Here is a 59,497-nt window from a genome sequence, read left to right as displayed (position 1 = left end):
TGAACTTATCCTGGCAGATTTGCGTTGGATGATTGACTGGCATGGTCAAATCTAGTAGTTCATGTATTTCTTTATGTACTAGAAGCTAAATAAATTTTGCCAAGAGATCATTCTCTCTTGATTTTGCAAATGTTGATATGTTAAAGTTTCGTTCTTCGTGTGATTTAATTTAAACTTTACCGTAGTTTCTAACAAATGAATGTTAGGCAAATGAAAGGGTAATTATTTTTTGTGTTTGGAATTCTCTTTTTCATGACAGCAGTTATTACACTGCCTTCAGTTTCAGTCCTCATTCAAGTGTGTTTTGTTGCAAACAAGGAGGGAAAAATTACAAATTCCAAAAACTACACTTTTCCTTGGAACAAGATTATGGTTTTAAAAAGATGGGATTAGCTAGGTTCAGAAAATAAATGTTCAAGTTTGCATGTTTTGACAAGGACCACATCTGGCTAAATATGCTTCAAAAGGAATTTATAAAGTCAGGAAAATGGTGACATTTCTATTTTTGCCTTTCCTTCGGCCACTGTGATCAGTTTTTGCCATACAGTTGCATGTAATTTTTTACATCTTTGGACATCAACCTGCCAGGTTAGTTTGTGTCTGTATATAAATGTAGTTAATGAAATCAAATCCTCTCAAATGCTCTCAACTGGATATGAAAAACACCATAGGATGCCTTGGAAAAAAAATGTAAAATCATATTATTTAGTATATTTATTTGTAGTCAACTGAATAACAGTTGGAAACTTGTGTCGAGGCAGGCAAAGAGAGACCATAAACATTCACTGACTTTGCTGTGACAACAAGTGGTAAAAGGGTATTAAAATGTGAGACCACCTCCCTGGGCTTGCACTGAAAGAGAGTATGGGTAGTAGGACACATTGTTTATTTCCCTACCCCTTTTAAGCCAAGAGACCTTATTTTATAATTCTGATTCATTTCATTTAGCATACAGAATAAAGTTAGCTTTTAAACTTAGAAACATGGAAAAAACCTAGGGGAAAAAATGGTAGTACCAAAAATGTAACTATAGACTGCTCTTCATCAACCTTCACAGTCCAAACAGACATCCTGTTCAAAACTCAAAAGGGTAAAACGGTCTCCACCTCAAATCAGCAGCACATACCCATCTAGGCCAGATAAGCTAAGGGTAGTATCGTAGAAAGAACTGCTGGGGGATTGGGCTTAAGGGACAATAACTTCTTTTGATGCTTGATAAAAAATCAATTTTACGTTTAGTTGTTTGTTTTTGTTCTAAATCAAACTCATAACTCATAGACAAACAATTGAAGTTGTACATTTTTCAAGCTCCTTCTGATTCTCTTTATAAACTTTGCAAAACATTCAATTTTCTTTTTTCTGTTTCTTGTACTTCAGTCCTTTGAGGGATTTTCTCAATGTATACACCTGTCTGATGTACTCACTCTTATTAGCAACTGCCAGCCTCTTTTTCCCCACACTAAACCATTATAATCATTTCAAGTAAAATTCAGAACTACAGGGTAATTTTTGTACAAACAATTTCAAGGAAATACATGAAACCGAAGTCAAGATCTAATGCAAAACTGCTAAATACAGTATTGTTGTTGGAAATTTATTGATTATCACTCCAGTGATATTCCAGTGAAGGTTTTGAAGGTTCAGTAAAACCCTCCCAGCCTTCTGATATTAAAAATAGCTTTAACTGACAGACCCATCCAGTATATGTGAAGCAAAGTGACTGGAAAATGTACCCTGGCTTTTACTAAATTGGCCCTGTATTCTATATTTTCGCCCATAAATATTTGTTGTGGCTCACAGTTTACAATCAAACTTACGAACAGCGAAGTAGAAAATTGGTTCAATGAACATTCCCGCATGACTGTTGCAAGACTCGTACTAATATAGTGAGCTCGTAGCATATGTTTAGGATAAGGAAGAGAGTTCTTACTACCACTGTAGGTGGAAAAATATAAGAGATGGAGACTAAGCTTATAAATAACTGAACTTGCCGAGATGCCGAATTAGTAACGATAAGTGTAGTCACCCATGAACTGTTCATACGTCACGCCTCCTGCGGTCCAAAAGTTCCATTAAAGATAATATTGAAATCTTTTCTTGGTGTTTGGACGCGGGAAAACTCAAAACCGAGCAAAAACACATCGTCCCTCCATGTCTGCATTCTCCGCCATATTTGTTTTGAAGGAAAATGGTACTCAGTCTCACTCGGCCAAATTTCTTAACTGGGGCGATCATGTAAACTCGGTTCCAGACCTCGCTGCCAGCCCCCCCTGTATGCAGATTATCAAACCTCATTTACATAGTTTAATACAACAAGTTCCGCGCATTTTCTACTGCCTTCGGAGGAGAGGCGATGTGTAAAGACCGCTAAAATAAGTAATTAACTTTGTAATTGAGCCTCGGAGTACTATAGAGTACACTTTGGGCTTTTACACCTTTGAAAAAGTTAACGAGCACGCTAAAACAAAGACAATGATATTCTTAGGCAATCACTGTAGTGCAATGTCCCTTCGAATGTTGTGATCTCTGTTACCACCCGATTCACGCAACCCCTATGGGTGATACCCGCTGAAAATGCACCAAATTACGCGGGCATCAACCGCTGAATTACGTACTATAGTACGGGCAATATGGCGGTCCATAGGCTACACAACCATCTGTGCAAGTAACCGTGATATTTTAGATAAAATAAAAATAATTCCCCCTCTTTGATACAGTGGAAAATGGAAAGACTAAAATATTAACGTCTATTTGATATATAAACCGCAAATTTTCAAACAATTCCCGCTAATTCCGCATAACCCGAAGACGAGTAACAAATTAAGGGCGAAGTTAAGTTGCTCAAAGTGAAGTTTTACTTCATTGTGTTAGGTTAAAAACCATCCGTGATTTGAGATAAAACGTCTTTAGTAAACAATTGTAGTTCTCAACGCGGAAAATAAAATATTCCGGGTTTCGGGAGTGCGGTCTGGCTCACGTCTAATAGGATGCTGATACGACGGGCGTTTTTGAGACGGGCAAATTCGAGAAAGACATTTTATTACAGTTCCCCCAAATGAAGTGTATTTCTATGATGTTTACATCAAACTGTTCCGGATCGTGTAATAGAAACTTTTAAAGCAAAAATCTGGTCTTCCAAAAAAGCAAGGGCCCAAAGTAAAGAATTTCTGAATGTCAAGTGTAGCGTGTGTGACATCCTATAGGATGCCGATTCACGGGCGTTTTTAAGGCAAGCAAATTCGAGAAAGAAATTTTATTACAGTTCCCCCCAAATAAAGTGTATTTCGATGATTTTAACATGAAACTGTTCCGAATCGTGTAATAGAAACGTTTTAAGCAAAAATCTGGTCATCCGAAGGCGCAAAGTAAAGAATTTTGGAATAGCGAGTGCAGCGCGTGTGACATCCTATAGGATGCGGATTCACGGGCGTTTTTAAGGCTGGCAAATTCGAGAAAGAAATTTTATTACAGTTCCCCCCAAATGAAGTGTATTTCTATGATATTCACATCAAACTGTTCCAAATCGTGTAATAGAAGCGTTTTAAGCAAAAATCTGGTCTTCCGAAGGTGCAAAGTAAAGAATTTTGGAATAGCGACTGTAGCGCGTGTGACATCCTATAGGAAGCCGATTCACGGGCGTTTTTAAGGCGGGCAAATTCGAGAAAGAAATTTTATTACAGTTCCCCCCAAATGAAGTGTATTTCTATGATATTCACATCAAACTGTTCCAAATCGTGTAATAGAAGCGTTTTAAGCAAAAATCTGGTCTTTCGAAGGTGCAAAGTAAAGAATTTTGGAATAGCGAGTGCAGCGCGTGTGACATCCTATAGGATGCCGATTCACGGGCGTTTTTAAGGCGGGCAAATTCGAGAAAAGAAATTTTATTACAGTTCCCCCCAAATGAAGTGTATTTCGATGATATTCACGTCAAACTGTCCCGAATCGTGTAATAGAAGCGTTTTAAGCAAAAACCTGGTCATCCGAAGGCGCAAAGTAAAGAATTTTAGAATAGCGAGTAGAGCGCGTGTGACAATATCCTATAGGATGCGGATTCACGGGCGTTTTTAAGGCGGGCAAATTCGAGAAAGACATTTTATTACAGTTCCCCCAAAATGAAGTGTATTCCGATGATATTCACGTCAAACTGTTCCGAATCGTGTAATAGAAGCGTTTTAAGTAAAAATCTGGTCTTCCGAGAGCCCAAAGTAAAGAATTTCTGAATGGCAAGTGTAGCGTGTGTGACAATATCCTATAGGATGCGGATTCACGGGCGTTTTTAAGGCTGGCAAATTGGAGAAAGAAATTTTATTACAGTTCCCCCCAAATGAAGTGTATTTTTATGATATTCACATCAAACTGTTCCAAATCGTGTAATAGAAGCGTTTTAAGTAAAAATCTGGGTTTGGAAGGTGCAAAGTAAAGAATTTTGGAATAGCGAGTGCAGCGCGTGTGACATCCTATAGGATGCGGATTCACGGGCGTTTTTAAGGCGGGCAAATTCGAGAAAGACATTTTATTACAGTTCCCCCAAATTAAGTGTATTTCTATGATGTTTACATCAAACTGTTCCAGATCGTGTAATAGAAACTTTTAAAGCAAAAATCTGGTCTTCCAAAAAAGCAAGGGCCCAAAGTAAAGAATTTCTGAATGGCAAGTGTAGCGTGTGTGACATCCTATAGGATGCCGATTCACGGGCGTTTTTAAGGCAAGCAAATTCGAGAAAGAAATTTTATTACAGTTCCCCCCAAATAAAGTGTATTTCGATGATTTTAACATCAAACTGTTCCGAATCGTGTAATAGAAACGTTTTAAGCAAAAATCTGGTCATCCGAAGGCGCAAAGTAAAGAATTTTGGAATAGCGAGTGCAGCGCGTGTGACATCCTATAGGATGCGGATTCACGGGCGTTTTTAAGGCTGGCAAATTCGAGAAAGAAATTTTATTACAGTTCCCCCAAAATGAAGTGTATTTCGATGATATTCGCATCAAACTGTTCCAAATCGTGTAATAGAAGCGTTTTAAGCAAAAATCTGGTCTTCCGAAGGTGCAAAGTAAAGAATTTTGGAATAGCGAATGTAGCGCGTGTGACATCCTATAGGATGCGGATTCACGGGCGTTTTTAAGGCGGGCAAATTCGAGAAAAGAAATTTTATTACAGTTCCCCCCAAATGAAGTGTATTTCGATGTTATTCACGTCAAACTGTCCCGAATCGTGTAATAGCAGCGTTTTAAGCAAAAATCTGGTCATCCGAAGGCGCAAAGTAAAGAATTTTGGAATAGCGAGTAGAGCGCGTGTGACAATATCCTATAGGATGCGGATTCACGGGCGTTTTTAAGGCGGGCAAATTCGAGAAAGACATTTTATTACAGTTCCCCCAAAATGAAGTGTATTCCGATGATATTCACGTCAAACTGTTCCGAATCGTGTAATAGAAGCGTTTTAAGTAAAAATCTGGTCTTCCGAGAGCCCAAAGTAAAGAATTTCTGAATGGCAAGTGTAACGTGTGTGACAATATCCTATAGGATGCGGATTCACGGGCGTTTTTAAGGCTGGCAAATTCGAGAAAGAAATTTTATTACGGTTCCCCCCAAATGAAGTGTATTTCTATGATATTCGAATCAAACTGTTCCAAATCGTGTAATAGAAGCGTTTTAAGCAAAAATCTGGTCTTTCGAAGGTGCAAAGTAAAGAATTTTGGAATAGCGAGTGCAGCGTGTGACATCCTATAGGATGCGGATTCACGGGCGTTTTTAAGGCTGGCAAATTCGAGAAAGAAATTTTATTACAGTTCCCCCAAAATGAAGTGTATTTCGATGATATTCGCATCAAACTGTCCCGAATCGTGTAATAGAAGCGTTTTAAGCAAAAATCTGGTCTTCCGAAGGCGCAAAGTAAAGAATTCTTGAATGGCAAGAGTAGCGTGTGTGACATCCTATAGGATGCCGATTCACGGGCGTTTTAAAGGCGGGCAAATTCGAGAAAGAAATTTTATTACAGTTCCCCCCAAATGAAGTGTATTTCTATGATATTAATATGAAACTGTTGGGAATCATATAATAGGAGCGTTTAAACAGAAAAACTGATCTTATGAAGGCGCAAAGTAAAGAATTCTTGAATGCGCCATTTTCTCAATAGACCTTAATGCGACTTGTTTACCCCTTAAAAATGTTGCCTAACCATTGTCTTAAATTTATCTTGGGACGACTGTAATACCCAGGAGGCCTTAAACAAGGTTTATTACGGTTTATGAGAAAATGGCGAATTCAAGAATTCATCCAGGGTCACGTCATTTTTAGGGCGGGGAAATTCGAGAAATAACGAAAGGAACTTTATTTCAATATTAATAAGACCAAAAAAATCGGAATCGTATGATAGAAACGTTTAAAATGAAAATCTGGTCTTAATTCTAAATGCGCAATCATCCGAAATCATCTGGGCCAATGACATACATGATGGGATGGACTGGTAATTTTAAGGGTGGGCAAATTCAAGAGAGAGACTTGATTACTGTTTGCCTAAAATGAAGTATATTTCAGGATGTTAAGATCAATGTGATTTGAATCGTAAAATAAAAATGTTTTTAGCAAAATATGTTTTTCTGAAGGCGCAGTAGCCGCAGTTAAGAGTTGATCCCTTAGTTAAGCTGCACCGTCGGCCCCCCCGCTTTATTTTATTGTCGCAAATGCAGGGAGCGTATTAATTAACTGCAGAGATGAGTTAACTGACCTTGAGTACTGAGCATTAAACTTTCACACAAGCGAAAAAATCAAAACTTCTGACATCCCCTTCAGCTTGTTATCCCTGCTCCTAGAGAAATATGGAATACTTCACATAACGTGCACGAAACACCACTATTTGACAGCTGTACTTGATGGCGGTTGGTGAAAATACACTGATTTCACTGAGCGCATCGAGATGCCGGACTATTCCTCGTAGTAAACGGGTCTAAAGGCCAGCAATGCGTAGTTGCCCCAATATTCCATGACAAATACAATAAAACCCACAAGTAAGATCCTGCAGTTTCTCACTGAGTTAGCTTTAACAGATTCTTCATTTGAAATTTGCTTACCAGATTAGCATTTTTCTTTATATTTTAGTGGGGATAACTCCGTAATCTTTTAATTTTTACCTTTTATAAACTTTAGATTTTAGCGAATTATAAATTCACCTTATGATACCAAGTATAAACTCTTTTTATAATTTTTTTTCCTATTTTTTCAGTGTCCCCAATTAGCTTTTATAAGCTAAAGACATCGACACTTAAATAAAGTTGTAATGTTATGTTGTTATGTTATACTAAAAAGAAGAACTGAATTGCTGACCTGTCTAATTACACTCAGTTCTAACAATTTTACACTCTTGGCACCTAAGTCTCCCCAACATTTCCTCAATGTTGACTTATCTTCAGTATTTGCCCAAGAGCAAATAGATTTTAGAGAATTAATAAGAACTTCTTTCAAATTTTAGCCTAACAGGTTCTTAAAACTCAGGTTCTTTATAGTCGCGCGGGTTTTAGTTGAAAACACACACTGATTTATACATTAACTCATCGAAGTGCCCACTGAACATTTCCAAATTATTAGAAAGTGGGATCCAAGCAGGGAACAAAACTGCCTTTTTGAAACACAATGCTTTCACGGCAGTTCGTCGCATTCGTTAAAGAGATGGGATCTAGGAGTCAAAAATGTCTATTTGGCCCATATTTCATGCAAACTGGTGGAAATACACTTATTTCACAGCAACTCACACAGTAAATTTTAGGTAATTGCCTAAAAAAGATTTCCGGTTTTAACTCCCAGTCTGGAGTTAAAATAACTCCGAAAATGGGGTTATTTTACTCCTTACATGAGTTGTTTTTACTCTTATTGGAGCTTCTTTACTCTCAGCTCTGTTCAAGTGGAGTAACAATTTTAGGTACAGGATAACTCCTTTTTGGGGGTTATTCCAACTCGTCAATATCTGGGTGATTTTTACTCCTGAAAAAGAGTTCTTTAAACTCCTTTTTGGAGTAAAAAAAACTCCCCCCCCACCGCCCCCCCCCCCCTCAAAAAAAAAAACCTCCACTGTAAGGAGTTAAATTAACCCCACTAGACTAGAGGAGTTTTAATATTATGGAACTGCCGGACAATATCGCTTTTTTAAAAAAAAAACTGGAAGATCTCAGCCATTCTCAGGGCCAGAATTCGAAATGCGTATTGGCCATAATATTCCAAAAATTCTAGGGGAAACATCTGATTTCACAGCAGCTCATCAAAGTACCAAACTATTTCGCGATTATTAGAAGATGGGATCCAAGGACCGAAAAATGCAAATTTAGCCCTATATTTCATGGAAACTAGAGGAAAGGCCCTGATTTCACCTCACTTCATCGAAGTAACGGAATATGTTTCACTCATATAAAATACAATAATTTCACAGCAACAAACACTGGCGAAAACAATTCATTCAAGTGCTGGAATATATTTCGCATTTATTGAATACTAAGAAATTAGGATGAAAAAAGCGTTTTTGGCACCATATTTTCTGCAAACTATATTGATCAGAGTGACATACACTACTTATTTCGAAGCAATTTATTCAAGTCCTGGGGTGCTTACCATTTGACAGAAAAATCCGGTTGGGGTGTCGAAAGCATAATGGTAAGCGATTTACCAGTTTACCGTAGAAATGCCACATCCGTCAGGGTTTGAATTCAAAAAAAGGGCAAATTTGTGTAGCGTGAGTCTGGAACCGAGAAGGAACAAGAAATTGGTTAATGGTAAGCAAAATTCCGTTGGGTTCGTACCAACCGGAATGAAGGGACTACCTCAAAACGTACTCCTTAATTTTCGGTTGGAATTTCCGAAAAGTGACCTTACCATTTACCTTCCATCCGGAATTTCCGACATTTTCTGTCAAATGGTAAGCACCCCAGGACTATAAAACTCCGTAGTGGCCCACACTCCAAATTGAAGGCCGACGAAAATTCCGCATATTTACCCGGATATTCAATGAAAAATAGTAGGAAACACTCATTTCACCGCAACCCGTTCAAGAGCAGGGGTTTTCCCCATGCATCACAAAATGGGATCTGCAGGCCAGAAATGCGTAATTTCCATATAATGTTTCTTTCATGTTTTTAGAAAAACGCTGATTTCACAGCAATTCATTTGAGTGATGGACTATTTCCCAGTCCGACGAAAATGGGATCTAAGAACAAGAGTGCGTCGTGGCCCAATATTTCATGATAGAATAGTGTCAATAGTGAAAACACAGTAATTTCACTGCAACCCCAAAACTCCGCATATTAAACCGGATCCGTTCCAGGAAAAGTAGTGGAACACCACACATTTTCAATGGGATCTAAGAACCGCGTATTTGGCAAAATATTCCATGTACGTCTCCATTCATGTCCAGAAATGGATACAATGGCGAAAATGGCAAAAATGGCGAAAAATCGCCAGCCTCTGACGGTTTGAGTTGGATGCCAAAAGTGGCCCCTTGGAGACTGGCGATTTTGGCGAAATTGGCGATTTCGACGAAAATCGCTAGAGGGCTTGTGATATCCAGAATTTGGCAAATATTCAAATTGGTTGCAAAAAGTGGCCCCTTCAAATTATATAACTAAAGACGTCCCTTAGGGTGCAAGGAAAGTCAGTTTTACAGCCTGCCATTCATGCAGGCAAGCTGTAGCTAGCAATTAAGTACTAGCCCACAAGTCATTTCAACTAGCCCCCAAACCCCTTTTTGAATTAGGAGCCGATTACAAACCCTTTTTTGCTTACGGTTTGGCGATTTTGGCGATTAATCGCCATTTCTGCCATTTTCGCCAATGCGTGCATTTCTGGTCATATCTCATGTAAAAATTGTGAGGGTAGGTGTTAAATGGGAAAGGGGAAATTCGGGCGCGGGAGCGCGAGGGGCGCACGAGGAGGGGGAAAATCCATGGGAATTAGTGAAAATACTTATTTCACAGCAGTTCATTCCAGCGCAGCGGACTATTTTTTTCGTATAAAATGGGATGCATTATATGCATTATCATAAAGTATTTTTTGCAAACTAGAGGAAACATAGCGATTTCACGGCAGCTCATCATCGAAGTCCCAAACTATTTCGCAAGAAATGCGTAGTGGCCCATATTTCATGAAAAGTAGGGGAAACATACTAATTTCACGTCAACCCAAAAATTCTACATCTTTACCCGGGGCACTAGCTGACGGCAGCTTGCGTATTGAATGGCTGGACCTTCCCCCCACCATTTGGAGATCAGATATCCAGAAACGTACGCAACAACGACATCTCTTTTGAGTCAAGTTTGAATTTTCGCCAACCCTTAGTTGATTTGTCGTCACCTTTGCCATTTTTGAATCGTTGTATGCAAGTTCGCCATTTTCGTCGAATCCCCACTTTTCAAGAGAGCCCTGTCAACATCTCAATAGAAATTTTGCCAACCATATCGCCATTTTTGTCAAAATCGCCACTTTTCAAGGGGCCCCTTTAAACCGCCATCTCTTTAGAATTTTCACTAATTAAACCTTGGCATTCGCCATTTTTGAATTATTCGTCATTTTCTTCAAGTTACCCTCTTACCCTCTGGCGAATTTTTCCAGATTTTCTATTGACGCCGTTGCTGGTTCCTTTATACACATAAGCGTGCATTAGGACATGGGATCTAAGGACAAGAAATAACATCCCGAATACCTGAACAATGCACTGTCAATATGGTCAAAATCACATTTTGTTTCTCTATCCACTGCATCATCCTCAGTTTCCGGGAGTAGCAGTCAGACATTTCCTTAGCCTCGCCCTTATCGTCTTTGAACGGAATACTCATTGATTAAAAAATAAAGTTTGGGAGGGAGATGTCTTCAATGTGACATTGCAAAAATGTTTGACCTTTAGAAGTTGCCCCTCAAAAGGAAACAGTTTCATTTTCCGAAATATATTTTACTTTCTCCTCTAAGGGCAAACTGAACGAGATACCGTGGCATCTATGAAAGGCTGGTTTTCACTAGCGACGGAGTCTAAGTCGGAGACGTAATCAGAAGCGTAGAGCTTATGATCTAGTGAAAGCAGCGTTCCGATTCCGCTTACGTCTCCGTCGCTTACGTTCCGCTTATGACCTAGTGAAAACCAGATTGTCGGAGTCGCAAGCAGAAGCAGAAGAACAAAACCAATCTCAAAGCGTGGGACCGTGCATTGTGATTGGCTTATCCTTCCGCTTCTGCTTCCGACAATCTGGTTTTCACTAGATCATAAGCGGAACGTAAGCGACTTAGTCGTAAGCGGAGTCGGAAGAAATGGAAACGTTCTCATTCTTCTGACTCCGATTCCGTTGCGCTTTTGACTCCGCTTACGACTCCCACTTTTTGATTTTCACTGGTCATAAGCGCTCTTACGATTCCGACTCTGTCGCTAGTGAAAACCAGCCTTAACGAAGCGGAAAACGTCGCGTGTTGCCCGTTTAAGTGTTCAATAAAGGCTGGATTTCACTAGCGACGAAGTTCGGAGTCAGAGTCGGAGTTGTAAGAGCGCTTGTGACCTGGTGAAAATCAAAAACAGAATCGTACGCGCAGTCACAAGCGCGATGAAATCCGCAGTTTCCCTTTTTCTTCCGAGCCCGCTAACGACTCCCGTCGCCTACATTCCGCTCATGTTTTAGTGAAAACCAGATTGTCGGAGTCGGAAGCAGAAGCGGAAGGCTAAAACAATCACAATGCACGTTCCCACGCTTTGTGATTGGTTTAGTTTATCCGCTTCTGCTTCCGACTCTGACAATCTGTTTTTTACTGGATCATAAGCGGATTGTAAGCGGCGGAGTCGTAAGCGGAATCGGAACGATGTTTTCATTACATCATAAGCTCTACGCTTGTGATTACAACTCCGACTCCGTCGTCGCTAGTGAAAACCAGCCTTTACGTTCCTCGTATTTTCTGAAGCAAGGTTACGTTTTTTTTTAGCTCGATGCAGTAGATGCAAAGCTCTACGTCAGGGGCGGATCCAGAATTTTTTTTAATTAGGGGGTCCAATCTTTGATTCGGAATCCTGAAACGAACAGATCATTTGAGAGTACCCTCCCAAAATTACATATTTTTCAAATATGCCTGAAATTTAATCGTGCCAAAAGGTACCGCGCGTTTCAATGAAAAATCAACCAGTTGAATCGTGATATGCGATCCGATAGATACAAAACTTTCAGGGTCAAACAAGCAATAAAAAACAACCGCAGGCCTGATAGGGGCGGGTCCGGACCCCGCCCCGACCCTCTCACTGCATCTGCCACTGTACGTCTTACGGTTATGGGGACTGGCAAGTTACAACCCACAAACTCTTTTTGCAGCCAAAGGTCTGCTTTCGGGTAATTCACTTGACCCCAAAGGAACGTGGGAATGGCCATACCACACTCAAAATGTAAGATTAAATACAAAAGTGTGCCGCCTTTGCCAGTTTCGGCAGCCTTTTTATGTAGTGTAATTTTACAAAATGTAAAAAAAACACATTAATGGAATATAATTTGTCTTCAAGTTAAGTGTATGCATTTGCCTTTCATAACAATATTTGGTTTAAAATTACACCCACAACTCAACAACATTTTCTAAAATTTGGAATACGGCATCAATCTAACAGTTTGTGTATAAAACGGTGAATCACACAGGGCCGAGTTGTTCAAAGCTGGGTTAAGATAACTCAGGGTTAGTGCGAGATTTGAATTCAGATTTGAAAGCTTAAAAAGCATTTCAGTTTTAATTCTTTTTGTCTACAAGTTGATGATTGGAAGCTCTAAAAATAACAGAGACAATTACCCCAGAAAATGCTTTTGAACGCCAGAATAAGAAACCCGGGTTAAATTTAACCCCGGGTTAAGCGTTAATCGGCCTTCCAACAACTGGGCCCAGAACTACAAAATATAGAAAATAACCTTTTTTACTCACTATAATTAACTTGTCCTCTACCAATAACTTGAACCAAAGTTGATGGTTAACATCTGAAACTTGCATTCAATGCAGTTCATCAAAGGATATTGGGCACAGAAAAAAATGGGCCTTAAAAAGTCTGCATCCCTTGTTTGTTTTGCTTTGCTTTTCAATCTTATGAAACACTTCTTACAAAATTTGTATCCCTAATCCTCAAAAGAAAGAAGACATGCTTCTAGAAGCAAGGAACACAATTTTAATTGAAAACTCATTTACTCATCTTTCTGCCATATAATGCAATGTAATATTATTCTTTTGACAATATATAAGACTCGGGCACTAGTTTTATGAACTTTGGGTGCCTTTGATAAGGGTGACACAAATGCAGCTTCTTTGCATACTTATTTCAATCACATAAACAGTGACTGTAGCAGACATATAAATTACATGAAAGTATTAAAGCCAGCCCACAGATAGCTCTAGCCTCCCATGCAGACATTCCTAGGCCATGTTCTTTGAGGAGGATTGTGTGATGAGCCAAAAGAAAGACAGCGTCAGTGGAAGGCTAACTGATAGCAAAACTTGGGTTTAGTAAAAGGCCACTAAGGATTTAAGCTGTGAGCTGGCTTCCAGAGAGTAACATCTCTCCTTCTCTTTCAATGGTTTCTTCTCTGTGACAGTGCATTCTTTCACTTCCTCTAATCCCTTGTCCTTTGTAGCAGACACCTGCATGTAAAATGAAATTGGGAAAAGAGATTTATTTGATCATTGCTTTTAGAGAATATTACTTGCACATTTGTCTGTGTTACACAAGTAGTAGTATTGTTAACAGCTTTGTTTTCACACCATCATGTATTATGTTTTTGCTTCCCCAAAGTTTCACTTTGCAATTCAGGAACTTAAATTCATCCTGTAAATTGTGAGCATTTCTCTCCTCTAAATACCTGCTTTGTTGGGATCTTCATATAACACAGGTTGGAAATGCTAAGGATATTATTTTGAATTTTAAAACATATCACCACTCCCTGTGTGTATGGATTAATAATTTTATAGTGAATGTTTCTGACTTCTTAACATAAGTCAGGCTGATATCTCCCAATAACACTGCCTGGTCGGTGGACAAGGGCCATGGTGGAAACAATAAACACAGCTAAAAGATTTTAGAACTTGGTATCAAAAATTAAAAGCTATAGATATTCAAATGCAAAATAACTCAAAACATCTGAATGCCAACTCTGGCATGGTTGGTCTGGAACCCCTAAGATTAAGCTTGGTACCGGTAAATTCAAAAAACTTGGCGGGTTCACAGCTGCAAACATGTTCATTAACAACCACTTGAAATACTAAAGAACTGAAAAAGGCAAAAGAGTAATATTTAAGTTATGTGTTGTAAGAGTACAAAAATATATAAAACACAGTAATCAATGCACATTAAGCAGATGTGTAAATCAACTACATTGAACTTAAAGAAATCATTGACGAGTGGCTTTATAGCACCACATTTTAAATCATAGGAATAACAATAAATACAAAAGAGGCGAGGGAGAGCAGGATGTTAAATGAGCACTGATGTCTGTCAAGCACTTTGCAGGGTTCTTGGTAAGATGAAAGAGTAATACAGTTGAAACCCTCTACAGAGGCCACGTTGGGTACAGAAGAAAGTGGCCATTGTAGAGAGGTTGAAACAAGAGTGAATGTATGGACTGTCCGCCAAAAAATGGCCGTTATAGAGACGTGACCATTGTGGAGTGATTCGTGGAGGTTAACTGAATATATAATTCTCCTCCTCGTAAACAAAAATTATGGAATGCCATACTCAGGAGGAAGTGACTGGCTGAGTAAGGAACCACATCAGACAAGTTGCAATCTTGCAGTCCTTGGTTCGAGTCCTGCTGTGGTCACTTGCCTGATTTGTTCTTAGTCGCAGCCTTGATTGTTAATAGTTTTAATGGTTGCCTCCAGTGCCAGTTGGGGTTTTGAATCCTGTTACATTCTAATTGTTGAATTATTTGTTTCCATAATGATTTGCGTGGAGTGCCTGTAGAAATAGCTGGAATGCATACTAAGTGCACTTTTCACAATAACAAATCTGGCACATAAAGCATGAAACAAGGATCAAAGATGCATTTTTAGCCCTATATTTCATGCAAACTAGTTTGAATAAACTTGTTTTTCAACCATTTCGAAAGGAAATCTACTGAAAATGACAAACCAACAATGGGGGCAGCTTCAAATGCATACATTGGTTTCAAATGGGATCTGTAAAACCACAGAATAACGGGAAGTAAGGAAAATCTTTGTGATGGTGGTGCACACAAGCTAATACAGAAACCAAGGCTTGTTTAGAGGCAGCTGGGGATGCACGTGATACTAAGGCAGGTATATATTTATAAAATCATGTTAGACCGCCCAACTTCTATATATAAAATTTAATAAGATAATAATTTGAAAAAAAAAGCAAAATGATAAATTGTAATGACTGACAAATAACGTAGTTCACCAAGGGATCTGAGAGCAGTTTCTACTTCTAGCCAAGTTTAAGCAACTTCAATGAGATGCAGTTAGAGCAGCTGAGAATGCAAATGCTTTCTCTTAGTACCTACCACGTACATTATTTCAAAAATAAAATAATTAGCATGAAGTTTAAAAGCATAAGGGGGATTGACTGGATTTACAACAATTTGATTTGAAGTCCGGGTTGAACCTGTAGAAATTTACATTTTCAATCAACTCCGGCGTACTCAGTATTGCAACTTATACCGTTACTTACGTGCCTAGATCAGGGACCAACTTAGTCTTAAGTACTTTAAGGATTTCCAGACGATGGAAAATATCTAGTTTGTCGTGAAACTGCACAAGATTCGCAAACCTTTGCTATTGTACTGCAGTCCAAGCAACGACGAAGAATACCAGCTTCGGAGTCACAGAGGTGACACCTGTTGTTCTTTGAAAACGAACCTTCTTTAGAAAAGTTGTCGTTCGAGCAGGTTGTCGTAACTTGGCACACACATCGTCTACCCTTAACCGTCTTTTTAGAGCGAAGATCAGTGCTAAGCTTAAGTTTACATCTAGAGGTTTTCTGGTTTAATTATCGCTGAAAGCGAGGTTCGAATGCGAAATGGTAAGCTGCATAACATACCTGCCAAAGATTCAGTCTACGTCATAAATCGTCGCGATCCTGTTCACCGGCATCATCCGAAATGCTCGCACTAAGCTGTTCTTCTCCTGCTTACCGCAGTGTCCGCCTGCAACCAAACGAACTGGTCTGTTAAAGTGTCAACAACACTAGAAAAGATAGGTAAACAACGAAGGCAAAAATAATGAACAAAATAAAGGCTTTCACAACTTACCGGCCCATTAAATACTGCTTTGCACGTTAAAATATAACCTCAGTGACAGCGTGCTGCAACAGATTTTATAATAAGACCGATAAACGTGCAATTACAACACGTTTTGTCCATCATCCTGCACCATCCGGTACAGCACTTTCTCAGTCGTACTATAGTACGTACTATGGCGGGTGATACCCGGTAATTTGGGTATCATTTTTACGGGTGATACCCAGTACCCTTTGAGTGAATCGGGTGCTGTTACTCCAGCGGACTTCACACGGCCCAAGAGGACGTATGAAGGGAGTACATGAGAACTACTGCTTTTATGAGAGAAATTCTTGAGGAACAGGTAAGTCTTAAGTAAATTAATTTGTTTACATAATTTAACGATTAATGTCAAATTTAAGGATTATTCCAAGTGTATTTTAGCACAGTTCTTGTTATTACTATATCACAATGAAATGTTTAATGCAGGCTGTTTAATTCCTACCTTTTGTAATTGTCAGGAAGGAACTCTTTAATGAGGATGGTCAACATTCCACTCAAGCTGTTATTTTTGTGGTGGTGAAGGTAGGCATACTTGAAGACTTGATTTTGTCTCTCCAGTCCATTGTTTCAGGGGCACCCAACGTCAATTTTCGGAAGAATATCTGTTCGGAAGACGATTTTAGATCTAGAATTTTCGGAACATTTGTTGTAAAATTTCTTACTTGCCTGCCTCTCCTATGATTTTCGAACATGAAAAAAATGGTATAATTGCCTATTTTTAACGGATTTTTTCCCTAAAAAGGTCACCTAGAATTTTCGGGAGCCTTTTTTCTGGATGAAATTTTCGAAAAGGTAAGTTTTGATCCCTATAATTTTCGGATCACCAGGCTTTCAGCTAGGAAATCCGAACAGATGAAAAATTTTTTAGGGGATAAAAATATGCCTATATCTACCGTTTAAATACTAAAATACGTTTAACAGTGATATGTTTAAGTGGTTTTGAACTATATTCTCGTTGGGTGCCCCTGTTGTTTGTGTTCACACCAAGAATGAAGCTTTCACAGCGGAATGCCCATGCCCATTTCTGGAAATTGAAGAAAGGGTGTATGGTTGTCACAAAATTTAATTTTGTTTAGTATTGAAACATCAGTTGTCAGTTTGCCTCATCCACAGAAATCAAGTACTGATAATTTCTTTAATTTTTGTTGTTGTTGTTGTATACCTTATAATGACTCAACCATGTTTTTTGAAACCAACATTGCAGCTTTGGGTTCTGAACCCAGACAGAACTTGCCGTCAAAGCCTTGACTGCATCTTCATACTTTGTTGATGAGCTGGCATGGGCAACTCTTCTTATGCGAGAGAGGACCTCCTCTTTGCAGTCACTGACACCATTGGCTGCTTTGGACACCCATTGCTCGCATGCTTGTTCACGGTGGAAGTCACATAAATATAGTGTGGTGTCTGAATAGGAATAAATAGATATTACTAAAATGTAAAAATCGACTTTTTATTCCTTCCCATAAATTTTATTTTGTACTCATTTGCTTCAGTGAAAATTTTTCTTAATAAATATTATACCATTTAAGTCCCAAAAGCGATCAACAGCAATTTTCTCATAATAATATCAGTACATTATAAAGTAGGTTATGATAATGAATAAAATATTAAAATGATCTCCAAAGAGAAAGTGCTTTGATCATTTAACACGTTCTTTCCACTAATTCTTTGAGGAAATGTGTGAAGATCAGTGTGGAGAATTTGTATGTGGATATTGGGGATTTAGGGGTTAATTCAAATATTGTATTTTTTTAGATATGTTAAAAGTTTTTGCGAAAATCCCTTTGGGAATTTAAATAATTATTATTGTTATATTAATATTTATAATAATATTTATTATTTCCATCATTGTTATTTCTATTATCACTGTTATTGTCTTTGGTCTACTTTTTGAAGCTGCGATGCATGAATAATTTATTCATTACATACCTCAACAGCATTAATTTCTTACTCACTGAAGTCCATCATAAAGAACTGTGGCTTCCATGATTCGTTCCACTGCTTAAGTGTTTGTAGAGCCTCTGCTATTGCTTCAGTTGTCTCATGCTGAATGATGAATGATCCAACCACCTGGTAATCTACATTAGTTTTAACAGCCAGGAAGAATAGTGGCAGTGAGTACCTGGTGGTGAGATAGGTTGCATCCAGCAGGCAGATGTTGTCGCCATATTTCTTTAGAAGTCGTCTTTGCCAGGTGGTTTGGTGCAGAAAGAGAAGAGACTGTTTGCAGGTGTTATTAGTCAGTTTAACTTCTTCATCATAGTAATTATCATCTTTGACGTTAGCACAATCAGGCACAGCAATATCACTTTCTGCTTGACCCTGTCTTGCTGCATAGGGGCGAAAGTAAAACAGGTCCTGTGGATGTTGCCTCTGCCACTCACAAACTTTCGCAGATACATTGGTCTGCTCACATTTTGAAAATCTGTTTTGCACCATAGTCCTGTACATGTGGTTGTGTATGTCCTTTTTGGTCGGAAAGTAGCGTCGATTGTAAGTGGGCGGTAGTTCTTGGCCACAAAACAGGTCATTAGAAAGGTACTCCCTCAGGTGGCGTCTCATTTCATTGACACTTAGGATGCCATCTCCCACTAGATACTGGATTTTCTGAGCAACCCTTTGGTCCATCTGTTGTTGAATACCACCTGTCTGAGATTTTTAAGAGAATGCGTAAATTAATGAGTTATTTTGGACTGTGAAACATTTCTAAGAATACAATACTATGAATCAATGAAAACAAGTTAATGTATTCCAACCTCCCCAATAATGTGGTTTCTGTGGCTGCCTTTTTCGGGAAAACGAATGTAAATTCTCCTTTCACTTTTCACCACATTATTGCCTTTAATTGCAGCTCGTAGCATTGATGAACTGGACTTTCTCTTTCTCTCACTATCTCCAGGAATCTTAAACAAAAGAAGACATTTCCAATCAATAAACATGTTGGGCTTTGAGTAATACTACTGTGTCACTTCCCTTAGACTTGACTTTGTATTTTTTTCTGATTGTTTGGATTTTGAGTATTTTTACTTTATTAGGGTGGTACATTTTTCCTTCAAATAGGTGTCTAGAAGTTTTGTTGTGCGTTGCCAGTAGGAATGGGGAGGAAGGCTCACTCAACCAGGCATTTTATGTTTCAAATTAGGGGTGGGGCAAGGGGGGACACTCACAAATTTTCTTTCCAATATTATGCAAATTCCTCTCTCCCAACACAGAAAGCAATTGATTACAGAGTTATTAGTTCATTACTTCCTTGAATGTTGGGAAGAACATGACCTCTTTTAAACATATTTGTGCTGGGGGTTTAAAGAAGTTTTTTTAAATACCTTTCTTCTTTGGAGCGGGAATAGGGCTCGGGCTTCCAATCATAAACTGTTGGGGACCGGCTACACTCGAATCAAACCTATCCATTCATTCGTTTAGCCCCGAAGTCACAGCCAGCAATCAGCTGCTGTACCAATTTTATCCGCGGCAATTAAAAAAAAAATGTTACCTGTTCGTCCAAAGTCTTTGTCTGCCCGAACGCAGCAAAATCGGCTGGTTGTAGCTGTTTCAAATGCAGTAATTTTATGATTAGCTTCTTCGATAGAGGACACATGTATCCATCCTTCGTACGCCATTGCTTGCCATTGCTACATTCGAAAAGCCCGCGAAGATTTTTAATCATTAACAATGTTTGCATTTTTCCGTTGTAAACCATACTTCCGGTCAACGTCCCAGTAACGCGTGTGAAATATATTCACGGAGTCAAGTTCACACTCTTTGAAAGGACAGATCAGGTCGAAAAGAGACCATTATAAGACAAAATAGGATATGAGGTATACATTTTATTGCAATACAAATCTAAAAGCTCTTGTCGGAGACCTTGTTTTGCTAAGAGCCTATTCCAATCCTGAATCGATCAGAAATAACTATATCTTCGTAACATTTTATATAAATGTTACACCTTTCCTGGTTTCTGTTGTTAATTTTTATATTGTTATACTGACTGTAACAATAAATACATATAAGAAAACATCAAATAATGACTGCACCAATGTATTCTCTTCATACGTCCTCTTGGGCCGTGTGAAGTCCGCCCGGAAGTCCGCTGGAGTAACAGAGATCACAACATTCGAAGGGACATTGCACTACAGTGATTGCATCAGAATATTATTGTCTTTGTTTTAGCGTGCTCGTTAACTTTTTCAAAGGTGTAAAAGCCCAAAGTGTACTCTATAGTACTCCGAGGCTCAATTTCAAAGTTAATTACTTATTTTAGTGGTCTTTACACATCGCCTCTCCTCTGAAGACAGTAGAAAATGCGCGGAACTTGAGTTCCAATTAAACTATGTAAATGAGGTCTGATTATCTGCATATTAATGAGCGTACTTCTGAGGCGTGTGAACGAGTGACAACTAGACACATTGCAATATAACATCTTGTGATTCCGGGTTGTGTGATTGGGTAGGTTTCAATGAGTTGGTTGACCTGACTGAGACGGGTGTATGTAAAACACGGAACCTACCCGGAACCTACCGGAACCTGCCGGAACCTACCGGAACCTGCCGGAATCAACCGGAACCTACCGGAACCCCCCGGAACCTACCCGGAACCTTGAAAAAAGCGCAAATGATAAAATTTAAAAAAAAAACAAATAACAAAAAATAATACAAATCAAATAAAAATAATGAAAATGAAATAAATATACTAAATATAGGTAGCTTCCACCTTAAAAATAGTCTGAAAGCTACAATTTTTATTATTTTATTTCGTTTTAATTATTTTAATTTGATTTGTATTATTTTTATTGTTTATTTGGTTCCCGTCCTCTTGTTAAATTAGCCTAATACTTGAACAGGTCGGCACGTGACTAACGGAATGCCAAAGACCAAAGTACAAAGTATTGTTTTACGACTCGAAACCACACGTGCGCTGTGGAAGTCAGCGAGAGAGCGTGGACAGTTTTTTCAAGTACGACCATGAATGAAGGGAAAGCCGAGACGATCACCATAGAAGATGAATCACAGTCTGAAGATGACAATAGTAAAGAGCTATATCAGCCGGTTTTTATGAGAACCGAGGAAACGTGTCCTTTTGCCAGTTAACATTTCCTTCGTACAAACAGAAATTTGACTGTCTACTGAGTTGCGTAAGCAAAAGCTGATATCTGCCCACAAATTTACGCGGTTTTGTTTTATTTCAACAGTGCTGTAAAAACTGAGGGGAACGGTCATAACGAAGTAATCGAAATCCTTTCCTCGCCGGAAAGAAGTCCGGAAAAGAAAAGGTAAGCGCAGGTTCACTTTTCGTGGAGGCATAGCGGGCTCCATTAAAGAAACAACCCGTGCTAAACGAAGTCACTAAGGAATTGTTTTAACCGGCCAAGGTAGTTGGTTTTCATTAAATAATGGTAAAACTGCCGTATGTTTACATATCAGACGAGGCCGGTTGAACTGGGTCAAGGTGTGTTTGCATATTATAAACTAATTGCGATTTTTAGACGGCTGACTGGGAAAAAAATAACACGGCATAAGTTTATTCTGTACGTAGTGGGCGGAGTCGTGAAGCCGTGTCAAAATCGCATATAGTTTTGTATCGCGACTCAACTATTCCTTTTTTGAACCAAGGGACAATGAATGCACTATTGCAATTATTACTACTGTCGAAGAGCTTACACGAATACCGAACGTGCAATAGGCCTTATCACGGTTTCCGATGCCATCTTACCGGGTACCTACGCAAAGCGGTCAGAAATCACAGTTCTTGTATGGGAAACCGATATTGATAACAAACAACTTTTTCAAAAGCTAAATTTTGCAGAATTTGTGAATCGCAAGGTTAAGGTACAAGTTAGAAGTTTGTGTTCACCAAGTTTGAGGGATGTAGCCTGGCTAGAAGACACTCAGTTGACTTTTCTTATCAAGTTTCATTCATTTGTTTGTAAATATGGCTGGGTAGATGCGGTTCGCGGGAAAACAAAATTGTAGACAAATGTAAGGGAAACTAAAAATTAACCGGAGCGCCTTCTAGCCCAGCTACGTCCTTAATATTTGGCGAATACAATTTGCTACTTAGTATGATATAATTTACGATTCATACGCTCTGCAAAATTTAAAAGGCTCTTTGCACTAATTTCTGACCGCTTTGCTTACCATATTACAGTTTTTGGTTAGCTGACTTAAACTCGTGAACAACCCAACTCAATGTAGCGTTCTCAATTTCAACTTTACTGAAAACCAATCCCAGGCTCGAAAATATTTTCTCTCTTTCTGCTTGTCTTTCTTTCTTCAGCATCGCCGAATACAGATACGCATTCCAAAAAGCATATTTTTTTAATATTTGTTGTTGCCGTTTTATGAAGTACACAAACAGTACACGTTCAAGGACAAAGACTTTTTATTACTCGCAATATATTCCACCGATTATGTAACGGGTGTAACTTAGTTATCGCTTTTAAATGAAAAATGAGATTGATTCAATTTCCTCTTGTTAAGTTGGCTGAACACAGTTTTGATACCTGTGTTTCATTCACCTTTTTCTTTATAACCGACCCCCTTTGCAGAGTACAGAAGAGGTAAATCTCTCACGGACCTGCTCGTCAAAGCTAAGCTATGAAGGCTACATGCATTTACAGTAAAATCACGCAGGAATTCCGTGCAGGCCTGTCACTAATATTTATCACTAAGAGTATTTCCGAGAGTGCAATTTTCATTCAATCGTAATTTTTTTGACTTACTACGCATGCGCTGCAGTTAACTGGGTTCTTCCAACGGTTCTTTCAAGGCCGCCACACATTAGCCGATTTTTTGTCATCCGACCAAAAAATCTTCACTTGTCGGCTAGTTTGCGGTGAATTCAGACAAGTCTGCGACAAGATCGGGGCTTGTCGGGCGGAATCTGACAGTGCTAGATCTCAAAACGTCTTGTCGGGCCTTGTCGGCTAGTGTGCGGTGGACCAAGACAATTTGTCGGCGCTCGCGCGCGGCTCAACCAATTAGGAAATGTCATGGGAGTCACGTGAGTGGAATAGGCGCCATCTTGATTTTCAATAACCCGGCCCAAGCCTCATTACGCGGTTAGTCGCGACAAAAAATCGGCTAGTGTGCGGCAAGCTGATGGCCCGACAAATTTTAACCCTATTTGACCCCGACAAAAGATCTACGACAAAAAATCAGCTATTGTGCTGCAGCCTTAACAAAGAAAAAGCTGAGAATTGCTAGGTTCTTTGCATCGTCACGTTTTCTAACATATCTTTGTAATAAAAGACTAAAGCCATCGATACACTGCGTTCAATTATATAGGAAAATAGCGCAGATATTGCGGGTGTTGAGTAAATAAAATGATCGCTTTATCAGCGGCATGTTTGCTTTTTGCAATCCTTGTGCGGCGCGCGCTGAATTGCATCAGCAAATTGTGTTCGGCCACCAATTCGCACGCAAAAGGGACTCATTCCGAAACTTGAATTTGGTGGTTTAATACCTGTTGTGGAGCTCCAGTGCCCAGTGCAGTGCCTAAATCTCGAATATTTTTATCAAGACTACTTGTGCAAGCTTTAAAAACCTTTCTTTAATCCTTCTTCTTTTATTTTGTAGGTTAAAGGTTGAACTTTCAGAGGACCAGAGTCCTGAAATAGAAATTCACAGGAGATGTTTGGAATTCCAACCGAGGTAGGTTACATACATTCAGAAAAAAGTGAACCAATACATGTAAGTGAGGTTATATCTGACAAATTTTTAAAAAAGGTACCAAATAAAAATTTAGGACAGTTTCACCTTTTTCGCGTCCAAAGCCACTGGTGGTCAATTCATTTGTCATTACGGCTTCTTAGTATACTCAGGATCGAAGAAACACTGACTCTTCCGCTGTTGGAAATTACATTTTACTTCTGACGCTTTTATAAGCTGGTCCCAAGTATACTACTTCTCGCCAGCTTCAGCTCCGAATTTATTTATTTCTTGTAATATTGATTCTTATGACATTTGGGCACTGTAAATGTGTTCATTTATAACGAGTCTGTTTATATGATTAAAAGTAGTAAGAAGTAAGAAACATGGACGTCATTGTTCCTATGTTTAGATAACGTAAGACCTTTCTCGGGGCAGTTCTTACGGCAGTTTCAAGATATATTGCACATCAGTCATGATAATTGTTAATTCAAAGTTAACATTTTGCGGGATTAGTCTGACTGGTTTGATTTCTGTTAGGAACTGGGAAGTGTTACCAAGAATCGTCAGCTACTTTGCCGGGAATTTATCTTTTCCCATGACTGAAATAAACGATGGCGAATTTTCCGTGACTGAAACTGCCCGCATTCTGTTGTCAACAAATCCAACGTCAAAAGCTGTTTGTCAAAAATTCCCAAAAGGTGCTCAACAGAACTGCTGTTTCTTGGTGAACCTTACGAACTCGAAAGACCCACGTGATTTACGTGCCGACGATCTAGGGACCTGGAGACACAACGGAGTTGTTACCACATACCTCAGAGTTAATCAAAGTGCGAATAAGAATGGAGAAATATGTCAACACCCAAAGAATTTCAAGCCTAGTAAGGAAGATATGGTGGACAGTAATATGTTTGTTATGCGTCGCACGTATCACGCAAACGGAACTGCGTCAGATTACAAACGACTTATTGTAGAGATGGAAGGTAAGAATATCGTACTTTAAGGTAAACACATACCGCATGTCAGTGCAGAATGCGCGCCTAATAACAACAAAAAACAAAACAACAAAAAACAACAAGCCTAGTCTATATTAGCAACTTCTTTATGTCGTTTGCTATTGATTGAAGAGTCAGATCGTTGTTCTCCTGAAAATCACTCGCTTGGTAAAATTCGGCGAAAGCTCATATAAGGTCTATGTTTTCCTTTTGAGCGCAAATCAGGGTGCGAGGACCCCAACTTTTCTGTTTTGTTTTTCGTCTTTTCCATGAGAGCCCAGTGAAATCCAGCTTGTGCGCCATTGACCAAACAATTGAGACAATTTTTGACCTTAAAGGAAACAGTAAACAAGGAATTGCGAAAACGCCTCTGTCGAAGCTCAATTTTAGCTTTATGAGATCAGTTTAAACACGCGAGTGTCTTATAAAGAAATGTGGAGAACTCTAGCGACAGGACTTAAAAATTTACATACTTCTTAATTTTGACAAGAACAGATTAGTAGACTGGTATACACAATGTCTATCCTACACTTAAAAATGTGGATTGTAACAGAAGGTAACAGATTATAGTGATTCATATACTAGTGACGTCTGTTTATCGTTAGAGTCTCTTCTAACTGAGCACTCCGTTAAACACCTCGTTTTCTCTCACCCAGATCACAAAGGTTGCCTTTTGCCGGTATGCGTCCTCAAGTACAATTTCGATGGGCCGGAACATTCTTTTGAAGTTGCACCGCATGGTAATTCAAAAGGAAGAACAGGGTATATGAGAACAATGCCTAGTACACTGGATCTCCTGAGAAAAGAGGCGCAGAGTTACACGCCCAAAGTAGCCGTGGAAGTTGTAGACGATGCTAACGGTGGTATCATGGAGGCTGACAGCGCTGGTAGTTTACCTAGGAATCGGCAACAGGCTAGCAATTACAAAAGAACCGTATCAGGAAGCAATGAACGAAGACGAAAGAACGTGAAAGGCCTAAGGGACGAACTGTCTGCTGTGATGGAAATGTGTTTTAATCAGTCTCGTACTCCGGAAACAGCGTTTGTTCGCAAGGTCCAAGGCGCCCCCGACACAATGTGCGTCCTTGCATCCGACTACCAATTACGTGAGTTGGAGCGTAATGCGACAAAACCTGAAGCTTTTAAAATCGTCTCAGTAGATCCAACATTTAATCTCGGAGCGTTCGATGTCACGGTAATGACTTTCGAGCACGGGCTTGTTATCAATAAGCGCACTGGTAAACACCCCGTCATCATGGGTCCAATCCTGGTCCACCGAAGGAAACAGTTTTCGAACTACTTTTACTTTATGTCCTCCTTGGTGGAGCTGAAACCCTCCCTCTCTGAAATTCAAGCCTTTGGAACGGATGGAGAGACTGCTTTGCAGCAGGGTTTGTCCAAGCCCTGCACCAATCCAAGGCTCCTCAGATGCTTCGGACACTTTAAAAGAAACTGTGGAGACAAGCTCACTACTCTTGGCGTTCCCAAACAGTTCCAGAGTGCGTTCATTGGGGACATATTTGGTTACAACATCGGAAGCACTCACCATGAGGGGCTGGTGGACTCAGATAGCGAAGAGGTGTTCGATGCAAAGCTTTTGTCGCTTGAGGTAAATTACCACTTAAAGGTACCATACGTATTCAAACAGTAGATGGACACTATTCTCGTTTCATGTTTTTCTTCCCTTTTAGCCACACCGTTCTCCTTTACTGTCCCAAGACAATGCTGATAGAATAACGAATTATCACTCAGTCAGACATGAGAACAGACAATATATTAATACGAACTTTAGGGTATGAGCAAGACTTTAACCTTCGAGTGAGCAAGTAGAGAATGCTCTTCCACCCTCTTGAAGATTTTTTTTTTGGGGGGTGTGTGTTGGGGGAGGGGGGAGTAGGAGAAGGTCAAGATTTTCAGTAGCTGTTAAATTATTCCTGGAAATATTCCTAGTTATTACGCATTTTGTCTTAAAGGGTTTTCTTTCCGGCGCTTGACATTTTTGCCCACTTTAACAAGCCTTAACATATTTCACTTGGTTTAAGTTCGATTGAAACATTTATCAGCAGTTTGATAAAATCCGAGATGATGGATCCTAACTTTAGGCTACACGCAAAGACTGACGTTACATAACGTCATCATTGACACAGGATCTGTTATGTTGAAGAGGCCAGGAGAAAAATGGGCGAAGTACTGACGGTTAAAAAAGTTAACAACATTGCAACTGAAACAGAACAAAGACCCAAAGGTCCAACTACCTACCCTAATCCCGCGCAACTGTTTTTGAAAGGGCGAGTTTGTATCCGCCGGGAAAAATTGAATAGTGTAATCTTGTATTTTATTTCCCACTACACTTTAAAGCAAGGGAGTCTTGATTCATAGAGAATCCGTCGATCAGTTAATTAATGTTGCGTGCTGACTGGTATTGCTAAGCTTTCTATTTCTTTTCGCTCCTAACAGGAGACGTGGAACAATTTAGAAGTTAATGCGAACCAGCTCAAAGTGCCCTCCTTCCATCAGTGGTTTTGCAAAAACAAGGCCAAAGAAATGAAAGAGCACATGCTTCCAGCTCTGCGAACGGAGGTGGGATTGGGTTCGCCTCCAGAGCCATACTATCAAAACAAAAGTGAAAGCATGAATGAGGTGATCAAAGACCAAGTGCAATATCAAGAAAGTGAATTGCCAGAGTTTATCAAGAAGGTGTCATGTATCGGGGAGCGGCACAAAGATCTGCTACGCAAAGCAGTGGCAAGAACTGGAGAGTGGGAACTTCGTCCGGGATTTCGGTTCCTGGAGAGACCAAATTGGTTCAAAATGACCTCACAACAGAGGGAAGCCCACATGAAGGTTGTAATGAAGATTGAATTATCAGAGGACAGGACTCTTGCAATGCTCATCTTGCCTCAAGCGAGCTCCACGCTGCCACTCTTATCTACTGGCTACGATCAAATACCACACATATCTTCTTTTACCTTGAAAAAGTTGTGGAGGGAGGCCAGAGAGCTAGTGGCATCCCCAGGGTACGTTCTGCCAGTTGCTGGATCAAGCTGCTCATTTGCGAAACAGGTGTTCAACTCCAAGCAGCCTAGCAAACCCCTCCTAGTAACAAGACGACCAACTAAACAGAGTGCAACATGTTACGTTTTTGAGTGCGACCCTGTTTGCCCTCAATATTCGTATTTAGGGTTGTGTTGTCATACAGTGGCAACAGCAGAGTCAAATAAAGTCCTGAAGGAGTACATCGACTTCTTAGAGAAAAACACTGCCCTACCAAACCTTCATCAGCTCTCACTAAAGTTCAGTGGGCGGAAAGGTGCTGGGCGTAAAGGGGGCAAACCTGTCAGAGGCCGTGCTCGTGCATCCGACAAACAGCCTGTCCTGGACACAACATTTTCCCGCCCCGCCAATTTTTCGTCCAACTCACCAAATGTGGAACAAGGCGTCAAAGAAAATATACCAGATGCAGCCTCTGAGGACAATGCCGGCGATAGTCAGCTGACGCATACCAGTTTTCCAATGAATACCACAAGGTCTGCTGAAAACCAACAGGAAACGCATACCTCCAGCTCTAAATTTGTCACGTACACTGGCTTTCCTATCGGATCGTTATCGTTCAGTGAAAACCAGCAGGACCAACAAGTGGTTACCTCACCACCGCTTTCCTGCTCGGGTTTCCATGTCCGAAGCGCATCTTTCAGCCGTGAACAACAGCAGCAACAGCAACCCTCTACATCGTCACAGATTGCCTTTGGTTGTGTTTCTGCTGGCACTACACATATTGTTAATCAACAAAAGCAGCAACAGAAACCCTCTAAATCATCACATCTTGCCTTCAACCGTGTTGCTGCGGGGACTACACACACTGTTAGTCAACAACAGTACGAACAGCAATCATCTACCTCGGCACAACTTGCCTACGATGGGTACTGTACTGGCGCCACATCCTTTGCCAATGAGCAGCAACAACAGCAATCATCTACCTTGTCCCAGCTTGGGTTTGATGGCTTTCCAGCTCAAACTTCATCATTTTTCAGTCAACAGCATCAGGAACAGCAACCATCTACCTCATCGCAGCGCGTGTTGGATTCTTTTACTTTTGGAACTACAACTTTCGGCGATAATCAGTTGCCACAGCAGAAGCAGCAACTGTCTGTTTGCCCTCGCATCGCCTATGCGTACCCTAACCTTCCTACAGACATTATGTCTGCTAACCCTTACGAATGTCAGCAGCCAGCTACCAGTTTTTCAGGGTGGTTTCCACAGCAGACGTCTTATGGAGAACTGCCATTTGTAGCGAACAAAGAAGCCCCTTCCACTCGGTTTTCGCCCTCTCCCAAGCCGGGTTTTCCTTCACCACCAGATGGAGTATTCTATTGTTACCTTCTGGAGTTTTGCCCCCCGCAAGTGTCCAAGTGTTACGGCTGTAATCAAGGGCTGAAACCTGAGGGCCGAGTCGCACAACCACCTTTCAACTTGGTAATAGTTACCAAAATGAACCGCACATATTATTCAAATGGGGAAAAAAATTGTAAGTTGTCTAACGTATACTTTCACTGTAGGTTGAAGTGTGTAAGGCAGAAGCAGCCATATTTTTTGCCAACGATGTGCAAGATTCCCCCAAACCTAACACCATTCTTGTTGCCTTGTCACAGGGACGTACTCAATAATCTCTGATTTAAAGAACACGCATCCTCCAGCCAAATCATACAGTAGCAAGTAGTTAGGATGTTACGGCTGCATTCTAGGGCTGAATTGCTCGCAGTTCGTCATATAATCATCTAGTATTTGATCTACTTTGAACGGGATAAAAAGTAATGATTCGATACGAGAATCTGAGGAAGTGATTACAACGGAAAAGGAGGCTAGAAACACGTCTGTGTAGTTCAATGGAGTAATTTAATGTTATCAGTTTATAAAAGTCAAACTGAAAAAAATGCAGCAGAAGAAATCGTTTAATACCCAAGTTATTTCTTCGATAAAAACTATCGGTTTCATATATGACGACGGGAAAAAGAAGGGCAATTCCCATTTTGATGGCGAAGACTACAGTATAAATACTTTTTGTCCACCTCTTAAACTGACAAGACGGGCGACGTTTGGCAGCGCCATGCCAATACCTGTGTGCTACAGGTAGTGATGCCCCTTCATTTGAGCAGTATTGAAATTATTCTGTAAAGACGCCAAATCTGATACCACGTCTGTTTTCTCAGGTTATCGATTACTCTGTTCAGTCCGTACCGCTGTTATAAACTGGCGAACAAAAAACAAAAGACAAAATGAAATCTAATAATATTATCAGACATAATCATAACAATTACAATATCCTCAAATAGATTGGTGCATAAACTGCTGTATTCTGCCCTAATTAATCTGCAAAGTTGCAATCGCGGACAGTTGGCTGTAATCAAACGGCTATATGAGCTTATCATTGTAGGTCCTTTTCATTAAATCCCCCAATCATTGATTACAATCACTATAGTAATAAATTTAAGAGAGTAACTTTGTAAAATTGAGGAGGTTTAGGCTCCGGCGACTGTTTTGAAAGAAACTTAACAGCCATTTTGCAAGCTGCTCTCCATATTTTTAATTGTGATATTTGAAAATGACTGTTAAAAGCTCTTTTTTAGTTGGCAATTTTACTTTTGTGGGAAATTGTAATGGTTATGATTAATTGGTAACAGGACATCGTGTCATCCAATTCAATCTGTAACCATACTCCTGATTAACAAATCGGACTCCCGTTTCGCGGTCGTCCCATTTGTTAATTACTCATATGATTACAGACCGAATTGGACTTCACTCAGTACGATTACCATCATAAAGAAAGGTACCTGTCAACGACCGTTGTTTTGTCTTACTCCCATGTAATCAACGTCGTTGTGTTTCCTTCAAGTACTCATTACGTAACTATCTACCCTTGGTTTAGTGGTATTTCCTACACCCATCACTCTGTTTTGAAAGGTGTTTTGTTGCGTTCTTAGGCTTTGTTTAGGGTAATATCGAGCCCTTAGCGTTAGGCTAATCGTGTCTTCCGTCAACAGGAACGACGTTTGTAATCATGTTCTGTTTGTTAGTTTATCAGGGTCTTGACGATGTTGAATAATGGTAATCAAGACAATAATCTTGGTAAATGATGTTGAATCTGTCAGCCGTTAATGTCCGTTGCTTGTGTTAGATCAATAGATAAATTAATACAAACGTTCCGGCTTCTACGAATATTTTTAAGCTCCAGCCATTTTATGCATTATGTATATGGGAGGGCAGTTGTTACCCGCCAACCAAAGCAAGCCAAACAGCAGTTTTTGTCACAAACAGTGAAGTCATATGTTCTCGTATCTTTTCACTTGAATAAACCAATTCCTGTGTGACTTCGTTTAGTTCTGGTTGTTCTTTTTTAATGCAATTCCACGAAAAGTTAATGAACCCGCGCTTTCCTCTTCTTTTCTGCGCCTGTTTCCTGATTAGCTCGTAACTCCCTTAGTCACGTGCCGTTCTGTTACCGTCATTTTGAAGTGAAAACTATTTATTTTTATCATTTCTATAGCGTTTTATTCTTACTTTGTTACTTGTGTTTATTTTATTTCTTATCTTTATTTTATTTTATTTTTATTATTTTGGTTTCCGGGGGATTCCGGGTCGGTTCCGGGTGATTCCGGCAGGTTCCGGTAGGTTCCGGGTAGGTTCCGTGTTTTACATACACCCGACTGAGACTGTTGCCGCAGGTGCCTATCAAACATTATTCCTTCTATAACCCGGTCGCGCACGCGCGTTTCCGGTGAGCTCCCACTTAAGAAAGCAGTCAAAAATAGGGTACAATACCATGGGGAACGTTGTAATAGAGGGCAATTCATAGCACTGTGGAATACCACGTTTTAAAATCGTATATAATCGACTCTCTAGGACCCACAAACTATTTTATCACACATTACACGAAAAAAACTAAAATTTTTAGTGATATGAGCCGTTCTTTTAGTTTCTGAATAGCGATTTTGCAGTATTTCGTATCCGTGGTGTAGTTAACGTGCAAATCTGTCACCGAACCACCATGGTGCAGCAATGGCTAAAATCGTTCTCCCGTTACCAATCTGGATTTATCCTTTGGAATTGCCTCTTGGTCCTATTGTTTTTATCAGAAAGTGGTTTTGTGACGGGTTTATGGATGATTGAGACCATTGGCCGTAGACCTTACTTGATCCATCTTACTTGGAGTGGTCTCAAAAGTTAATGACCTAAGGCAGGCTTGACCTTCGTTCATGTAATCTACTTTTTTATTGCATCAAGGCTTAATGCGAAGTCTGATAGTTTAGTTTCATGGCATCGAGAACCTGGTGCCACAGCTGTTGATGCTTTCAGTATTACCTGGGCTAATTTTAATTGTTACGCTTTTCCTCAGTTTTAGTCAGCTGTCTCGACTTTCGGCTAAAGAAGAAGATAACCAAAACGTGTACTAAGCCGTCTTCGCCATCTCTGTACGGTGTTATTTGCAGTCACTCGTAAGAAAGCAGGGGCACCCAACGAGAATATAGTTCAAAACCACTTAAACATAGCACTGTTAAACGTATTTTAGTATTTAAACGGTAGATGTAGGCATATTTTTATCCCCTAAAAATTTTTCATCTGTTGGGATTTCCTAGCTGAAAGCCTAGTGATCCGAAAATTATAGGGATTGAAACTTACCTTTTCGAAAATTTCAGCGAGAAAAAAGGCTCCCGAAAACTCTAGGTGACCTTTTTAGGGTAAAAACCCGTTAAAAATAGGCAATTATACCATTTTTTTGATGTTCGAAAATCATAGGAGAGGCAGGCAAGCAAGACATTTTACAACAAATGTTCCGAAAATTCTAGATCTAAAATCGTCTTCCGAACAGATATTCTTCCGAAAATTGTCGTTGGGTGCCCCTGAGAATAGATGAGTGTGGGCTCATTTTCCCGAACAGCGGCTGGTAATTGAGCCTACCCTGAGAAAAGCACTGATGTTATAAAGACCCCTTCTAGTCACTGCGCCGCCTTATTAACGCCTGTTGGCTCGGATCTCAATGACGGAATAAAAATAAAACAGCGCTGTCACCTACTTAGGCAGCAGAATGAAGTGAAATGCCCACACTAACTTAGTAGATGTCATGGATGGAGTCTTTTTGCTTCAAAAGAACCTTTTTCAAATAATGAATATCTGATTTTGGGTGCCAACTTGAGTCGATGCAGATTTTCTTGCCGTTGGCAAACTGACCAAAACAACTTTTCCAATGGCTTATGAAGCCAAAAAAGGACGTCTTACCTTCTCGTTTTATTTGATAAAAAGGTTCACGCAAATATTTGTAAAAGTTAATCAAAAAATGAAAAATAAAAGGGTGTTGGAATCTTATTATAATCTTTTTACTACCAGTTATCATCTTCGGCCGGACTTACTCTTCTCCGAAGCCACCCCTCTTCTATGAAGGGTGTATCACCGATACAATCGATAGTCAGTTCTGTTAAAGCTATTTAGAATGCTAAACTCCGGTGGTGAACAGGTTTCCAAAACGTTAGTTGTGCTTAATTATTGACTTAAACCTACTCTATCATGTCAAAAAATAGATTTTCTTTCAAAAAAACACTTTTTTTAAAGACATGAACTTTTAATACAAACAAAATGAGACATGCTATAATTCTTCGAAAAGAAAATGGGTCCTGCTTAAGTCGAATCGGTGTACAATATTGCTTGTAATCAAACTGATAAAATACAATTTAATTTCCTTTTAGTGATGTTGGAAAGATTGTCAACCCTTTATTTTTTACGGCACGATTGTTAAGTGGGTACCAAGGTCACACATGTACAAGATGATTCTTAACTTAAAAAAGCTGACAAACATTGTTTTAAAGAATAATACAAAGAATGGTAAAAGAGGGTCAAAAACGAGATTCACCCAATGCAGATTCACCTGATCGGGATTCGGGATCGGCACCTGATCACAGTAGTATCCGTAAAAAAAGGTTAAGTTTATATGAAATTACTCTCTGGGGCCGAGATTTCGTGTCTGTTGTCCGTATTAGAGAGAGTCGGTATTATGGAGGTTTTTTTAAAGAAAATATATGAGAATTTCTCGGGACATTGGAAACTGTCCGTAATAGAGAGGAGTCCGTATCAGAGAGGTGTCCGTATCGAGAGGTTCGACTGTATTCTTTTCTACAGTTAATTATCATGTGAAAGGTTTAAATCCAGGAGTCATTTCAAAAGTAGGTTGAGTTTCATCGTCCGAGTAAACGTAGTCCTGAATAGAACTGTTGTTGTTGACATTGACTAATGTTTCGACAACCTGTGCGGTCATCTTCACAGTCAAGGTAAGTTGTATCACGTCAGTTGATGGTATTATACTCTGGTTATAGAGCAAAACTCTGGTGGTAAAAAGGTTACTTTCCAAAATGTTAGTTTTCTTAATCATTGACTTCAAAATACTCGGTCATTTGAAAAAAAAATTCTTTCAAGAGAAAAGCGTTTTTAAAGGCATCATTTTTTGACACATTCAAACTGCAACATAATTCGTCGCTAGTACTTTCTGGGGTGGATCCCGCTTTAGTCAAAGCGGCGTACAATGTTGCTTGTCTTCAACCTAACGGAAACACTTTAATAACTTTATGCTGTGCTTATGATGTTGGACAGAGTGTGGACCCGTTTACCACGGCTTTCAGCGGAATGTGCGGATACCTAGGTCACGCATGTAAAAGATAACTGTTAAGATATAGCAACAAATACGAGCTAAAAAATAAAGTTCTAAAGAATAATACAATGAATGCTAACCTGAGAATAGTATAATGAATGGTAAAAGAGGGTCAAAAATGTGACTCTACATACCGCGCCACGAAAAGCCTTTCCCCTTTTTAAAGGAAATTGATCTTTCACAGTTTAGCCTAAAAATTTGCTACATTTGAATGTAAATAAGGTCAATTCTCGTTGAAATATGTTTTTTAGGAAAATCGACAAGATAGCTTTGTAAGCAGCTCGAACGTGTAAATCGTTGTTGTCAAAGGAAGCACAGACAGTCACTATTCTTTTCTACCACCTAGTATCATCTTCGGGCCTTATTCATTTCCGAAGCCGCCCTTCTTGGTGTATAAAGTTTTTATTTAAATTTACTCCAAGCTTACAGAAAGGTAAACATCGGTGGTGATTAGGCGTCAAAATCGTTAGTTTTTCTTTTTATCGGTAGATTTCTTTTCACAGTTTCCAATCCTGGAAAGAATGTCCACACACCCACGTCACCGTTATATATGCGGATAAAAAGTACACGCATCAAAGCAAGTTCAACTTCTTTTACCTTCTAATAACAAATAAACTAAAAAGATATGGATTGATTTATACGAATAATTCAGTGAATGGTGAAGGAGGATCATAAACGAGGTTCTACTAACCACGTCCATTGAAAAGCCTTTTGCGTTATTAGTAACAAATTTAAATGGGTTATTTTCAAAGATTTCGCTAAGAATTGACCAAACGTATACAAAAGAGAAATGCCTTTTGCAACACGGTTTTTCAGAAAATGGAGGAGTTCAGACGTTTGACTCGTTGAAAAGGTTTGAGTAGTATAGAAAAACAGCATTCAACCGACTGTTCTATTTTACCACTATTTATCATCTTTGACCTTTTGTATTCTTCTCCGAACAAAACCGTCTTAGTGTATTAAGAATTTTTAATGTTTATTGTCAACCATACAATCAACAGTCTTTCTGTTAAAGATAACAGAAAGCTAAAAACTGGTGGTGAATAGGTTACTTTCCAAACTGTTAATTTTCTTAATCATTGACTTCAAAATACTCGGTCATGTCGAAAACAGAAATTCTTTCCAGAGAACACCATTTTTAAAGGCATCATTTTTTGATACTTTCAAACTGCGACATGCTATAATTCGTCGCAAGTACTCTGTAGGTTGGATCCCGCTTTATAGTCAAAGCGGCGTACAATATTGCTGTCCTCAACTTAACGGAGACACTTTGATTTCCCTTTATGCTGGGCTATTGATGTTGAAAAGAGTGTGGACCCGTTTACCATGGTTTTCAGCTGATGCCAAGGTCACGCATGCCTAAGATATCTCTTCCGTTATAGCAACAAATAAGCTGAAAAGTAAAGTTCTAAAGAATAATACAATGAATGGTAAAAACTTAAGAATAATGTGATGAATGGTAAGAGAAGGTCAAAAAGGTGACTCTACGTACCGCGCTTCACGAAAAGCCTTTCCCATTAATTAAAAAGAAGTTTTAAAGGAAGTTGATCTTTTACAGTTTAGCCTAAAAAAATTGCTACATCTGAATGCCTGAATAAGGTCAATTCTCGTCGAAATATGTTTTTTAGGAAAATCGACAAGATAGCTTTGTAAGCTCGAAAGTTTGACTAGTTGTTGTCAAAGGAAGCACAACGTTCAACAGACAGTCACTATTCTTTTCTACCACCTAGTATCATCTTTGGGCCTTATTCTTTCCCGAAGCCGGCCTTCTTGGTGTATAAAGTTTTGATTTAAATTTACTCCAAGCTTACAGAAAGGTAAACATCGGTGGTGATTAGGCGTCAAAATCGTTAGTTTTTCTTTTTATCGGTAGATTTCTTTTCACAGTTTCCAATCCTGGAAAGAATGTCCACAAACCAACGTCACCGTTATATGCGGATAAAAAGTACACGCATCAAAGCAAGTTCAACTTCTTTTACCTTCTAATAACAAATAAACTAAAATATGGATTGATTTACACAGAATAATTGAATGAATGGTGAAGGACGGTCACAAACGAGGTTCTACTAACCTTGTCCATTGAAAAGCCTTTTGCGTTATTAGTAACAAATTTAAATGGGTTATTTTCAAAGATTTCGCTAAGAATTGACCAAACGTATACAAAAGAGAAATGCTTTTTGCAACACGGTTTTTCAGAAAATGGAGGAGTTCAGACGTTTGACTCGTTGAAACAGTTTGAGTAAAATAGAAAAACTGTCTTATTTTACCACTTGTTATCACCTTTGACCGTTCGTATTCTTCTCCGAAGGAAACCGTCTTTGTGTATTAAGAATTTTTAATGTTTATTCTCAACCATGCAATCAACAGTCTTTCTGTTAAAGATAACAGAAAGCTAAAAACTGGTTGTGAATAGGTTACTTTCCAAACTGTTAATTTTCTTAATCATTGACTTCAAAATACTCGGTCATGTCAAAAAAAGAAATTCTTTCCAGAGAACACCATTTTTAAAGGCATCATTTTTTGATAAGCTTTTAAACTGCGACATGCTATAATTCGTCGCTACTACTCTCTAGGTTGGATCCCGCTTTAGTCAAAGCGGCGTACAATATTGCTTGTCCTTATCGCTATGGATATTGGAAAGAGTGTGGACCCGTTTAGCTCGGTTTTCAGCTCATGTCAAGGCCACGCAAGCACAAGATATCTCTTTTCCGTTAAAGCAACAAATAAGCTGAAAAGTAAAGTTCTAAAAAGTAATACAATGAACGGTAAAAATAAGAATAATTTGATGAATGGTAAAAGAGGGTCAAAAAGGTGACTATACGTACCGCGCGCAACGAAAAGCCTTTCCCATTAATAAAAAAGGAGTTTAGGAAATTGATCTTTCACATTTGAATGTGAATAAGGTCAATTCTCGTCGAAATATGTTTTTTTAGGAAAATCGAGAAGAAAGCTTTGTAAGGAGCTCAAACGTTTGACTCAATGTAGTCAGAGGAAGCACAGCGGTCAAGAGACTATTCTTTTCTACCACCAATAATTATCTTCGGGCCTTATTCTTTTTTGAAGCCACCCTTCTTGGTGTATGAAGGTTTTACTTAAATTTGTTTTAAGCATACTGAAAGAAAAACACCGGCGGTTATTAGGCGTCTAAATCGATCTTTCTTTTCATAGTTTCTTAATCTGGAAGGAATGTCGACACTTCTACGTCACCGTTATGTACTGATAAAAAATACACGCATCAAAGCAAGTTCAAGATTAGTTGACCTTGTAACAACAAATAAACTGAAACATGGATTGCCTTACACAGAATAATTCAATGAATGGTGAAAGAGGATCACAAACGATGTTCTACTAGTAACCACGTCCGTTGAAAAAGCCTTTCCCGTTGTTAGTAACAAATTAAATGGGTTATTTTCAAAGATTTCGTTAAGAATTCACCAAACGTATAAAAAAGAGAAAAGCTACTCGAAAGACGGTTTTTAAGGAAATTTAGAGGATGTCTTTGTAAGGAGCTCAGACGTTTGACTCGTTGAAACAGTTTGACTAGAAAAAGAGCATTTTATTTTTAACTGACTGCATGTTCTAAATTTTTACCACTAGTTATCATCTTGGACCGGTCGTATTCTTCTCGAAATTGAAGCAAACCTTCTTGGTGTATTAAGGGTTTTTAATTTTTTTTTCTCATCCATGCAATCAACAGTCTTTCTGTTAAAGATTACAAAAAGCTAAACTCTGTTGGTGAATAGGGTTACTTCCCAAAAGTTACTGAGTTTTCTTAATCATTGACTTCAAAATACTCGGTCGTGTCGAAAAAAAAATTTCTTTTAAGAGAACACCATTTTTTTTTATTTTTTCAAACTGCGACATGCTATAATTCGTCGCTAGTATTCTCTAGGTTGGGTTCACCTTTAGTCAAAGCGGCGTACAATATTGCTTGTCCACAACTTAACGGAGACACTTTGATTTCCCTTTATGCTATGCTATTGATGTTGGAAAGAGTGTGGACCCTTTTACCACAGTTTTGAGCGGATACCAAGGTCACGCATGTACAAGATAACTCTTACGTTATAGCAACAAATAAGCTAAAAAATAAAGTTCTAAAGTATAAAACAATGAATGGTAAAAGGTTAAGAATAATATGATGAATGGTAAAGGAGGGTCAAAAAGGAGACTCTACTTACCACGCGCAACGAAAAGCCTTTCCATTAATAAAAAAGGAGTGTAGAAAGTTGGTCTTTCACGGTTTAGCCTAAGAATTTGCTACATTTGAATGTGAATAAGGTCTTTTCTGGTCGAAATATGGTTTTTAGGAAAATCTAGAAGATACCTTAAAAAGGAGCTCAAACGTTTGACTCGTTGTTGTCAGGAGAAGCATAACGGTCAAGAGACTATTGTTTTCTATCACCAATAATCATCTTCCGCGGGCCTTTTTCTTTTCTGAAGTCATCTTTCTTAATGTATGAAGGTTTTATTTAAATTTATTTCAAGCCGACAGAAAGAAAAACACCGGTGGTGATTAGGCATCGAAATCGTCCGTTTGCTTTTCATCGGTAGATGTCCTGTTGTAGTTTAATTTCTTATTCTGGAAAGAATGTCGACCCACCCACGTCACCGTTATATACGGCTAAAAAATTACACGCACCAAAGCAAGTTCGAGAATAGTTGACCTTGTAACAACAAATAAACTGAAACATGGATTGCCTTACACAGAATAATTCAACGAATGGTAAACGAGGATCATAAACGATGTTCTACTAACCATGTCCATGGAAAAGCCTTTCTGGTTACTAGTAACAAATTTAAATGGGTTATTTTGATTCAAAGGTTTGCTAAGAATTCATTAAACGTAAAAAAAGAGAAAAGCTACACGAAATTCGGTTTTTTAAAAAATGGAGAAATGTCTTTGTAAGGAGCTCAGACGTTTGAGCCGTTGAAACAGTTTGACTAGAAAAACACCATTCAGGTGACTGGTCTTTTTTTCTTGTTATCATCTTCGGCTGATCGTCCGAAGCGACCCATTTTGTTGTCATGAAGGTTTTTTTTAATTTTTTCATATCCATGAAATCGTTAGTCTTTTTAGTTAAATCTTACTGGAAGCTACAATCCGGTGGTTATTGGTTTCCAAAACGTTAGTTTTCGTAATCATCGACTTTAAAATACTCGGTCATTGCGAAGAAAGAAATTTCCTTTCAAGAGAACACCGTCTATAAAATTCGAGAACTTTTCTGATACTTTCAAACTGCCACATTCTTTTCGATGTTACTGCAGTGGCAGACCCAGTTTAAAATAACATTTTCTGCTCTTCGAGCCTCATTCTGGTCTAAAAATAGACTTTCTCAAAGTCGTTCGCATGGTTTTATTGTCTGGTCAGGTAGGACCAGGTTGGCTCGCTCGTGCTTCGCGCTCGGCGCTCGTACGATCGCGCTTCGCGCTCACTGTTGCGCTACGCGCTCAAAAGCTCGACTTGTGAGCAAGTCTAGTCTAAAAATAATGGCCCAGGCCCCTCCTCTCGATCCCCCACTGTACTATCTAGGTTGGGTCATGCGGTATACAATATCACTTGTCGTAAAACTTAACGAAGACTTAAATTTCCTTTTATGCTGTGCTATTGATGTTGGAGAGAGTGTGAACCTTTTTACGTCACGGTTTTGAGCACAAGGTCACGCATGTACAAGATGATTCTTAAGTTATAACAACAAATTAACTGATAATAAAGAATAACAATGAATGGTAAAAGAGGGTCAATAACGAGATTCTAGTCAACACGCGCAATGAAAAGCATTTCCAATAAAAAAAAGGAGTTTAGGAAATGTGTGTTACAAGGTTTACTGAGCCTAAGAACTCGCAACATTTCAATGTGAATAAAATCAATAGTGATCGAAAAAATAGAGAAGAAAGCTTTGTAACGAGCTCTAATGTTTGACTAGTTGTTGTCGAAGAGGAAGCACAACGTTCAACAGACTATTCATTTCTACCACCAATTATCATCCTCGGGCCTTATTCTTTTCTGAAGCCAACCTTCTTGGTGTATGAAGGTTTTACTTAAATTTATTTTTAGCTCACAGAAAACTAAACACCGGTGGTGAATAGGATCCCACGTCACCGTTATATGGGGATAAAAAAAACATACATGCACCAAAGCAACAAATAAACTGAAATATGAACTTTTAAAGAATAATAATTACAATGAATAGTAAAAGAGAGTCAAAAACGAGATTCTACAAACCACGCACAACGAAAAGCCTTTCCCAATATTATGAGAGAGGTTAATGATAATGATTGTCAATGAAGTTTTATCTAAAAATCCCCTGCTCTTAAAAAACAGATGCTAGTCGAAAAATGGTTGTTTAGAAAATAGAGAAGACGCCTCTATAGGAGCTTGGACGTGCGAGTAGTTGTTGTCTAAGGAGAAACGACGTTCAAAAGTTTTTTTTTTTAATACAAATGAATACACCATTCTTTAAAAGAAAAAACGATTGATATTTATTTTTCTTAATGATCTTCTTTCATTAATCACTTTTCGTCTTCCTGCAACAAGAACAACAACAAATCTGTTATCAACTTCTCTGCTGTATGATATAGTTTAAAAGGAGTTTTAGTGATCAAAGTATTTAAGTACATTGTGGAACCTCGACTTAACATGCAAAGGGACTGGGTAAATGTGTTAGTTAAGTGGAGGGTTCGCTATATCGAACACCTCTATATAACGAATGCTTGGGAAATGTTTCATCGTTAAGCGGAGATGAGGTTATAAGATGTGTATTCATGAATGTGTATATAAACACTTGGATAGTTTGCCAGACACAAGTTCACAGATCTTTGATTTCTTTCTCTATCTCTTTGGCATGTTCTAGCCACTTCTAATACTTAATCTCCTGAAGGACATCTGTGAGCAATTATTGATCAAACCTTTTAGTTTCTAAGGCTTAATTTCAGGCAAATAAAATGAACTGTTTGTAAAAATTTAACTTCTAATAATTAAATCTTTTGTAATGGTTTAAAATAAACTATTCTCAAAACAGAGAATGTGTTCAGATCATAGCTGTGTAAATCAAACTGAAAAAGTGCATGGAACCTTTCGTTTCCTGTTTTTACTCTCACCCTCTGTATAGAATATGTGTGAAAATCTTTGATCATGAATTGGTATATTTCAAAGAGCTACACAATGACCAAGAATACTATTGACCGACAATATACAGAGGGGGTGGAGCTGTATTGTCAACTATTACTAGAAAAGATTTCTTATTTGAGGGAGGTGGTTAATAGAGGGATGGCTTTTATATGAGGAAATAAAATATTTTGTATCATCTTACAACAGAACTTTGATTTCCACTTTAAGGTCAAATCCACAGAGCTAAACTTCCAAGGTTTCCATATTTGTTATAAATGTATGGTTCAGCTACATGTAAGAAAGACTTGCCAAAAAACTTATGAATTACTCAACTTGTTCAGATCTTAAGTGACCTTTATAGAACCACAAGTATTTGTTATTTTTGCATTCCCTAATGCACCTTGTCTGTCTGCCCCCTCCCAATATTGTTGCATAAACTTTGCTTTCAGTATCTCTTGCAGAATGCAAAATGGTGAATACTGCTCTTCAACAGATATCTCTCCATCATAATGAAACAATTCTCTTCATCGAATTCTCATTAACATATTGTCTTACAAGTTAAATGACTAGAACGCCCAAGAGCAACGTGATCAAACATTTTAAATTAAAAGTAAAAGAGAAATAGTGAAGAGTTACAACTTCTAATAAATTCTTTGCTTATATTTTAGAATAAAGTATTCTCGAAACTGAGAATGGTTTGATCTGAGCTGCTTTAAAATCGAACTGAATCACTGCATGAAACGTTTTGTTTTGTGTTCTTATCTATGTATGCAATATGTGTGAAAATATCCATTATGAATCTATGTTTTTTAAAGAGCTACACAAACAAGAAGACTATTGACCGACCACGATACATACAGAGCGGGGGCAGCTGTAGTGCTAACTATTGATAGATAAAGTATGAAGGAGTGCTGCCATATATTTATTTGTTATGGTCTTCAGTTCAAGGTTGCTTTTTGATTTCCATGAATGGAAATCGGCTCATCCTCGGTGTAAGAACCTGTTAAACTCACAAGTGACGTAAAACAGAGGAAACAAAGAAGTCAACGCAATAGAACGCAGAAAAACAAAAGGTGCAAAACAAAGAAAAAGTTCACGGGTTCTTACACTGAGGTAAACCCTGGAAATCGACAGATTAGACGCCTTACACTACTACATGAAAAATTACTGCAATTTGATTGGCTTAGAGCAGTGGTATTTCAGCTTAATTTGAAATACCGACATGTGAAAATTACAAACCTTTTGCAGGTAGTAGTATAAACAAATAATAGCATGATTTGTACGTGATATTTGGCATAAATACCACTCGTGATATTTCAAAATTGTCTCAAATTTGAAATTACGTGTAACAATTTCGAAATATCACTCGTGGTATTTATGCCAAATATCATTACAAATCATGGGGGACTGGGACTGGGCGCCAAATGGAGTAGTCGTGTTTTCTTGTCGCTCCGACGCTGCCTTGCCGTTTCACTATATCAGTTTCAGGAAATTAGCCAAATCAGCCTCAAACTATTTAGAGAATCTTTGCTTTTCCTTTCCGTTATGCCCAACGAAAAGCGAGCGAGACAAGAGGCACGCTTAAGCAGTGAAGATGAAAGAACGCCACCACATAAACATGAGGCCGGCGCCGCCATCTTGGAAAGCATACACGAAAAGCTAAAGAAGCTAGACGTGCTTGAACAAATAAACGGAAGACTGCTGAAGATTGAAAATACCGTAGGTGACATGGAAAGAGGACTTAACTCTATGACAGCAGAACTGCAGAAGGTAAAAACGGATTTAGACTCAAAAGCAGATAGCGCCACTGTCGATGCGCTGAAGGATGAAATCGAAGAATTACAAAACAGGTCAAGAAGGAACAACTTAGTCTTCTACAATATACCAGAGAAAGCCGAAAAAGGAGATTGCATCTCTTTTGGACAGGATTTTATTACGCAGCATATGGGCCTTGAAACGATATGTGGCCATGTTGAGCTGGAGAGGGCACACCGCACGCCAAGCAAAACGCCTTCTGCTGGTGAAAAGGGTCCCAGACCAATGCACGTCGCTTTTCTTCGATACACGGATAAGATGAAGGTACTAAGGAATGCCGCCGCTCGTCTAAAGGATAACCCGTTAAACGGAAATGCCATCGGTATAAGTGAGGATTTCGCCAAAAGAACCCAACGGCGGAGGCAAGAGCTCGTGCCCTACAGAAAGTTTCTAAAGAAGAAACTCGGAGACGACCGGAAAGTCTACATCGCATATCCTGCAATACTCAAATATGTCGATGCCAATGGCCGTCACAGAATCGTAGGAACAGAAGAACTAGCAAAACTACGCCATGAAATGGAAGAGGCAAAGAGTTAACCTAGCAACGCCGTCGGAGTGATACTGACCAACAACAACTTTAATCTCACATTCTCCCCATTGTTGGAGTTAAAAGAACTTCACAGGCAATGCCTTTAATTTGTTTCATAAAAGGTAATTTTCGTTTTTATGTTGTAAGTGATGCAATGTTTTCTCCAGGCTTTAGCTTAAGAAGGCTTCTGTATTGTGAAACTATTAAGATATCGATATTTATTCGTTAATATGAATAAGTTAACTTTTATTACGTTAAATGTTAGGGGTTTAAATAGGACAAAAAGCAAAATTTCTTTCACAATGGAAGCCTCTCCTCTCCTTACTGTAAATGATTATAATCTAATCTACGTATGCGTGAAGCAAGCCTGGTTGCAGTGTATGTTGTATTAATCGTTGGAATCTTAATTCTTAAGTGTAATTTTTTGTAACCTTAAATTTTGTAGTGAAAGTGTTGTAAGTGATGTAGTGGTAATAAAGATCTCTGTTAATAAAAAAAAAAAAATAAAATAAAAATAAAATAAAAAAAAATCATTACAAATCATGCTAGTACAAAAACAAAGCTCTTCATGTCATATGTCGTGGTAGCTTGCCCTCAGTAAGAGCAGCTTGCCCTCAGTAATATAATAAATATGTTAGCTTCCTCGTGAATTAAACGCTTTTTTCATTCCAGAAAATCTGAGGAAGTATTAAAAAGTTGAACTAGAAATCATATGAGCTTACCCCAAATACAAAAGGTGAAAAGGGGTGCCATAACAGAAATCAAACAGAAAGATCTTACCAAATCTTCATCCACTTTGCTGGTTGATGAAGAAGCACCTTCTTTGCTCTTTTTTATTTTTCTCTCCCCGTTATCTCTAAAATCTTTCTTTGCGGGAGAACGTTTTGGCATGGTACAACAGCACCTACAACGCGACGGTTGACAACTGACAAGCGATCGACCAAGCGAGGGGCAAACAACCCAGCAAGTACGTCATGTAAGGTCACCTATTGACCAATAAAAACGCGGGCTCGAGTATTGGAGGGTCATTATTCATCCTCGGAGACCCAGGGGCAGTCAGTCGGGCCGGGAGAAAAGGCGCGACGAAAGTTTTCAAGCACAGGCGGAAGAGCCCCTGGGTACCGACTCTCACCGGACCATTTCCAAACGGTCAAGTGAATGCTGGCTCCTGATTGGGCACAAAAAATGCTTTGTATTATTGTGCCCAATCGGGGAACAGCATCTCCTGAGTTCTTTTCGTGAGTTCGTACACGACTCGACAGCTATTGACTCGATCACGGCTTGTCTGGCTCATGCACCAAACAAATGCACGCAGTCAGGAAACTTTCAGTTTGATATAAACACTTTATTTCAAAATACTGGTTGGTTGTCTTTACACTAGGCTGTTAAGTAAGACTTAAGAGCCGCTAAGTTTTACTTAACCAAAAATTCGTGTGTGAAGGCCTAAGTAAAATCTCAAGTAACTTTGCTTTGCATCTCATTAAAGTCGGAAAGTTGAAACGGTTCAAGAAAGTTTCAAGCGACTTGAAAACCATCCTTATGACTTACTTAGCTGACTTGCGGTTTTGCGGTTTCTTGAGCTTTGAGAAAGGCGAGACATGTCAATCAATCTTAATTTTGTTGCGTGGGAAAATAACCTGAAGTAAAAAAGAATCGGTTGTGTGTGAAGCTTTATTTTACTTGAAGTAATTAAAACTTACTTGTCTTGAAATATTTCTTAGCTTATTTAGGCTCTAGTGTAAAGACTACCACTGTCTACCCGAAAACTAAAGACGCTTTTCCAAAAATACAAGCTTGAGCTTACAACAGGTATTCATACTTGCATCGATCATGCCTTCGTAAATCTTAAGGAGTTTAAGATTCCACGACAGCTGACAGCCACGAAAACGTCGCATGAAAAGTGAATTCACATTTTTCAAGTCTTTATCGTGATTCTCCCAACTCGCTTACTATGTCAAATGCAAGCGAACTCTTCTGGAGCTGATTTTCTATCAACCATATCCAAGTTCATAAAGAGAAAGAAAATTTTGTCATTGTTTGTTTACCTCCTTCACAAAACCTGAAATTAGGCATCTTCACGTGGTAGTCGTGCAGTGACGGCAAAGAAATCTGCAAAATGCGTGACGCACGTGCAAAGTTGTTGTTTTGCCTTGTCAAGCTATTACTTTTTTATCTCGTCGCCGCCGCATCTTAAACTTCCTATTATCTGATTATTTACGATACATTGTGATCCGTCAGAAACAGAATTTTCTCAGTGCAAAATGAATTGTTCCTGCTGATAGCATCCGAAACGTTTTTCGACTCATCGGTAGGTCCTTCGTTTCTGGTTAGGAAAGTAGAAAATGGAAGTTTCCCTTGTACGCACAAGCTTGGTGAACGAACCGGGCAACTGTGGCGACATAATACCCATCGTGTACGAACTCACGAAAAGAACTCACGAGAGAAATGTTCGCCGATTGGGCACAATAATACAAAGCATTTTTTGTGCCCAATCAGGAGCCAGCATTCACTTGACCGTTTGGAAATGGTCCGGTGAGAGTCGGTACCCAGGGGCTCTTCCGCCTGTGCTTGAAAACTGACTGACTGCCCCTGGGTCTCCGAGGATGGTCATTATTTGGCCCTCTATTACAATCTTCCCCATGGTAAAGTACCCCCTTTTTGAACGCTTTTATAGCTCCAAATCCTGGGAAATGAGTACGCGATTTACGCGATTTACAATGGTGGAACGGAGAACCGGTGTGGATCACGAATCAAAAAGCTTTTAAGAAGAGTGCTGTGGTGTTTTGGCCTGGTTCAGAGGTGAAAATAGAAGGCCAGTACCCTACACACTATTTACCCTATAATGGGTCACTTTCCTTCGAGAAACGAGTAGATTATTTATGTACAATGTTAGAGCAGGATGATCCTCCAAGCTTTTTGGCCGCTTATTTTAACGAGCCAGATCACAGTGGGCATAAATTTGGCCCTAATTTAGCACAGATTGAAAGCATAATTCGTAGAATGGATAATGTCACTGGATATCTGTTGGAAAGTTTACGAAATCGCGGATTGTTGAATCAGGTAAGAAAATCTAATCTTAAATAACAACCAAATCAATCAGTTTACTGTAAAAAGTTGACATCAGCTGACGACGATTGTTTGATCAACAATTATGTACGCGATGATTAAGTTTATTTAGGCTTGACTAGACTATCGGTGTGTCAACCATCACGGAGCCCTTACACTCTTTGCCGTTGTGCACTGCTGGCCAGTGTCATAAACAAAACTAAATCTCTGGTTCAGTCTGTCTGCATGTCTTTGTTCTGGCTGACCCCGCTCTGTATCAGGATTGGAGTTCATCGCATGTGCTATGATTGACGCGTAAAGAAGCCATTGTTGGATCAGCCAATCTGGTTGGTAATTTGTTGAGTCCATTGTGGTTCCAGAAGAAGGATCCCAACTCTGCTTCACAGACCTCACTAACTGGATTTAGATTACACAGGGGCAGATCCAGAATTTTTTTTAGGAGGGGTGCACTCGTCTCTTGCTCTACTTCAACACCAATAAACCACATAGTTTTTTTTTTGCAGAATACCTGTTGTATTAGAAAACCACAGGTCATCTCGGGCGGGGGGGGGGGTGCGCACCCCCTGCACCCTCCCCCTAGATCCGCCCCTGTTACATCAGTGATCCAGGATACTTTGTGCATGACCAGATAATACCCAATGCCTAGGGTCATTCACTACTAGAGCCAATGGTGATGCTCCATCAGATGTCAACATGATGGATTTTTTGTTCAGAATGGGTGATTCCAGAAAATATCCATACCCTACCACAGGTGGCATGAGTATTTTAACCCCCCCTTGCCCTCGGAAATTCCAAAATGCTTATCCCCCCCTTGCCCTCCGAATTCCAAAATCGCTAACCCCCCCTCTCCTCCGGAATTTTCCACTTTTGTTTCAGACCCTTTGGAATTCCTGTTCGTCTGCCTAAATCTTCAAACGAACGAGAAACTTGCACTTTTCCCTCTGCAAAAGAATTCTGTTCACAATTTTTAGTCAGACGATCAAGCAACTCAAGTTTGTTAACGTTAGTACACCGTAGCTATTCCTTCTAAGCATTATCTTACACCTAATAGAACTTTTTGTTTTCCATTCAATACCGTCATATTTTCAGGAGTAGATCGTATTGATACCAGTGGACGCTGATAAGAGTAAAGTTTACGATCGATATTCCGTCACCCGCCATGTTGCAGTGGATATTGATAACTTGTTTATTAATATAAGTCTAGACCGCTACCTGTCGACGGAAATAGGGTGCCGGGTCTGGTGAGCCAACTTGCTACATTCTATCCAGGCTATTACACTAGTACAATGGTATGTGCCTGAGGGTCACAAGGTTGTGACTAAGACGAAAAGTATGTCCCGTGATAGTCATAAGACTAACACTAGCCTATCAGATAGCCTTACGCAACTTTCCAGGGTGTATCAAGTTAGTCCGATACAACCAGCAGTCATAGCTTTTACACAAGCGCATCTATTGCAGCAAGCTTTATTACAACTATCGGGTTTTAGCCTTGAGATTAAATTTTGATTATGGACAGCAACAGTGAGTCTGTTATCAATATGGAAACTACATCAAAAAGAGTGGCGAGATGCACTGGCTGCAAAACGCCCATTGACGACCACCATTGGGGCATCCCATCCAGATTCTGCGATGGCTTTGAAAAGTGCTCCCCCAAGAGAGAGGTCAAAGGCGCGTCTCCACTCGAAGAAGAGGACGTAATGGCAACGCTAACGGAAGAACTGAAGGCCCTCGAACTGGAGGAGCAGGCCATACGGAGACAACAACGTGAGGAGAGACTTCGCGCAAAGATTGCAGAGAAAAGGCAGGCAATCGAAGCATTGCATCGAAGCAGCCCTTTACAGACTGCGGATAGAGCCGGAACCTTCACCACCAGGGATCTATCAAAATTGGAACTCGATGATGCAGTTGGGGGGAAAACGCCTCTAGACGAGATCCTCCAAACCATTGACCCCTTGCAAGACCAACCAATGAATGGTGCCACGTGGCCAACGCAAGCTTTCAACAGTGCCCCGATATGGCAATCACCGTCTAACAACACGGAAATGTTCCTGAAACCAGGGAAAATGGCAAAGGGTGAGAAACCTTTATTGATAATTGACTTTGTTAATAACATTGTCCCTCAAGATGAGGAAGAAACTCTTGGCAACCAAGGACATGCCAAAATTGTTGTAACCTATGGGCCCAAAAAGCCCAAATTAGAAACTGTTAGTTTATCACAGTGGGTCGTAGCTAATACCCGCATTTTTTATACATTGCTCTCAGAGGGCAAATTACCTAGCCAAGTAGCAATTCAGAATTACCTCGCCTATACTGTAAATATAATGGAGTTATCTGCGAAGTACGAGTGGCGTTCAATACTTCTATACGACAATGAGTTTCGTAAATTGCAGGCTATTTATAATTTTCAATGGAGCTTCGACTCGCCCCACCTCCACACGGTCATGTTGCAACCCATATTCAAGGCTAACATTACTAAACCATCACAAACTAACCCACCTTCAACACGTACGGGTTTTGCTACTTTCACCTCAGAGGGCAGGGTTATTTGTCGCAATTTTAACGGGCCAAGGGGTTGTACCCTTCACAACTGCAACTTCGCGCACGTGTGTAACCGGAAAGTAGCAGGGAAAGCATGTGGTTTATCGCACCCCGGGTATTCTCACAAACTGGATGGGCCCCCAAACACGCAACCCAGTTCATGACTCCCAATAGGCACTAATCCCCTCCAACGCGACCTTTGGCTTTCGGAACTAAAAGACGACGAGGATTCGGATTTTCTTTGCAATGGCGTATGCAGTGGCTTTAAATTAATTGAAACGGGCACTAGCTTTGTGGATGTTGACATGGACAATTACAAATCGGCGACAAATCCAGTCAGCAGACCTAAGGTCGAACAGACTATACGAGACGAGATTGCGCAAGGCAATTATGTATTGTCGGCTGTTAAACCGCGTATCGTAAGCGCTTTAGGAGCTATTCCTAAACCAAATTCACCCGAAATTCGTCTCATTCACGATTGCTCTCGGCCTCACGGGCAGGCTGTTAACGACTATATCTCTACCGAATCATTTAAGTTCCAAACACTCGACGATGCCGTCAAATTACTCAGACCTAATTATTACATGGCCAAGATTGATCTTCGACATGCGTATCGTTCGGTACCTATTCACCCGGACAACTATCCGGCAACTGGTTGTAAATGGCAATTTTCTGGGGATCAGCACTTTAGCTATTTCTATGATACGCGTTTACCTTTCGGCGCAAAAAGCTCGCCTGAAATTTTCCACCGCATCACGCAATCAGTGCGTCGGATGATGGCCAGACGAGGGTTCACCGACATCATTGTTTACCTCGATGACTTTTTAGTCATAGGTGCTACTCGGGAACAGTGTCAGCTCGCGTATGACACGCTCTTACAGCTTCTTCTAGACCTCGGCTTTTCCATTAGTGACCACAAACTGATAGCTCCTACTCAGAATTTGACATTTCTTGGCGTTCAGCTGGACACAACAGCTTGCACTATGACCTTACCGGATGACAAGTTGGCTGAGCTCCAGGCCCTGGTGATCGGATTTCAAAACAAACAGCGGGCGAACAAAAAGCAGTTGCAGCGGCTAGCGGGCAAATTGAACTGGGCTTGTCGCGTGGTTCACGGCGGCCGCACTTTTTTGCGACGAATCCTTGATACCATGAATGCCCTCCGCCCAGCTGGGAAGTTCAGGTTGGATCAATCCTTTCGTGACGACATCGCATGGTGGGTTACTTTCCTTAACATTTTTAACGGCACACGACTGTTTCTCGACGATTTACCAACCCTAGACGTGGCTACGGACGCCTGCCCTGTAGCAGCCGGTGGGTATTTCCGGGGAGACTGGTTTTACCACAGTTTTCCGATGGACAGCCCAGCATGGACAGAACTGCACATTAACCACAAGGAAACCTTGGCGATAGTGTTAGCGGCTAAACGGTGGTGCAGGTTATGGTCAAACAAACGCGTCGTCATCCACAGCGACAATCAAGCGGCTGTGCAAATGATAAACAAAGGCACTACGGCTAGCAAGGTTATAATGCAGGAATTACGCGCGCTTTTCTGGCTCTCGGCCTTTTACAATTTTCATATTACCGCGGTTTATTTACCAGGCGCCAAAAATACACTCGCGGATTCTATTTCACGCATGCACGAATCAAAGGGATTACTTAGCTTCTATTCCTTTCTCTGCGATACCTTTTCGCCAGCTCTTGCACACGCCATCCCGCTGACAAAGCATATGTCTATTCACGGGCACCGCTTCATCTCTTGCAGATCCTCGAGACCCGAACCTGGCGGCCCAACTTAACCACGAAGTTCAGCAATACAGATCACAATTGTTTGCCGAGTCCACCAAAGCTACCTACAAGACTCATCGCAACACCTATCTCCGCTTCTGTTCGTACATGGGCTACACTCCGGTTCCAGTACACCCGGCGCACCTACTGCAATACGCTGCTTTCTTAGCCAGATCCCTTAAACCGTCATCTATCGGCAGTTATCTAAACATTATCGGCCTACTTCACAAAGAATTTGGGTTACCTAACCCCCTACTTAATAATTGGCCACTAAAATCGTTACTCACTGGCATCAAGCGCGCTATAGGTACACCGCCAAACCAAAAATTACCCATTACCCCCTCCATCCTCTTGCGCCTGCATGCAACTCTCAATTTCACTAAAAGTTTTGATTCTTCTTTTTGGGCCATATGTCTGGTTGCGTTCTATGGCCTGTTTCGAAAATCCCACCTGCTACCTATGTCTGCTAGGAAATTCGACCCGTCTAAGCAACTCACCAAAAGTGATTTTAGGTTCTTCTCCTGGGGAACACTTGTCACCATTCGATGGAGCAAAACCATCCAGTTTAGGGAAAGGGTGGTTGATATCCCGCTCCCCTGCATTCCCGGGAGCAAATTATGCCCTACCACGGCTATCATACATGCCTTCCATTTCACTAACTCCACTGCAGCTAACAGTCAAGCCTTCAACTGGGTTGTCGGCCCTTCACCCACTGCTCACTTCTTCACATATAACATGTTCATTTCTAAACTACGAGACCACCTAACTACCATGGGTATTGACCCTCAGTCATACGCGGGGCACTCATTCCGTCGAGGTGGGGCATCTTTCGCATACCAATCAGGGGTGCCGGTGGAACTCATAAAAGCCCTTGGGGATTGGCGCACTGACACTATACTTATTTACCTCACTATGCCACTTACTATTAGACTTCGGTCAGCCAACATGCTTTGCAAGTCTATTCTTAATACACACACTACTTGACGTCCACAACACACTCCCTTTTACACTTGGGTTTGGGCTATTAATTATCACTAGTTATTAATTTATGTACCAGAGGAATTATTAGAATCAAAATATGATGTATTAAGTTAATGTAGTTTATATTGTAATAAAGGCTGCCAGATCCCAAACTTGAGTCTGCGTAGTGGTTTAGGTGGATATTGATAACTTGTTTATTAATATAAGTCTAGACCGCTACCTGTCGACGGACATAGGGTGCCGGGTCTGGTGAGCCAACTTGCTACATTCTATCCAGGCTATTACACTAGTACAATGGTATGTGCCTGAGGGTCACAAGGTTGTGACTAAGACGAAAAGTATGTCCCGTGATAGTCATAAGACTAACACTAGCCTATCAGATAGCCTTACGCAACTTTCCAGGGTGTATCAAGTTAGTCCGATACAACCAGCAGTCATAGCTTTTACACAAGCGCATCTATTGCAGCAAGCTTTATTACAACTATCGGGTTTTAGCCTTGAGATTAAATTTTGCCCGCCCACCCACTTCCGAGGCAGTCTTGTCTAGTTTTGTTATTGTTTTTATTGTTATAAGGGGCTATTAATTATCACTAGTTATTAATTTATGTACCAGAGGAATTATTAGAATCAAAATATGATGTATTAAGTTAATGTAGTTTATATTGTAATAAAGGCTGCCAGATCCCAAACTTGAGTCTGCGTAGTGGTTTAGCGCTGTCGGATTTTACTACCTACATGTCGGCGTGAAAATCGGCGTGAAATACAAAATCTGTCAGGCGTTCTATTTGGAAACGAGAGACTGGTGCGAGTTTTCAGCACGCAACAACACATCGTCGATCGACAATCGGCGAGAAACACCGACTTGGTTATATTTTTATTAACCAGTTGACTAATTCATCAACTTTAAGGCCTCTTCGATGTGAAGCTTGCTGCACAACCCATCTGCTTACCCATCTGCATGAACGCATACTTCTTCCGTGGTCGGTTCGTGCTTCATTTACAAACTGGAAATGTTAACAGGTCAGCGATTTCAAGCGGAGCTTTCGCCGTCTTTCCTCTGGTAATTCACTGAATTCAGAGCTGAAACACCCCCCCATGCCTTTGGAATTCCAAACTGCGTTACCCCCCCACGTCTTCGGAATTCCAGTCCAAGAAACCCCCCCTCTCCCTCGGAATTCCAAGATGCCGCCCGTGGTATGGTATGGATATTTTCTGGAATCACCCAATATCCCATTCACACTCCCAGTGATTCTGTTACCTCTGCGTTGTGCATCTTTGATGCATAAAAATCCCTTGGAAAGATGCAAAATAATTCGTGGCGTGCGTCTTGTGGGATTCAAATAATTAAGGTAGATTGATTGATCTGAGGATGCTTTTGTAGAATATCCTGTTCGTGTGATTTCTGTGGCTGTTTTGTGGCTTCTTTTTAACAATGAATATTGTTTTGTTCTTGTTGTGCTTTACGATAGAAGGAGTGTATTTTTAATTCAGTAAACTGTAATACAGAGTTTTGGAGTCAGATTAACTGTCTGATTACATTAAGGCCCAATTTAGAATTCTTTGTTTTTTCAACTGGGACTCATTGGTTCTGGACTAAGACTCATGATTTTTCACAAGATGAGTCCCAGGACTCACCATAACTCATAACTTTTGTAACAAAATCACTACACTCCTGGAAATTTTGCTGAAAAACACCTTTTAGAGCTAGTTGGGCCATTTTCTGGTTGCTCTCCTCCAAAAAGGAGCAAAACTAGGTGGGTGCTCTCAGCACTGTGCCACCCTTGCTTCCCAACTTTCCCTTTAAAGACTGTTTAAATCTAGATGAGCTTTAATGTATAATAGCTATAATAGTACGCATGCTCTCTCATTATTCTCTTGTAATGTCTGCACATTGCTAGCTGGCTGTCCAAGGGATATTAAATCTGTGCTTAACTTGATAGTGGAAATCCTTATAGCTTGGGTATTACGCTCCCGCAGAAACGCCTGATACTCAGGCTAATATCCTTATGGACATCCATGTAATAGTCAATTGACAGCTGTCAAATAGGGTATCCACTGACCAGTGTCACATGACTGTATTGCTAGGTCAAGTGTACAACTCATTGCAATTTTTTAAAGTTATCCAGCTGTCGGTTTTGATTGCAGGCTCAGGTCCATAATGAAATTGCCTTATAATAAATAACTTATTTTCGTCCCTTTGGTCATTACAGGAAAATGTCTGACCTTAGTCTGAGATTTCCTTGTAATGACCGAATGGACAAGGTTAATAAGTGGTAGTTATTGACTTTGGGGGGAAGTCAGCACTCCAGAATAAAAAAAGGCCCTTGGGCCTATTATTATGTTGAACTGCATTCAGCCTCAGGGCTAGAATGAAAGTGACTTCTTTTTAGCCAGAACAGGGCTACTAGGTCTCACAGCCAGTAAAAGCGTGTGCACATCTAGCTTTCTTTGTAGTGCATGCAAATTTTCAAATTTGTGTGTTGTTGTCAATGGTGTGTGATGCTTGTAACAGCCATTCACTCTGATGAAGGCCAGTAAAGTTGGTCAAAATGGGTGAAGGACGAAAAAAAAATACTGTTTTTCTCTTCATTTGTGGTACTGGATTTATTCAATTATGAAGAGAATGTCTTTTAGTAAATGCTTGTGATATGTTATATACATGGTAAGATGTAGTAACTCTTTACCTGTCCCATAAGATTATTATTAGGTAACAACTGATGGATCTAAATATATTTCCATTGTATTTTTATGACCCATTTTAGGTAAACCTGATTATCACAAGCGACCATGGCATGGCAGATGTCAACAACTCCCGTCTTATCCAGCTGGATTATTACATTCCATCAGACTGGTATACACTCATCACTGATCCAAACAGGGCAGACCATGCTTCTAATGTGTTTTTTCATATTCTACCCAAGAAAGGAAAGTTGAATGACATCTACCAAAAGCTCAAGACTGTTCCACATCTATATACATACCTAAAAGAAGAAATACCTGAAGAGTTTCATTACAGGCATAACCGACGTGTCATGCCGATTTTCATTGTCGCGGAAGAAGGATGGACCATTACAAAAAACAAGTCGAGAATAGACAGTCGTGGTAACCATGGCTACAGTAACCAATTCCCTGATATGCACCCCTTTTTTCTTGCCCAAGGACCTGCATTCAAAGAAGGCTTTCTTTCAGAACCATTTGAAAATGTGAATATATACTTTCTTATGTGTCATATACTGGGCATTGAACCAGCCCCAAACAATGGCTCTTTACAAGCAGTGCAGCATCTGGTAAAGGAAAAGGAACACAAACACGATTATACCGGGTTGATAGTAGTCAGTGTAATTTCTGTTTTAGTTCTTTTGTTAATGAGTTATGGTATTGTCTCATTTTGTGTCAAAAATCATTGTAGGATAAGGCAGTATGGGCACATATATGACTTAGGAACATCAGAATTGTTTGATTTGTAGACACTTCCATGTGGGTTAAAGGGGCTGCGTCACAGTTTTCTACTTCATTTTGCTAATATTGCAAATATTAAATGTCTTCCTCAGAATGGAACTTAGCTTCAATGACAGAATTACTGGTAAATTACCAAATCACAGCTTTAAGTTGAACTGGATATGTCTCCTGGTCAAAAATTATTATGTTACAGACAACAAAACATTTGAAAAACTGTTCTGTTAAGTTTTGACCTGTTATTTTAATGTCTCACTCAATTAATTATTTGGTGGCAGCTCCCCACTGTTTGAATTTTAATAGATTTCATGACCCATCTCCTTTACAATAAAATAATAATGAGTCATTGACCAGTGATGTCAAGTAAACATAAGTAGTATTATAATTTATTGATTAGTTTGAAAGTAATGATAATATTTGTCAATATCCCATATTGGTCCCAAGGCTGTGCTACCTTAGCCCCCCAAAGCCCCTATAGTGTTGCTTTAAAAAAAGCTACTTGGAAATCTCTTTTGTTTTTGCATAAAGATCATAATGCTGGGTGCCCTGTATTTCACAGGTTTCTTACAATTTTTCCACAGAGCCTTGGCTTTCATCATGATAGTAAGATTTGTTAGACTATAGAAATTTATTTTAATTTTTTTAGAGAAAATTATTTTTTATATCTGTAAATTTTAAATAATTTATTTCCTGAATTTTTGTGCAGTTGTTCTTTAATACAAAACTTCTAACATGATGTCATGTTCGAGTATTTTTTGCAAATGTTGTTAATTAAGTATAAAAGTGTACATAGTATGTACAATTTAGTAGACTCTCACCTTTTATAGGTGTAATAGTGCAACTTAACTATAACTTTTCACCTCTTTTCCACATTTCTCATCAATGCAATCAATTTATTGGTACCTACCCAAAATTAATATGTCTACTCTTGCATCTTTTGTCTTTACTCTTGTTTCATCGTTTATTAATGTAAGCAAGTGCTTTAATGTTTGCTTTTATTAATGACTATTGGAACTAATAATTTAATGTATTATAAGCTTACATATCCAATGATCTTGGGAGCAAATTCAGCAAATATTTGTACAGTGCAAAGGTATTGTGAAAATAGGATTTATTATGAAGCAATTCAATTTTTTGGTTCTTTTTAATTTATTCACTCACAGGTTGATGTGCTTTCCTCAGTCCTGTTACCATTAAGACTTATTTATTGCCTGGTTCAGTAGCCTCGATTGCTAATTTTTACTTGTCAGCCAAAAGAAAAAAAACATTTTACCACTTTATTATAGGACATCGAGGATCTTAACATCACTAGAAACGCACCTTAGCTCCAGGGCATTGCTACCATATTTCTCTTGAAACATTCTTGAGCCATGAAGCGGCGACAACAAACCACAAAGCAACTAGAAAATGCCTTAAGACCACCACACTGAACGGTGACTTCACGTTAGGATTAGAATCTGACCTTCGGGGACCCCCTTGGGCTAGCGCTCTGAATGGCTCTTATAATCTTCCAAATTAAATGATCATCAGTAGGGACATATGTTTGAGGAGAAAGAAGACGGAAAGAAAACCTTCTGACACCTTGGGTATTGAAAACAATAAATGATATCAGATCAAGTCTGATGGATGGGGAGGGGGTTCTCTCAGACACAACACAATGAACACAACGGATTCTTTCTTAGCTGTCACTCAGACTAGCCTACCTGTAGCCGTACCCTCCCCCGGAGAGACAGTGGAAGTGGAGGACCCCATTTTCTCTGCGGAAGGGGAGGGGCACAGCTACTCGTAGGATAGTCGGGTATGTAAAGATTCGCTGCGTCTGAAAATTCCAAAATTGAGCAAAAATTTAACAAAATCAATAGTCAAGGAGAAGGATGTAATCTCGTACCCAGATCTCCCACAGCCAAGGAAAAAGACTTAGAGATTACATTAAATGCACTATTCTTCTTTATGCAGCAAGATTTTAATCAAAAAAGGAAACATCTGGACAAACAGGCCTGTTCATGGGCTCCTGGCCTGTTATAAAAGATCTTACAGGATTTTTTTAAAACTTATTTTTAATCCCGAAATGGTCCTAGCCGACGGTTGAACAAAAATAGAAACACCTCAGCCTTGATGCCAGAAAGAGGAAGACACCACCATCCAACGTGAACCCTTCCCCCCCCCCCCCCCCCTCCTTATTTGAGCTGAAGGAAACCACATTCTCGTCCTCGAGAGCCACCAGACCATTCATCTCCATCCATTATACCTCACGTTTCCATTGTTTCCTGTCAGTTTCCTCGTCTGGAAGCTTTCCAGAATACGTGCCTTGGTTCTGGTGACCATTACCCTGGTCTCATAATTATATTTTGATTTTTTCCTTTCGTCTACAGAAGTATCAAAGTTTGGTTTTAGTTGCAAGGTACAGGCTCTAGAGCAGTTCATGTCTTGAACTTGATGAATAGGACTACTGGCCTTTACATTACAGAAGAAGAAGAATTTACTTAGTTACCATAAACTGTTTCTTTTTTCCTTACAACTTGTTTGGAAAAACTATGAGAAACGGAGCGTGGAGTGAGGGGGGTCCGGACGGGATGGGATGAGCCGGGATCATTGGAACGAATCTTTTCTCTTAAAAAACGATGAAAGAAGAATGGAAGTCAGGGACTATTTACATGTTGATCTATGATCATTGATGGCCATCTAACAGACTGAAATCAATTAAACAAGCCTCTTATATTATGAAATCAAACGTACATGCAGTTCGAAAGTAAAAAAAAAATGCGCAACGTTTAACGTTTGCTTTATTGATTTTAGACACTACAACCGATACTACACAATACCTGAGCATTTTTTACTCTCTTTTTAGCTTTACAAAAGCCTTTTTCTATGTATAAAATAGGGATGGCGAAAGAATCATCTCCATCAAACCTTTTGGCAAAAGAGAATTATAGCTCCACGGCAAGCACCACTCCCTAGAGGCGGAAGCGCGCTTTCACCTCCTTCATTGGAACATAAAATGACAAGTGCCGATGTTTTTAAAATGACGTGACATTTTACGTCTTAAGAAAACCTTTCGCCACCCGCTTCATAATTTACAGCAATACACTATGACTACATTGCGGAATAGAAGTCTTCACCAAAAAAATAACGGGAAACTTCCACCACTGTCTCTGATACCCTACACTCCCTACAAAAACCTCCGGCCTAACTTCCAAGAGAACAAATAATTATCACCTTCCGTAACTAAGCGGTATCAGTTTCAAATCGATGCGATATTAGTATGATTGCAAACCAATGTTAAAAATTTTGATGCATATATTAACATCATAATCATTGCTGCCACGCAAAAATAACGATGAAGGCGATTTTCTAACGTTACATCTAAAAGAAATAGACTATACAATAAAATCTTTCGGCTAGGACTAAAACGAAGATTTTCCTTCTCAGTAAAGTACGGGCAAGCATTACCAAGGCTCTTATAGCAATAATGCTGCAAAGATATATTTATTGTAGGTATTTGCATGTACAGCATTGAACTCTAGCGATAGCTGCATGGGACCCATAATAACCGCTCCCCGCTCATGTAGAAAAGTCTCATTCTCCAGTGCACCCACCAAAGCGTCAGCGAGTCA

General features: G+C 39.6%; 3 long non-coding RNA genes and 1 pseudogene across 4 annotated transcripts; 2 read left to right on the top strand and 2 right to left on the bottom strand.

Moving 5' to 3' along the window:
- Positions 1-13,022: 13,022 nt before the first annotated feature.
- Positions 13,023-16,449, bottom strand: LOC140925237 (uncharacterized). Of its 2 annotated transcripts, none has more exons than XR_012164380.1 (3): positions 16,244-16,449; positions 16,033-16,158; positions 13,023-13,619 (listed from the first exon to the last, which is right to left on the bottom strand). It is a non-coding gene; the product is annotated as an uncharacterized lncRNA (long non-coding RNA). The 2 variants fall into 2 exon arrangements; XR_012164379.1 differs by having other exon boundaries at positions 16,033-16,138; positions 16,244-16,442.
- A 31-nt stretch (positions 16,450-16,480) lies between these two features.
- LOC140923860 (uncharacterized) lies at positions 16,481-17,838 on the top strand. Its single transcript, XR_012164189.1, has 3 exons — positions 16,481-16,574; positions 16,732-16,795; positions 17,478-17,838. It is a non-coding gene; the product is annotated as an uncharacterized lncRNA (long non-coding RNA).
- Positions 17,839-41,074: 23,236 nt separating this feature from the next.
- LOC140924695 (uncharacterized) lies at positions 41,075-45,081 on the bottom strand. The gene is made up of 2 exons (XR_012164321.1): positions 44,835-45,081; positions 41,075-41,127 (listed from the first exon to the last, which is right to left on the bottom strand). It is a non-coding gene; the product is annotated as an uncharacterized lncRNA (long non-coding RNA).
- A 924-nt stretch (positions 45,082-46,005) lies between these two features.
- On the top strand, positions 46,006-56,611 carry LOC140924967 (ectonucleotide pyrophosphatase/phosphodiesterase family member 5 pseudogene; annotated as a pseudogene).
- The last annotated feature ends 2,886 nt before the right edge of the window (positions 56,612-59,497 follow it).

Source organism: Porites lutea, chromosome 14 (genome assembly GCF_958299795.1).
Source record: "Porites lutea chromosome 14, jaPorLute2.1, whole genome shotgun sequence".
Classification (NCBI taxonomy): domain Eukaryota; kingdom Metazoa; phylum Cnidaria; class Anthozoa; order Scleractinia; family Poritidae; genus Porites; species Porites lutea.
The sequence above is the reverse complement of the archived record's forward strand: the minus strand, read 5'-3'. Positions and strand labels throughout refer to the sequence as shown.